This window comes from Scardinius erythrophthalmus, assembly GCF_964197995.2.
Source record: "Scardinius erythrophthalmus genome assembly, chromosome: 21".
Lineage (NCBI taxonomy): Eukaryota > Metazoa > Chordata > Actinopteri > Cypriniformes > Leuciscidae > Scardinius > Scardinius erythrophthalmus.
Window position 1 is genome coordinate 16,003,709 of NC_138241.1, and position 69,471 is coordinate 16,073,179.

Sequence of the window (69,471 nt, forward strand, 5' to 3'; positions counted from 1 at the left end):
TCAACATGAAATGGTATTCACAACTCACTTCACTTCTATACTGTGATATATTTCCAAATAAAATGGATGTTCAAAGTTTAAAGTATAATCTCTTTCTTTCTATATAATAAGTATGGGGCTACACAGAAAATAGATAGGCAGCTGCATACCACACTTCATCATGCCCGTTTCATAGCACTTGCGGAGTCGACAGGCCTGGCAGCTCTTGCGTCGGCTCTTGTCAATGGTGCACTGGTTGGTGGCTGGACAAATATAGTCATTGTGTCCTGAAGAATATTGGGAGAAAAAACAAAACGTGATAATCAAGCTCACATTCTTGTGGGGGAAGCTAGACTACAAATCCCCAGTGGACACCTTGGATTCAGCTTTTTAATGTCATCTATAGTGTAAGATAATATCACAAATTATATTTTAGCATGATTCATTTAATATCTTTTTTTTTTTTTTTAGTTAAAGCAAACAAAACAGAATGTGTAATTTATGAATGCTCAATGTCAGTACCAAGTAACATTGGAAATTGACTGATATAAGATATTTATAAATAATTGTAAAAATATATATATTTTATACAAGCATATAAACTTAATTCTTCATATATAAATATACCGTTGCCATTATCTAACGGTCATGAAAAGTTCATCTTTAAAAGCACTAATAATTGAACAAGGTTAAATGTAATCTTCAAAAATTCATTTATTTTTTCTTATTTTCTTGTTTGTAAAATATAAATTACACAAATATTCCTCTCTGAACTATTTTTTTTTTTAATGAAGTAATCCTTGGAGATATTAGTAGGAACATCAAAAATCATTCCAGGCAAAAAAAATATTCCCTGTTCAATGTAATCCATGATAAGAGAGTGCTTGTCCTTTAAAAAAAAAAAAAAAAAATTATTTATATTTATATATATTTATATATATATAAAATTTTACAGGGTGGGCCATTTATATGGATACACCGTAATAACATGGGAATGGTTGGTGATATTAAAGTCCTGTTTGTGGCACATTAGTATATGTGAGGGGGCAAACTCCTCAAGATGGGTGGTGACCATGACATATACTAATGTGCCACAAACAGGACTTTAATATCACCAACCATTCACATGTTATTACGGTGTATCCATATAAATGGCCCACCCTGTATATCAGTCTGAGTAACCAAAAAAAAATTTACTAGCTAATGGCGATTCTATTGCCAAGGTGTGTGTAGAGGGTTGCATACATGCATATAAACACACATAGGCTACATACATATAATAATTTTTCTACTTTTTCACAGTTATAAACTAAGTGTACCAAAAAAGAGAGTGTGGTTTTGACTGAGATTCATTATTCTCATGTTTTTTACATATCTGGCCTTTTGAGTAGCGTCTATTGGTTGAAAGGTCATAACAAACTTGTTTTAAGTCCTTATGGAAGAACACAGTGAACTGACCCTGACATATCCGGAGAAATCTGTGTACAGAACAAGTACAGTATTTGAGGATTCGTGGAGGGAAAAAAAACTCAAAAAGGAAGAAACTTTCCATTTATTTCCATGGAATTTCAGAAACCCAAACTTCTGAAGAGCATGTATTTGTTACGTTAAATGGTTTGACCATGAGTATTACCTTGAATGCTCCGTTTGAAGAAAGCCTTGCACCCCTCACATGACCAGACACCATAGTGATACCCAGAGGCGTAGTCATGACACACCGCACAAAAGTGCATGTCTCCTTTACCCACAATGCCTGGAGAAGGATTCAAGCCATCAGCACCTTCCACTTGCTGCCCTAACAGCTTTGCATGAGTAAGGACAGAACTATAAAAGATGAAGGTACAGATAAAGTAAAAGAGGAGAAGAAAACATTTTTACATTTCTTAAAAAAAATGTGATTGGTGCATGCCCTGTGTAAACCACATCAGCATGATGCTGGGGTGTTCTGGGTGGTTGTAAGTGTGTTGCTATGTGATTGTTATGACATTTCTATGCAGATAATCTGCTCTAGTTGCTTGATATAGTATTATAGTACTATACATACACTGCCGTTCAAAAGTTTGGGATAAACTTGTACACAACTGAACATACTGTACATCACTAGACAGGTAATGAACATAATCTAGCTAACATTTATAATTACTTACAGCATTACTCTGCTGCTGTTCATAAATACAAATAGTGATCACCAGAAATAGAATCAGTGTCTGGATGTGTAGTGAGCCAGTGTCCTTACTAGTGCCCAAATGCATGTACACCCTTATTGATTCACTGTTTGAGACGCACCCTTTGTTTCCATGGTTTTCCATTGATTGTTTGAGTAGTTGCACCTGATGTTCATTTCATTGATTAGTTCCCTAGTGAAAAATGTATATACAAAAATGTATTTGAAATACATCTATTTTATGCTAAGTATACTACAAATACAATAAATTTACAAGTATTTTAAGTTTGTGTTTAATAAAATAATTTCTGCATTTAGATCCTGCAATCACACACTGACAATTTAATATTATAGCCTATTTATCTCGCTAAACAAACTATAGACTATTGCAAGGTGAATTTTATTATTTGCGTTTAAAATAATTTCTTCCCTGCTGTCGGTGATCCTGTCAGAACAGACCTGCTGTGTGACCACATCCTGGGTCTTGACCCAGCAGCCGAGAACCACTGATCTACGGGCCTTTTTACCCGTTTTATTGTCTGCTCAACAAGCTGCATGATTTAAAATACTGTTGCAAGCACCTCTAATAAAGTGCATGAAAAATAAAACATTTTTTTTGGTCACAGGGCTGTTGTGTTTCTATGGCAACTGAGCTAGCCCTTTGACAGCTGCCACCTGGGGATGAAAGGAATATATCTGCTATTAGTGGCTAGTTTAACACATTCTCACCTGTTCTGGTTAAGCGTGTGCGTCTTGGCGTCTTCCCAGGCAGTGTGTGAGAATGTTTCGCTGTAGGCCAGTGGAGGTGGGCAGTGCAGAGACAGCGCAGTGTGTGTGGTGTGGGAAGGCCAGAAGATTGTGGGACTGAGCGGGACCAGGCTTTCGGGCACAGGGGGATGAGGGTACCCTAGCACTGCGGAGGACACCGGGCTGTAGAGTGTTAAAGCTCCATGGTTGAACTCTCCCCCGTGCGGTGGTGAATAATCCTGACAGGCTTCCAGATACGGAGATGGAATGCAGATGGTCTGGTTGTCCATGCCGAGTGGGGAAGTGTACAGACGGGGTAAGAGGTTAGGAGAGTCCCCTCGATCGGCCAGGGCAGGGGAGACTGACGCAGGGACTGGACCAGGGGAGGAGCTCATTCTGGAGAACTCAAGCGAGGTCCTGGCTTGACAGACTACTGCATCGCAGGCCCAACTGTGTCAGAGGAAGCTCTTGCTGAAGGACGAAAATAGAAATCAGATCCTGATATCAGAGTAACACCGTAAACCCCCTCCTGCATGTTAAACATACACTACAGTTCAAAAGTAAAGGGTGCGTAATAGTATTTTTAAAATAAATTGTCAAGGTTTCCTCAAAAACATTCAGGTACAACCGTTTTCAACTGTGATAATAATAAGTGTTACTTGAGCAGCAACTCAGCATATTATAATGATTTCTGAAGGATCATGTGACACGGAAGACTGGAGTAATGATGCTGAAAAAATTCAGCTTTGCCATCAGAGGAATAAATTAGATTTTTAAAATATATTAAAATAAAAAAGTAATTTTAAATTTTAATAATATTTCACAATATTACTGTCACGCCCCTGGGCTGATCTGTCCGTTCTTCCCGGTCTCTGTTGTGGTTTTGTGTTTGTTTGGAGCATGTGGGTCTGTTTTGACAGTTCACCATGTGCTTCTCTGTCATTTGCTGTGTCTCTCCCCGCCCCCTTGTTATCCCATTCATTACCTCGTTATTGTTTCACTCCCCTCACCTGATCATGTATCAATTAATTCCTTCTGTCTCCTATTTAGTCCCCTTGTGTGTGTTGTCTTGTGCCAGATCGTTGTTTGAGCTATGTGTGATTATTGCTCCAGTTGCCTTGTCTAGTGTTCCTCTGTGTCGTGTTGGACCTTTTGCTAGCCTTTTGTTTCATTTTTTATTTTTATTTTTTCTCTACCTCCTCCTGACCTTCCCAGGAGGTTCAGCTGCATTCAGACCTGGCCTTGCTCTCAGTCTCTGCTTGTGGATCGTCTCTTTCACTGCCCTCCTTCACATACTACCTGAGAGTCGCCATTCTCCTGCCGCTTCAGACCGTCGCTGCGCTACACCGCCTGGTTCTGGTTCTTCAGACGTTATGTCGATCTACTGAGGACGCTACCCTGGGACTCCCTCTAAATTTGTTAAGCCTATATTGAGCTCCTGTCAGGGTCATTCACAGACATTTGTGTTTCACTTTTTGAAGAAGAATAAACCTTTTGTTGCCTGCAGTTTGAGTCTGTGTCCTAACCTAACAATTACAGTTTACAGACTTTCAAAAACACTAAAATATATATCTTACCAACCCCAAACTTTTGAACAGCAGTGTACATGTTGCACAAGCCTTTAATGTGTCCTATAAGTGTGAAATAGGTGTTGCCTGAATTTTCTTTAATGGTCTCTAAACCTGTTTGTGATTTTCAGGTTTTTTCCAGACACAAAACTTGGCAGGCTACTGTCTACATAAAGACAACACAGCATGCTCAAAAAGACATACTGTACCAATGATTGCTAGTAGGCCTGTTTTTTCCTAGTTATATTAGCAGATGCACCTCCTTTTACTACTTTTCTCTGGAAAAGTGACTGGAAAAATAGAAAAACGTCACAGAAAAACGATGCATATTTAATATAGTTATTTCTAAATCTGTCTAATGCACATGATGTAAAGTGAGACGGGTGCTGTGGAGGGAGGTAAATAGCCGCTGTGGCGGGTTACACTGCTCTCTTCTAGAGGACTCATCACACCAAAACAGACAGGATAACTGCTTTTGACGGAATTGGTAATGATTTTTTTCTCTTTTTTTTTGCAGATGACATCTTGAAAGGTGCCACTCCCGGAAATGAGCTGATGGATAATTTCCTTGTGATGGAGGCTCTAATATTCTACTGATAACTGAGGAGTTTGTCACTTTCATATGTCTATAAATTTAAGAAGAGTCTGCACCTTTAAGAAGAGTCTATAACTTGAAGAGGGCCAGTTAATGGAGGGTACAGTAGAGGCACATCAAGTCAGGCACTGGTTTTAATTCAAAATCAAAAGTTTACGTAAGAGACGCAGAGTAAGTAAGTAAGTAAAATTGAAACTTTTCACAGATAAAAGTGCTTCACAAGAGTGCTTGAAGAGCAGAGTCTTCAATTGCTTTTTAAAAGAATCAACAGAGTTCGCACAACGCAAAAAGAGAGGCAAAGCATTCCACAGCCTAGGAGCCACTGCCTGGAATGATTGGTCCCCTCTAGTTTTAAAATGAGTGCGGGGAACCACTAATAGCCTCTGATCTAATGACCTGAGACTCCGGGTGGGAGTATGAAGCTGTATCAAGTCAGTGATGTAGGTAGGAACTTGACCTGGAGACTTCTTACTCAAACAGGTAAAAAGACTGTTGCAGTAATCTAAACGAGAGGAAATGAACGCATGAATGATCATCTCCAACTCACCTTTAGTCAAAAATGATCTTAATTTGGAAATATTCCTCAGTTGAAAGAAACAGTTTCTAACAAATTGTTTAGAGTGGAGCTCCAAGGACATAGCTGAATCAAACAACACCTAAGCTCCTGAGGCTCGGTTGGACAGACAAGCCTAAGTTACCAATATGCTGTATTATCTTTGGGATTTTACTTTCAGGGGCGATAATTAGTGTTTCTGTTTTGGCAGAGGGGAAAGATCCTTTAAACAGTTTGTCACAAAGGTCCAGAGTCCACAATGCTTTATGTAACACTGTAACCAAAGATGAACAAATAGACTATGATAATTCTCAAGAGATCCAGAATAAACAGAGTGTGAGTGAGTGTGTGTGGTGCGTGCGTGCGTGTGAGAGAGAGAGGAGAGAAAACGTGACCACAGTTCAGGATCAAGTCAGCATATCAAATTAATAAAATAAAGTGCACAAACATTACATCAGTATTCAAAAATATACGTTTTTATATTTGTCAAGTCGTGTCTGAACCGAGGTTTGATTTTTAAATTAGAAAAATATGCAAAAGTGACAAAAAAAAAGTGAAAATAGCCCTAGTGAAAGAATAGCATACTTAAGCACAATTTATTCATATGTACTTTAGTATAACTAAATGTTTTGTGGCACACTATAAATTGGTATACTTAAAGTCTGTTAAATTGGAACAACTAATATTGTTCTAAATGCATTTTAATTTTAGCCCAAAAGCAGTGCTGAAGTTCAACTAAAGTTGCATTAAATATACTTGTTTGTGCTAAAGTGGAACTATTCCAAGTATACTTAAATACAAGAGTAGATATTTAAAGTGTAGGCTACTTAAGTTTTGAAATACAGACTTCACTCAGCATAAACTTTAAATGCATTTTGGTAACATTACAATTGCAATTCAATTACAGTGTTGAACATACATTAATATTATACTGATAGCAAACTCAGGTCATACTTAATGATTTAAAAGCACATTGCAATGGCATTCCAAGTAAACTTGGAGTGTGCTAATGCCATCATTATTGTGTGCTTCAAATACAATAAAGTAATATTTATAAATAATAGCACAATTTAAGAATTTACCTTTAACTGACATTTTACAGACACCCCAGTATACCAGTAACCAGAGGTGGGTAGTAACGAAGTACATTTACTTCGTTACATTTACTTGAGTACTTTTTTAGAAAAATTGTACTTTTAAGAGTAGATTTGAATGTGGGTACTTATTACTTTTACTCGAGTACATTTCTAATGAAAAAACTGTACTTTTACTTCGTTACATTGGGTGACATTCCTCTCGTTACTTTATTTTAATGCAATATGTGTTGTTAAATGCGTAGTTTATTCCAAGCGCGCTGTATCTTTTTTCTGGACTTGAGCGATGCTCAATTCACAAATGAATGACTCTTTTGAGTCGATTCTGTTCAAAGACTTCATCAAACAAGTTGGCAGATCTGTCTAAATCGGTTCGCGAATCAGTTTGAATGATCTGTTCAGTTCCTGCACGCACTGAATCATCTGAAGCCCTTTCAATTCACACTCGACTCGGAGTCGTAACAGGAAGATTTAAGCACATCAAAAGCGTTAGATGAAGTGGCAGTGGACCTACAGTAGCTACTAGCTACAGTCAAGTGAGGGCAAATCTTCAAATGCATCAACTTTTTGCCAGCGATAAAGATCTTTATTAGTTGAACATCTTCGTAAGCTGTCTGTGAATGAATGATTCCACAGGACGATATATTCGATTTCATTTCACTCAGGTAATACATTTTAAAACCAAACAGATCACTACGCCACGATACTAGAAAGTATGACATTACCCGTTTTTTGGACATATAAATTAATTTACATTAAATAAAGCTACCATTGTTAATGAACACCCGCCATCCCGCGGTAGTTTGTGTGTATTGTTGCGCAGTGGCGTGCGAACTCGACTTGAAAACGAATGCCTTTGCCTGCCGTTGACAGTTAACCAGTTTAAACATGCTTGCAGAAATATACATTTGATTATATTTTTGGAGAACAGTCAGAAGAAGAACCGTCGATGTACTTTTTTTTTTTTTGTGTGTGTGCAGCTGTTCAGTAGCAGTCATGAGCGCGAGCACATGTGAAGAGTTTTTAACTCTTCTCTGTAAATACCTTTGAATGCAACACTGCAGATTCATTTTATTTCGAAATTTTCTAATAATCCAAATGTAGTTGTATAAGTTAATATTATACAAACCAGAGGACAGGCAATGATTTTCGAGCTATACAGATGGCAGAAATAATGCTTATGTCTCTCTTCTGTTTTTGTTGCAAAGATAGCTGATAATAATAGTCATTTAAATAAACAAAATCTAAATATATAATTTCATATATAGCCTACGACTTCAGAGGCAAAAGCCTATAAGTACCATCTGAAATTTTCTTCTAAAAGAGCATTTTTATCAAGCTTGTATGTTTATGTTCACACTTAAATGGCAATGAAAAGTAGCCTACACTGTTAGAAAAATCTGTAGAAATTACAGTATTACTGGCAGCTACTTGCCAGTAACTTACTGTAGATTTAAATTGATGTTATTTACTGGCAATAATTTGTTCAAAATTAAATGAACATTAAACATTAACAAGTCTTTATCTTTATCTTTATCTCCTAAAATAACATCCTCATGCAAAGCATTCTGGGAACCAAAATCTGAAGGAAAAAAACTGAAAAAGGTTGATGAAGATTTCTGGTTCCCAGAATGCTTTGCATTAGATTGTTATTTTATAATTTTATTCTTTAAAGACAAAGACTTGTTAATGTATAATGTTCATTTAACTTTGAACAAACTGTTGCCAGTAAATAACATAAATTTAAATCTACAGTAAGTTACTGGCAAACAGCTGCAAAATTACAGCAAATTTTTTACAGTGTACCTATTAATTGTCATTAAAGTGAAATTACTAACCTTAAATATACGAGCTTGATACAAATGATTGTTTTAGAAGAAAATTTCAGATGGCACTCAGAGGCTTTTGCATCATGAAGTCTTCATATATGTATATTGTTTTGGTTGTTGTTGTTGTTGTGTTTCCTTGCCTTCCTACTATGTAAAGCGACCTTGGGTTTGAGAAAGGCGCTATATAAAATAAACTTATTATATATATATATATATATATATATATATATATATATATATATATATATATATATATATATATAGAGGCCTATATGATCCGAAGTAACTAGTTACTCACTACTTGAGTAGTTTTTTCATTGGATACTTTTTTACTCTTACTCAAGTAACTATTAAGATTATTACTTTTACTTTTACTTTGAGTAAATATTTCTATAAGTACTTGTACTTTTACTTGAGTACAGTTTTTGGGTACTCTACCCACCTCTGCCAGTAACTCACTTATCCGGAGAACATCAGAGACAATGGGAACACATAAGTACATTGAATGTAGGAAACACTACAGACTGGGATCGAACCTGGATAGCTGCCACACGAGCGCCGCCGCGCAGATATTCACCATGCTAAACTGGGGTTACTTTCTATAACTGTTACCAGTACTGTTACCAGTTACTATAAGCAAACCGATTTTTCTATCAATGAAAGCACAGATTATATGAATTTAAAGACTGCGAATCGCAGAGAAAAGTCTCAATATAGGCGCAGTAAGCGGTGCATGAAAATAAACGAGAAATGGTCTGGAGAACATGAAAGTGTGTTAAACTTGAAGCTGTTGAGGAAATAAAGCCAGCAGACATAACATTAAATATCATCTGTAGAATGTTTTGCTTCCCTTTTACCTGACATGATCTGTCAATAACACTGGCTGGAGAAAGCAATTGCATTAACCAGCATAACATTAGTTTTATTCTTGTGCATGCACTAAAACAGACAGTTCCGTTCGTTGGTGGAAGAATGTGAACATGCAGAACTGCTTGTGTTTCAGTCCGTGCGGATGGAATAAAACTATCCGTAACATTTTTCTGCTGCTTCAACTCTCACTGTACTGCATAACTGGCGGTTTGACGGTCTCGCATTATGCTGCGGATTTAAATGTGACACATGAATTGAAATTATTTTAATTCATTTTACGTTGTTCCGTCTTAAAGGGGCAGCAGGTTTTAATATATAAGAGTTCAGATGCAAAAGCCTCTAAGTGCCATCTGAAATTTTCTTCTAGAATGATCATTTTTATCAAGCTTGTATATTTAAGTTCAGTAATTCCAAATGGCAATGAAAATTACCTAATAATTGTAATTTAAGTGAAATTACTGAACTTAAATATACGAGCTTGATAAAAACTATCATTCATTCTAGAGGAAAATGATATATATCTATATTAAATATAGATAATATAGATATAGATAGATATATAGGTCTAATAAACCTGCTGCTGTGTTTAATGTTAATCAAACAAAGGACAAGAAATTACTCACTGCTCTTGACTAAATAGGCTACCTTTTGTAACTTAAACAAAAACATCCATCTATATTTAATCTATGCAGCAATTAATATGCAGTGTTTTTTCACATTTGATTACTTTATTCAAATTTCTATACTGTACATCTACCCGAAAAACTCTAAAAACACTGTTTATTTTATTTGTACTTATTTTATTACTGACTGCTTACTTGTCTTTAATAATGTTTTAAATTCACATTAATTGGGCTGGTACTTTTTGTTGTTTTAAAATTGGAATAAAGAATAGATATTTCACTGGTGTCTAAACATTTGAACCACTGGCCCAATACACAGCACTGGAGCAGCTCTAAACATGTGTTGTGCTATTAAATGAAAGATAAAATATGATAGAGAAATAGAATGAACAGTGAAAGTAACATGCATCATACAATGCATTTTAGCAGTATTAATTAAGCATGAAAATAACTGAAGGAACTACATATTCGATGATGAACAAATTAAACCAATATAATTTATGTTCTTTTGGTTTCTCTACCAATACATTTAAAAATTACAAATGCAGTGAAAACACAGGTATTGGCGAGTACCAAAAATGCAAGTATCGGTATCGTACTCGTTCTGGAAAAAGTGGTATCGGTGCATCCCTAGTATTTGTTCATTATAGGTGCATTTTGGTGTATTAGGAATACACTAAAGTAATAAAACTTTCTTTCACCATTTAAAACTGACCCAGGGCTTGACATTAACTTTTTGAGGCACTTGTCCTTCGGACAAGTAAATTTATGTTTTACTTGTCCATGCACAAAAGTCACTTGTCCGGGTAAAGATTTATAATTTTATCATTTTTTTTTGTGTGTGTGTGTTTTGCTAATGCAGAATTCCAACAAACCATTGAAAGCATCCAAACACTATCAATATTAATAAAATTCAGTTGAAACAGTATAAAGGAACGTGTCCCAAGAACAGAGTTCCCCTTCAACAAGAAATAAGGATCTCCAGACTCCAGATTCCATAATACAAAGTAATACTTTGCACGCTGGTGTGCAGTGTATCACCAGAGGAAGTGGTGACTCTTGTAGGTATCCTCAGAATTTGCAAGCTAACTAGACAAGCTAGCTAGACTTAAAGTATACTATATATCTAAAATAATTTTGTAGACATAGAGATGCACCGATTACAATTTTCTAGGCCGATTCCGGTTTTTCATTGAGTTTGACCTGCCAATTCCGATTTTTTTTTTCTAACCACTTTACAGCACACACAAATATTTATTTTTGATCTTATCTTTAACCCTTTCACCTGTAAGTTTAAAATATTCTAACTGACACCCCACCCCCCACCCCCAGAGTGAGTTTTTTCAAGGCGAACGTTCCCTTTAATGTTTCCATGGCGACGCGTCACGCGATACACCGCAGCCACTTACTGTATGACAGATGTGTCGCTTTTATTTCGCTTTTCCTTTTTTATTCAAAATATTAACAAACTTGCTTACCATGTCATCAATCATCCTATCTTATATTCCGATTCTCAAATACGTGTAAGTGAGTGTGTTTGGTCGTTTAAAAACTTTAAATAATCTTGATCTATAACATGAGATGGGCGCCGCAATGTTGTCCTGTCAGTCGGATTTACAGCACGTGAATTCATCAGTTTCTCCCGAAATAAATGCAAGAACGTGGCCGGTGAACTGAGAAGAATAGAGTAAACTTTATAGTTACTTCCACTATGTTTGTCTGATATGAATAACACATGTCGGCAAATTATATTTGAATAGATTGTTATTGCTGCTTCCACAGACATCAGTGTGTATTTTACAAACTCCAAATGTATTGTTTCACTCGTGCTTATGTGTATTTAAATATCTGAAACCTAAAATAAACATTATGAGGTTGAAAACACTGCTTAGTTGTGATATATGACAGCGCTGAACGCGTCCTACTCTGGCTCAGCGCCAGCCAACATGCGAAAGCACAGTTTGAATCTGGCAGTGATGCGACGTCTCAAAACGCTAAAATTAAATCTGTAAAATTATAGACGTAATGAGTGGCACATAACGTGAAGTAACATGGCATTTTATTTTGTTTGAAATTTAACTTGTCCAGTGGGACAACAAATTTTCTCTTCCACTTGTCCTAAAAAAAAATCCACTTGTCCCGGACAAGCGGACAAGCCTTAATGTCGAGCCCTGTGACCATATGTTGTTTTCTTTATTTGTCATAATTACATAGGCTAATACATATATTTACTTGTGTAACTACTTTCTATATGTATGTAAAGCTGCTTTGGAACCATGGAAAATTGTGAAGTGCTATAGAAATATATTTGCAAAGGTAAAGGTCATAATTATAAAACTTAGTTGTTCATTATGATTTTTTTTTTTTTTTTTTTTTTTTGCAACAATTCCTGTTAATTTTTATCCATGCCATTTTTATACTCAACAGGTAGAATACAATTCATTGTATTGTACATTTAATCATAACAGGTCAACAGAGGATTCAACAAAAATAGTACAAAAGTAGTACTTAAATATTTAACAAATTAAATTGTTTTATTTGCAAATTGCAAAAGTTGTGTTTTGAAATTCTGCCCTTACAGCACCTGTTAGCAGAAACAAGCTAGATGCTTCAGTACATAACTCACATTTTCTTTAGTTTGCACAAAAAGAAAGTCTGATCTAAAAAAAAAATTACATAGCATCATCTAAAACATTATTTCATCATTCTCAGGTTGAAATGCATGGTGAGTTGTGTCTTTAGATGCAATGAGTTTAGACGCTAAAAGTTTTCTTCTGACAAATGTGGCCAATAGTGTGCACTCTTGTGAGTTCAGTTGTTTAGCAAAAGTACAGCAAAACAGATTGTTGGTGAGTGTGATGGCATTGGCTTTATGGCGTGTTCGAAACATACATCAAGCATAGCGGTCTGACGTGTCAACTTCTGGTTCAATCACTGGTAGGACGTTGGGGCCAATGGGGGGTCAAGGTTTAGCTTCGGCAGTTATGGTGCTTTGCTTTCAAGTCATGTCAGAAAGAACGCATTTACGAGTCAACTTAAAATGCACATAAACATCAGCACAACTCATAATTAAGAGCGAGTTAAGAGCGTGATGGTGATCAAATATGTCAAAGGCAATGGATGCAGAGTGTGCCCTATAGTGAAAAAAAAAACCTATGCCAAAATGTATTTAAAATAGGCCAACACATTTATTTCATACTAACTAAACTATACTACAAACCCATTGATATATTTACTGACATATTACTTGAGACTTACTGATATAAATTTTATAATTAAACTTTATTTGGAGTTCTTCTTTATTGCACAATGCATATTTCTTAACATTAGGCCCAAAATGTGTTTAATATCACTATTAGTAAGGATAGTATGATCACTGTATAATTTAAATGCAATATGTGTAAAGTGTACTACCTAAAGTATAGTAGTTTCACTTTAGCACAATCAAATATACTTAAAGGGTAACTAAACCCCTGGTCAGAGCCTGACTCCACCCACTGGCAATATTTGAAAAATGCTAGAAAAGTGGGCAGACCCCAGCGGAGATAGAGGGGACGAACCGAGGGCGGGGCTGCTGTCAAGACTCTAAAATGGAGTGTGACTCACACAGGGTCGCAAGACAACGTAAAGTACATGCATCTGATGAGTTTTATCGAGTTGATGTCAATAAGCATCTGTAGGCATATTCATATTTTGCCACTATGTGAAAAAATCCAGCAAAATGCGCCGGCGCGTTGTCGACCCTGAGGATTAACTTTAGCCTAACCATAAATTGTGATTAAAATATATATGATCACTCACATCAAGACTCCACTGCCTTGGTGGAGTCGATGCAGGAGGAGCAGCGTTTGGCACTGCGTCGCTTTTCAGCGCGAGCTGTGTGGAGAAGTAGCCTGGTAATACCAAACTCTGCTATTTCGCTTTGCTTCGTAGACAAAGTCTGGCATGGCATAATTGAAAAGCGTTTTCTTTCTTGCGGGGGGGCGCTTGTCTGAAGTTTAAAATCATTGGTTACCCGTAAGCCAATCACATAACGTTTGGTTATGGTGTGCGTTATGCGCATGCTCAGCCGCATCTAACTTCCACTGTAAACACATGTATGATGCGAAAACAAAACTATCGAGCGAAATACCGGAGTGGACATGGCTGTGAACGACTTTTGCAGATTATGTGAAGTAAATCTACGCATCCACGGTACAATCAGCGTCTACGTCACGGCTCTCAGCCCGCCCTCTGTTCGTTGATTGGCCGGCTGTTTTCAGGCCGGAGGAAAACGGAAAGCTATTACGCTGTCTCAGACTGAGTACAGAAGCGAAATGAAATTGAGCGGAAGTACAAAGTCTGACGTAGTCAGGCTAGTGGAGAAGCCCATTTCCACCTCTATTGCGTTGGAGAAGTAGCCCAGAAATCTAGACGCACCCTAGCGGCAGCAAAATTTATTTTGCTTCCAGGGTAGTCTAGCAAATCTCCGTTGACTTTCGAGCTGGAAAAAACAAACTCTGGTCAGGCCAATCACATCGTGTATAGAGTCGGTGGGCGGGCTTAACAACGACGACAGAGTTGTGACGGTTCTGTGTGAATTCCCTGCTACTTGAAAACAAAGAACGGCTGATGAACGGCAAAGAAATTTCGAATCGGCTTTGGTCGCGGCTCTGGAGGACTTGGAGTTAAGCTTTTCTTTGAGAAAAGAACAAAGAACGGCACTTAAGTCATTCTTAAAAAAAGGAAGATGTGTTCGTAGTTTTGCCGGCCAGATATGGCAAAAGTTGAATCGATCAACTAAATCGTTAACTCCGCTGTTGGGAAAACGCTCTGGTAGGTTGAAGCGCTGTCCTATTGCGTGCCGAGGGAATTTGAAAGACCACCGTTTATCCCGCCCCTCGGATTGAGCCGTGTCTATGGTGAGTTGCCAGACCTAACATCTTGATGTAGGTCTGGCTTGCCAGGCTTTTGGAGAAGCAATCCCATGTAAAATGCAGGTTGCACACTTGAGCTCTAGGCGGGAACTCACGGACTTCCAGGCCAAGTGCATGCAACCACTGGCGCCTAATTTCCAAGTCTGCTGGAAAGCTATGCAGTCCAGCAGTGCTGTTGCAACCAGCAACACTACACCTACGTACCCTCCTGACCACTGTACTAAATACAGATAAATCTACACTAGCTCGTACCAAGGGCGTGGTTGAGCTCGTACCAAGGGCGTGGTGAGCTGCAACCTGCTTACATCACGTAGTACCGTAAACATCCAATAGGAAAATTCAACTGCAGTAGCCACCGTTCAACCTGAAGAGGGCAGCATTCAGACGTTTTTACACCATAACGCTACCCGTGTAAACGTACCCTCACCGATTTGTGTTCCACACCTGCTCACCATTTTATTGATTACTCCCTGTGTATTTAATTCTTTAATTGTAGAATTAAAACACTTTATACCCAAATGTCAAAAAAGTTACTCGAATCAATGAACAGCACTAATAAAGCCCCATTCTTACAGATCATTAACTAAAAAAAGTTGGTTTAGGGTTTAGTTACCCTTTAAGTATATCTGTAGTTGGACCTCAGCATTATTTCCGGATAACTAAAGTGCATTGAATACAAAATTCCAATTAAGCAGACTTGAAGTATACCAAAAGCACAATTGCAGGGTATTTAAATATGTTAATGTATTTGTAGTATACTTTACTTAGCATGAAATAAATATATTTAAAATACATTTTAGTATATTTATTTTTTCACTACGGAAGGCCGAGTATGGTAACCCATACTTGGAATTTGTCCACTGCATTTAACCCATTCAACTTAATACACACACATTGGCCCTCATTTATCAATCTTGCGTAGAAATGGGCGTATATATTGGCGTAAGATTATGCTTACACTCTTCTCATCGCCTGATTTATGAAGCTGTGCGTACCTTTGAAATTCTGGTGTACGCAATACCTGCCCTTGATAAATGCCGCGGCTGAAATCGATCGTCATTAGAATAACACGCCCCTAAATATTCAAGTCTCCGCTTCCCCCACGCAGTCCGCGGAGACTCGCGCTGCGGGGCCAGGCGAAAGTATAAACAAGGCTTGAAACGTCAGGTAAAGCGCACAGGCTCGCAACTTAAGGAATACATATGTCTACAATTCAAATGCTTTGGTAAATTCACACAAATTAAACATTGAAGTCCATGTTGCACAAAAATAAACACTGAAGTTTATAATTACTATGTTGTTGTTTTTTTACAGTGGGTCATAATATATTATATCTTTTAGTTTGCCAGTGCGTTTTGTGGTGTTAGGAATTGTTTTTCTGCGCATTCCCGCACTCAAAACGTGCGTACACCACCTCCTGAGCTGGCGTAGGATTTGAGCGTGCCGTACGCCAACGTCCATATTGATAAATCTCAAAGTCACCGTGGTTTTGGGTGTACGCCAGGTGTACGCTGGAAATTTGGTGTAAGCACTTTTGATAAATGAGGGCCATTATGAGTAGTGAGTACTGAACACACGCACGCACGCACGCGTACGTGAAAAAATATCAGAAAAAAATCTGGCAAAACAACATCATACACTGCTTATAAAGACAGCATAGGAGAAAAGCTGGCAAAAAATACAGATAACCAAGTTAAAAAGCAGTAAATTGCAGACGTTGAAAGAACACACAAAGCCATTCCCTCTCAAGCACACACAAAGAGATCCACCCAAAACCTCCCGGTAGTGAAAATTAAACCTACCCTACTCAAAAAAAAAAAAAAAAAACCTTGAACTGAATTAAAGAGAGCCATGTGTTCACATGTTTCTGTATATAAATGTGTCTCTATGTCAGATCAGATTCGCTATACGCTCTTGAAATGCACACAGTGCTTCACTCGCAGCTATTTAACAAGATGTTTTTAAACCATTTATTTTATTAGGATTATGTATAATATATTTTGTTATATTTCATTTAAAAACATGTAAGTCAAAAAACTTATACTAAAAAAACTAATCAAAGACAGCAAGAAGAAAGAGAAAGTACGAGAGAGAAGAAAATGGCCAGTTACTGCACTGCTTTTGTGGGGAAAATGAATATAAATATAAACTGTTTATAGCTGAAAGCATAAAAATACATTTTCTATTTCTTTTATACATAAGTATTTCAGAAACGAATGCTCAAGGGTTCAATATGCGTAGAACTTTCTGAATGATAGGTGCTCCAATTCTGCGGAAATCTGGGGACATTTTTCTGAATGCAGAAGCTTATTTATCATAAAATGCCTGAAATTCTTTATAGAGAATCATTACACAGATAATTTTGAGTACACTAATATTTCCCATACTTTTCCAGCAGGTGAATTCACTCAAAAATGGTTCATTTAGTTCAGAGATTTATGGGGACAGAGACTGAAGTGAAATATAAGACAAATTTAATTTAAATGTGTTTAAATGGTAAATAAAATCTCAATGAAACTGCATAAATGAGTAAAAACAATCTACAAACAAACACTCAAAACATCAAACTTTCCTTTAATACGCCGAGTTCCCTGTTCTCTAGGCTAAAGGGCATCTGCGGGTTTTAGGTCAGAGATCTGGCTTGCTGCCTCAGTAAACAGAAAGAGTAAAGGTGAGACGCTGATGTGCAAACGCTTTTACTGAGACAACATTGTGTTCTGTCAGAGAGAAAAACACATCCATAAAGAATATACCCAGAAACCTTACGATTGTTTGATTAATGGAAAGTTCAAAAGATCAGCATTTATTTGAAATAGAAATCTTTTGAAACAGTCTTTACTGTAACTTTTGATCATTTCAATGCTAAATAAAAGTATTATTTTTTCAAAATGTACTGACAGCAAGCTTTTGATCAGTAGTCTGTATAATATTTTAACCTGTTAACTAGGGATGCACCGATTGGGAAATTCTGGGCCGATACCGATACCGATGTTTAACATAACAACTTGGCCGATGGCCGATGCCGATGCCGATGTTTTTTCTTTTTGTTATTTATTCCTTCTTTTGTGCCACTGAAACATACAAGTCTTTCGGCTCTTGATCACACTATCCTAGAATGAGCACAAATTCAATCAGACCAAGCAATTTATGAAACAAAAAAAACCTTTAATGTCACTTTCTGGTTGACAGTTATAACCTTATTTATAAGTTCTTTTTCAGTTGTTATGAGGAGCAATATGAGAGAGAAATTTGGTAATCATTGTCTGACCCAACAAAAAAAACATTATAATATTCATTTTATTTTTCGTGTTCGCATTTATGAGGGAAAAAACACGGGTGAATGTTCATATTAAATTTTAAACGCGCACGCGCTCTTCTGCGAGAGAGAGAGAGAGCCCCGACCGCGCGCGCGCTCTCACTCACTATTCAGAGCGGTCAAGCTTCCCCGTACTTTTTGACAAGCGTCCTTGACAGGGAGGCCAGAGCTTCTTTGCAGCTCAAGTCGGCGGCGGTGTGTACAGTTAACGCTCTATCTGTTGACGGCGCTGAGGGAAAAGCTCCCGCCACTGGAAGAAGCGGTCGCCGCCCATTTGTGTCCTCCTGCGCACCCATCAAAGCCGTGCAGAACGTCTTCAGCACTCGCGGATCGTGCATACTCCGCCGCTTCTTCTGCTACACACCATGGTCGTTCTTTTCTCGAGAAAAGGAGTTTTCTCATAGAAAAATAAATAAATAAATGCGTCATTGTACCCAGCACTTCTGAAAATGCACTTCCGAATGCGTCTCTGTCCCCAGCATATCAAACCAAACTGACGCCCATGTGACATCGGCGAATGTCATTTTTATTTCCCGATGGCCGATGGCAGTTAACGAGGCAAATATCGGCCGTTACCGATGTTCAGCCGATGCATCGGTGCATCCCTACTGTTAACTGTCACCCCCCTTTTTTTGAGTAGACATGAAAATGCACATTTCGAACTTAAATGGTTGTAATTAAAGAATGCTTTGGAGTATAGACATACAATTGGTCTTGTTTTAAAGAAGACATTTGGCAGATTTTTGTAGAAGTGAAATAAATTAAGAAAGTTAAACATAAAAAAAGTTATAGAAGTTTGAGTTTATGGAAATGTAAAATGTAAAAAATTTAATTATTCATATTTTATATAAAATATATATTTTTAAAACCTGGGTGACTCTAAAACTGCAAAAAATCAAAGTCAAAAATCTGAACAAGTTGTGTTTCAAAATTTAGGTTGATATCTCAAAAAATGAGCTTTCAGTAAGATTTTGTTTGGGCGCAGTACCAAACATTTTCACTAGGTGACAACTAGACTCCATTACTGCCCATATAAGGACGCCTCCATTTCCATATGTGGTTTGAGTGATCATCTGAACCATTATTTCCACAATTTTCATACAATTTATGAAGTAGACATTCTATTCAGAAGTAATATGGGAAGTTTGGCAGATTTTGATATGAATTCAACCTCTAAGAATCACATAAAAATGTTCATTGCTATTTCAAAATAAAGGTCTGAACACGCCTTAGGAATATGAAAATAGTCTTGTTGCAAATTGATAAATTACGGCTCCTCTGTAATTTATTTTGAAAATCAGTCACCAAATATGAAAACTAGAGATTGTAAGCTTTCAAATGATATATAGTTTGTCAAGATTAGTTTAGGTTTAGTATAGGATATTACTGTTTTAAATATGTAATGAATTTGGGCCCACCGGTGGGCCCGTGACACTTAACAGGTTAAAGCATTCTTCATCTTTTTTAATAACGCACAGCAGACAGGAAGGGATAGAGCGAGATGGGGGAGTGTGAGAATGCAAAACACAGGCTTGCCACACTTTCTGACCATGAATTTCAATGACTATTCCAGATGTAAAAACTGGATGAGAATTACACACAAACAAAAAAATATATATATCTAAATTTACAAGGGAATTCACTCGCAAAGAACAAATTTAGATGAAACAGCAGAGTTTATAAATTATTTAGACATTATATTCACTGCAGAAATGTCCATTATTGTCCTATTGGTTTTGTGACTGTTATTGATTTCTAGAATGTTTCCTGGCACTATTTTAAAACTCTCCGATATTTTCAGGCTTTTTATGAAAATGGGAACCCTAGAACAGAACTTAATTTTTCTGCTTAATTTTGGTCGTTCATTTACACAACAACGTCGAATCGGGGGCCTGAAAATGCAATCTTTTGAAAACGTGTTTCAGAGTGCACGTTTTTGAAAAAGATACCGTTATTGTCTCTGTGGAAACCACAAAAAATGCAAATTTGTGAAAAAAATTGTGATCGCCAACTACTGGCCTGGCAGCCTTATAGTGTTTTTAGTCATATCCGTGGATCCGTGTGAACAGGGGATCGTTTTGACAACGTTGAGGTCTGTACGCGAAAAACGCTACCCGTGTAAACGTACCCTCACCGATTTGTGTTCCACACCTGCTCACCGTTTTATTGATTACTCCCTGTGTATTTAAGCCATGAGCGTTCCTTAGTTACTTGTCAGTATTAATTGTACGTTAGTTGTTTGATATACTCTCACTCTTCGTGGTAATTATTCATTCATTCAGTCAGTCATTCATTCTTTGTCCTGCTTCTTCCTTGGAAATGCACACAGCAGCCTGTAACAACCAAACACTAGTTCACTTTAATTCACCCTCGTAATAATTGTACTTTTTTTTTTTAAGTATGGTCACATATTTCAGTTGGGAGCTGGTGAAACTTTAGCACTTTCCTACTGCCATTCTGGTAAAGCTCTTGGCTGAAGTCCAGACACACATACCACTGAACAAAAGGCCAAGGACAGGACGAAGAAACCCCTACACATAACACACAGAGTCCCTGGGTGAACTTTTCTCCATCCTAATAAGGTCCTCCTGCCAACTTGAGATTTCTTTGAACGTACAGAATAATTAAGTTTCCATTCATTTCACATTGGGCACATCCAGGCCCACATCACCCCAGTAACTGAGACTTTCGTCTACACTTAGCGAACCTACACACAAATAATTATGCACATAAACACCTGGGTTTGTGTACACATGCACATTCTTCACGCTTGAAACCCCTCCAATCGCTGACACCATTCATGTTCTCCTAATTGAGACTCGTTTCTTGCAAATAATGAGGAGAGAGAGAGAGTTACAGAGCATGATTTCTGACGTTGCTAATCAGACAGACCGATTTAATCCTCCTATCACTTGTTACACAAGCCAGCAAACCTGTCAACAGAGCAGTCCACATATGTTTTTGTTTTGACCACAGCTAAAACCTATTGCTGCTAACCCAAAAACCAGAAATATCTCAAAATGCTACACAGCCATTACACATTAGGCAGTTCCTTTCATAAAGACAGTATTAAGAGATTTTACAAGAATTATGAGTAAATATAGTGAATGGTTTACTCTTGCATAGGTTGTCTATAATAGTCTAGTGTGGCAATACAATGAAAATGTATTTAAAAGGAGTGCAGTCTGTAGCCATCATTTTGAATGATATAAGATCATTATGTCCAGTGTGAGTCCTCGTCCATTGCTCAAGAGGACAAGGACCTCTGTCTAAACTGATAATAAGCGTTTCTTCTCCTCCCTCACGGAGTGTCTCCCTTCAACAAAACACACCGAAAATCCATTCCTGTCCTTTTGTAAAGGTTGTGGGTTTAAGACATGAACTGATCCCTTGAGATAATGTGTCCTAGCAATTTACAGTATATGTTCTAGCTATATTTTGCTTTGGATTTAGACTCAGACAGACACTGACATTTGTGGATTATATGAATTATATGCAGTTTAGCATGTTGGACAAGAGAATGAAAAAGGATAAAATACAGGTGGTCCACACTGTAAAAAATGTTTTGTCGGTTACAAATGTACTTCATGTGGTATGCTCTAAATGAGCTGGCTTATTCAAGATAAAGTGGCCAAACATTAAAACTCAAGTTTCATAGTTCACATAAACAACTGTGGCAACTTGTATGAGTTCACAGCATACAAACCCTCACTCACACAACAATACTTCTGAAATATGATGTACTTAAACTGAATGTTGAGTTTTAGTTAATGTATCCGCAGAACAGATATTGTGAAAGATTTGCCCTTGGCCTCTGATATACAAAACTCAAAACATGAATAAAAAACAACAACAGATGGTCATTAACACCATATTAAAAAAAAATATTTAAAATGCTCTCTTGCTGTTACTGTAATGTGATTGGTAAATTACACCGCTCAGATGGTGGTCTGTTATTCTGATGTCTTATTCACTGAAAAACCTCATTTTATAATTTCCTTCTGTCACTGAACCATCACTTCAACCGTTTTCAACCTCTCCTCCAAAACCCCTCATTTCTCTTATCACTAATGTTATTTTAATCTTATCATGATCAACATTGAGTAATAGACTGTGTTTGTGCAGAGGCAAAAAACCCTATCTGCAAAAAGTCTAGACCATGTCAGGCACATCATAATCACCTGTACGGCCAAATCAGTTAAACAACAGTTACAGCAATGATTTTAGTATTGTTATGTTACTGTAAAGGTTATAACAAAAATTCTCATGATTTATCACAACTTTTTTCTTTTATCAAATCAACTTAGATAATATGGTTCAGAAAACATAATATTTTGAGTTTTTGTTGATTAAACTAATGTCCTTCCTTGTATTACCTAAATTTTTTTTTATTTCAATGAGCTAAAAGATTAAGGCAACCAGATAACTTACTTTTTTTTAAAGTTAAACTAATAATATGTTTGATCACTGACCCACAGAGTTTTTTTAATTAAAATTATGGACAAAAATAGCATAATTTAATCAGAACTAATTTCATTATTGCCATTTTCCATTATTTTTATATGTATTCTAGCACTCGTGGCTTTTTTTTTTTTTTTTTTTTGGGGTCAGACAAGTTTACACTGAAGAACATTGGGTGGTCACCTAAACATCAAATCATGAAACTACATACTCATACTCACAAACACTGTTTTTCTTTCTTTCTTTCTTTCTAGTGAGCAGCCTATCGAAGCAAATTCTTAGGTCATCATATAGGCGCATTCGTTCAAAGTAATTACAATGGGTTAGGGTTGTTTACAATGGGTTAGTTTCCGACAGTTACTATAATTCCTGTCACTTGCAGAATAATAATACTTCATAGCCTGCATGAATACTGGGTGTAAAACTGGACGTAAAACAGAGTAAAAATCTTTTAGAATCTCTTCATTTTGTTCAGTTTGTTTGACAGTGAGGAGACAGTGGAAACTAGCACAAGTTAGCACATTTTAATGCCGGACACTATGGTTACCCTGTTAGTGCGTTAGTACGAAGCGGCACTTACCGACAGCAGCGAGCAGGCAGACAGCAGGTGATGTGAGCTGGAGGGCAGATCTGTTTGATCAGCCGTGTACCGGATCGATCTGATTTACTGCGCGCACAAGGAGAAAGAGCAGCACTGAAGTAAGCGACAGACGCAAGAGAGGGACATGCGAACACCTGGTAGTAAGTGTCCTAATGGCGCACTTTGACTGGTTGTACTTTGGCAGAATTCTGCCTTTGGATATAACAAATTAGAAAAGCGCGTCACCGCCAGCCGCGCCTTCCTGGAGCCGCCCCCAGGTTTACTACTCGAGGCAGAGAAGTTATGACAAACAACAGGACTAAAGGAAATTACCGTAGCAGCTACCATACCATACCTCCACAATTTTACCATATTCATGGTCAAAGTTCACGGTAATCAATTAATTTGACAATAAAACTCTGGTAACTTATTAGCTGGTGTGCGAAATATTTAACATCTTTCAGGGATGATAACTTTAAATTATAGCCAAACACAATTTGTTAGCAGGTTTTCAACGTTACTAAGTTACGTCGTCTCGCTCCACAACAAAATTTTTTTTGGCGCCCAAACCCTTACCAAAAAGCCATTTGGCCTATTCAAGTGTGATATTAGTATAACGTTTGCCCACTTATTTTAAACTAAAAAATATCTTTCAGTCAGCCGCGGCTCGTCTGTATGGACAAACTATTCATCCAAACATAGACCTCTATACACTAAACTAATAATAAATTGAAAATGTGCATTCTGCAACAAATATTTTTCAGATTTTCTAAACCATTTTAAGTCGTAAAGTGATTAAAATTTGGTAACGTTAGGCATGTATTGGCCCTGTCCACACGAACACGGTATTTTCAGAGAATGTATTTTAAAAACCGCAGCTTTTTCTATTCGCTTTGGCCTTTTGTCCACACGCAAACGCAGTTTCTGGTCACTGAAACCGAACTTTTTTGAAAACTCCTGCCAGGGTGAAGATTTTTAGAAACTCCGGTAGCAGTGCTGTTGTGTACGTAGTCGTAGACGGTGAAACCGGAGATTTGGGCTTGTGATGTCGGAACCGGTAATAACCGTTTTTCTAGTCTTCTGATTGGCCAATATGGCTTAACGGATAGAGTTATATCGTCGCCTGTTGGTTTGGAATGCTCTTGACAGCGCTTAATTTTTTGTTTTTTATGTGGACGCAAAACAATTTTTTTTTTTTTTTTTTTTTAGGAGGAGGAGGAGGAAAGGAGGGAGGAAAAACTCAGTTTATAAAAATACCCATGTACTTGTGGACTAGGCCTAAGCGGGGCAGCCTGACTCTGAGCCCTCCCTAGCTCAACAGCGCCCCACAAATCTCCAACGTAAATCTGTGGTGAAAAATTGAACTGCAGGATGCTCTCATAGAGAGCCATTGGGGCAGATTTCAGACTTGCCCCACTTATTTTCTCGTGACCAATAAAACCACAAACCAGTGTAAACCACGCTCCAGAACAAGATGCTAAAGTGGTAGTCTACTCAGTTAAATGACGACCAGCTCTTCCTCTCTGGAGCTCCAATGGGATGATGGAGGGATAGAGTTGTAGTTAGGGTTAGGGTTTGGTTGGATATTCTAGCTCCACCCATTAGGCCCAAATTACATTCGCTCCTCCTCGCTGGAGCTCTAGCGAGGAGAAGCTACACGTAAGCTCCACCCATTTGCTCTGCAGTGAGCAGCTATGTGTCTGCATCAGGTCGGTAACTATTTGGCATGTCGGTTATCATAAACTAGAGCTAAGGCCCAGAATCTGCCCTACCTAAATTTACAGCCAGGAGCTGCAACGGTTTTTATGTACTTCTCAGACTTTATGTATACTTCTCAGAAGTATAGACCTACTTAAATTATACTTAAGTATACTTGACTTAGTTGTAATATAGGCTAGAAAGAAAAGTCTAGCCTATTTGGCCTACTTGTACACAGTCTTTTGATTGAGATGTATTTAGTCGGCACTGATCAGGGAGTCGGCCATTTTACGGGCTGTCTCAATCGCAAAATACTTCCAAGGAACTGAAACGTGCGCTCCCTAAAAAGTCCCAAAATGCACCGTGAAAACCAGATGACCAATGTGTCCAATGAAAGAAGTGATGGTCTTATGACATCAACATGGTGGCCTCCATGAGTCCATTTTTGACAAGCTTTTATTAGGTTACTAATATAATAAATAAAAAAATTCAACTATAACTATCCGTTATAAAGGGAAAAATGACTGAGTGCACCTTTAAGATCAATCTGAGAAAATAGCACATAGACTTTCAGAGTAGCTCCATATTTTTCTCTTGACAGGATTAGGCTGTGTGAAATAGAAGATCAGTTTGATTAACAGACTGTTGTTTAATAACATTAATTTACCTTTTATCCTAAATAGAGAAATCTCTCACTTTCTTTCTCTCCGCCTCACCACATTGGCTCTTAAATAATTACTCTCATTGGTTTTTATATAAAGTATTGGATGTTCAAAAACTGAATGTTTCTCAAAAGGGATGTGAAATCATCTGCAAATCTTTGTATTTCTTCTTTATGCAATAGGCTGGTCGTCTTCACAGGCATAGCGAAATAAAAGCTGGAACTGGAAACGAATTAAAGAACCGCGTGTTCCTTTTCAAGACCTCTCCACGCTCTTTCATTTGCTGAGGAACTGAGTGGGGGGAGAGAGAGAGCAAGCGAGAGAATTAGGGGCCAGCGAGTTGAATTTTTCGTTCCGTCATATGCTGCTTATACCGCTTCTCGCAGGCAAGGTTTAATTTTGCAGAATGCCATTCGTAATTATTTCTGAATTACAGTTATTTCTCCAACTGGTTTCTGTACGGCAGCATTAATGGCAAATGCCAGGTGGAGTGGGGCAGAGCTGGGTTTTAGGAGACTCCATTATCTCTTGTAATAGACAGCCAGTTGAGAAATGAGCTGGCATTCACTTTCCAAAATGGACTTATTGGTTGGCTCAGTTAATGGCTTATGTGAGATTTTACAATAGATAACTGGGTCTCCTAATATTACATCCCAGCTCTTCACTTAAAACCAGTTCGGCTGTGGTCTTAAAGTTGTAAGAGAGGAGGAGTACATAGGAGAAAAGGGAATGGAAAAAAAGATGATAAAAGAGTTTCAGACTTTGACAAACGACTACCAGCTACTCTTCCTCAGTGCTGACTGGGAGCCGTCAAACTTGGTCCCATGTTCTAATGGAGTTTTTACGATGCCCTGTTGCCTAATTATGCACAAGCTAAGCGTTTTCCTACGAAGGTTTTGCCAAAGTCATTTGATCAGATTATTTTCAGGCTCAGATTTATGTGAATTTACGCACAAGTAGAAAAGCTTATTTAGAATCAGATTCTTGTTTCTCAGACGAGTAACAGAAGGAGCTGTTAGATTATCTCAGATCAGACTTTCCAGGACAGTAATTTTTAATGAAACCTATTAGTCATTTTCAGTTCAAAGACTGGAATCCTCTAAAATCAACTTAAAAAATAGTTGTTTTAAGGTTCCAGTGTCCGTGAACTGGCTTGTTATAGACCTTCTCCTGTCAGAATAATAGACTGCACTCAAGAACCTTGTGTCTCTAAAAAAAAAAAAAAAAAGCACATGCATTCTATTTTAGAATAAAGCAGCCAAGCACAAGCATAGACCATAGACAAGCTAATATTAGTAGAATTATCTCAATTTCAAATTTAAATCAGAGTACAACAAAAGTTAGTGCTCAAAGAAGTGATGTATATTTGAGACTATTTTGAGATGGGCAGGATCTATGAAATATGATAAAAAAAAGGTTGTGTACCTTTCGAAGTTACAATCTGAATGCGAAAAAAGACCATCTTCATCTCCCTTTGAAGACGTTTATGGTTGCAACTGAGGGCCTAAAACGTACTTTTTGCCACACCTGCCAAAATGTACCAGACACAAATATTTTTTACAGGCCTTAAAACTGTTTTTGCAAAAACAGGCAGTTAGGTAACAAAATTTTAGATACCAGTGAAAAATTCACAATTCTCTATTCCAATTTCAGTACCACAGTTAAAACTACTAGCCTATACACATTATTAAATAAAACATTATTAAAGACAAGTAACGGTAGTTTTCAGGTAGAGACACTGACTAAAGTAATGAAATATAAAATAACATTGGATATTCACTGTATAAATAAAAACATAGATTGACCCTTATTAAAGTGAGAACAGTAAAGTAACCCTCAAGAGCAGTGAATGATTTTTTTTCTTAGTCATTTGTTGTTTGATTAAAATAAAAAAAACAGACAGCAGCAGAAATATTAAGCTGCTGTCACTTTAAGACTAATGCATGGATCCAATACACTGATACTGGTGGTACACATCTTCTCTACTGTTTAAGTTTACTTACTAATTTTTCCCTTTTTTTGTGAATTTGTCCGCTTAAGCGCAATAACACACGAAAGAGACCTCAATTCAGATTTGGCGCGCTGTCTGAGACTGGCTGCTTCGGATGTGTGCGGACACAAAACTTTCCACACATCGCGCGAGTAATGAATTGAGTTCCCTTTTGCGTCTTCTTGCGCTTGAATACTTAAATTGCCAAGGCTTAAACTCTTGTGATGATGCAGCACTAGCCCGTCAACTGTCCTGAGCTTCGTCGTTCACATTTGTTTACGTTCAAAAAAATGCGATTGACACCGTTTCATATACCAATGCAGATTTTTACTCTCATTTGACACTGGCGAGTGTTATTTGCAAGTCATTTAAAGGATATACCGGACTGATGAAACCTGCAATGATTAGCCTACAATTAAAGCATGAATTTGATGTAAACAATAGATCTACATAATATTCACATATGCTGTTCATACTTACAGCATGAAATAATATTTAAACCTATAACATTTTTATCTCACAATTCTGACTTTTTTTCTCTCAATTGCAGGTTTATATCTCCTGATTCTGACTTTATAACTCACAACTGCGAGTCAAAATTCTGAGGAAAAAAGTCAGAATTGTTGGATATTAACTCCTAATTCTGAGATGAAAAACATTCATAAAACAAGTTTATATCTCGCATTTTTCTTCTCAGAATCTTGAGCTCTATACTCAGATTTGCGTGAAAAAAAAAGTCAGAATTGTAAGATATATACTCGAAATTCTTTTATTCCGTGGCTTCCATAAACAGCTACTGCAGAACTCCAAGTGGTGCTCACTACAGAGCCAAATGATGTTCAGCTCCCCCTCACTGGATGTAACAGGTGGAGCTTGTCCTAATCCAGCTCCACCTCTGTGGACCAAATGGGTGGAGCTTGACCTAATTAGGTTTAGGGCTATGGGTACAGTTAATAGGTGTGTTCGACATCGGCTGCTGCTGGATGTAACCGATGTAAGCTGAAAACGGAGACTTGAAGTCAAGACACTTTCTGATTCCCGTAGTGACGCTTGCGCTGTGTTTGCATACTTTACCACAGCTGAAGTGAAATAAATGTAATATTTGTCAAATACAGTGTCTGTACAATAATTCAACATAAGCCATATACTATCAATGAAGTGGGGTGTACATTATTTTAGCAGTTTTATTTTGATAAACATGACACAATAACATCACGACTACATGAAAAGAGCTTTTGCTATTATAAAAAACATGTTAGCACATTTGTGAAGTCCTCCGGCTGCTCTCGAATCGCTCTCACGGTACTTTGATGGCAAATGTCACAGTCACGTTGCATCGGCGCTGTCTCAAGTCAGACAAAATTTCTAACTGGCATGCATTGCTTCATGTCAGCCCCCAATCAGTCTGCGCAGAGCTGTATGAAGTCGAACAAGCCTATTGTGTGGCTGAACCTTCAAGCTCAAACCATTATGTCTAGAGAGGGGGAGCTGGACGTCAAGTTCCGCCTCTCCAGTAGGCTCCGCCCACAACACACATCATCACTGTTTAAAGCAATAGGGGGTCCAACTCAGTACCTTATAAAGTGTCCACCTCATTACAAAGTGTAACTGAACAGTCATTCACCCAAATGGTCTATGTGTTACTTGTTGATTCTTTGTAAAATGTACTAACAATTTCAGAGTAAAAATTGTTTCTAGACCAATTGTCGGTTGGATCACATCACAGAGGAACAGAGAGAGCAAGTGACTTTGTACCCTGTTAAGTTGGTATCACCAAGCATCCGCTGAATTACTGGACACAAGTTTTTTCAACCTAGTTTTGCAAACTTATCCAGTCAACTGACTGCACTCTGCAATGCAGTGTAATTTGTTTGGTTATAATAGGAGCAATCTTGTTTTGAGTTGTTGATCCCACACCGCCTGGCTTTTGAAGTGTTTTATAGTTCAAAGTCCTTAAAGTCACCAAATAGACTTTTTTTTTTTATGGAAAAAAATATCATGACCTGACATTGCAGCAATTACCAAATGACAACAATTCAATGATCAAATCCATTTCCTTGGCAAAATCAATTCCCGTCCTATATTTTGTTTTATTTAAAAAGCTGTTTCACATAGATATGCGTCACAAGAAAAGATTATCACAACTTCAGTTTCACGCCATCTTTAAAGTTGTTATTTAACGGAAGTAGTGACATCTTTTCCTCCATAATTTGACGCACATCTGAGTGGATTTAAATTTTAAAAAAGTAGGACGGGACTTGTTCAGTCTATTGGTTGTTGATTGGATAGAGACAGATCTAAATGCAAATTTTGCAGTGATTGTATGAAAGGGGCGGAGTTTAAGCAGACTTAATGATTGGAGAAGTCTGGCATTCGTCACCAGAGAGAAGTCTTCACCAGAAGATGTTTTTTAATTAAAAATTACAAGGTCAAAAACATAAAAAAAAAAAATCAACATTGAAAAAGAAAAATTACATTTAGAAAATCTATAGGGTTTCATCATTTTCATTATGACTTTAAGGGGTATTTTTTTTTTCATTTCCAGAACCAAATTTTGGATGGTTAAAACATGTGGAACTGATCTTGATGATGGAATATGGGTTTTGGGTGAAGTTTATAAGTGAAAAAAGTGACAAAGTCATTCATAGTCAGAAAGGTGGTAGAGGAGACAGATGAATGTTCTTCTGTCTGATCTTGTCTTGGTCGTAAGTGACCTTGGCTGCAGAAACAGAGGAGAAAGAAGCAAAGAGAGATTGATACATTTACCTTAAACCAAGTACATATACTGAAAACAAGGACGATTTTTTCCATTAGCCCTCTGTTAGTATAAGGTGACTGCTGCCATGGCAACATGCAGCTATAGTTTCCCAAACCTGGGCTGTTGAGGTCATGTGACTGATAGAGTTAGAGCCAGGTTGCAAGATAGTGTTTGTGAAAACAGCAATAAAAAGATGATGGAGTGAATCTAATGCAAAATAAAGTACATAAAAGTATAGCTATTAGGTATTAGCTATCATTAACTACAAACAATACTTTTACAGTATATATTAATCTACATTATACTATAACAATATAATTAGGAATAAACAAATAGTATTTATACACACACCGGCCACTTTATTAGGTACACCTGTTCAACTGCTCGTTAATGCAAATATCTAATCAGTCAATCACATGGCAGCACTCAATGCATTTAAGCATGTAGAAAAGGTCGAGATGATCTGCTTAAGTTCAAACTAAGCATCAGAATGAGGAAGAAAGATGATTTAAAGGGGTCATAGACTGGATTATTTTAATATTTTATAATGTTTCCTGGGGTGCCATTATAATGTTAGTATGATTTTAACATAAAAAATTGCCATAATTTATAAATAAAAGGCATTTTTCCAAGCCTGATTTTAGCCTCTGATTTGAACGCTCTGTTTTAAAGGGCGTGTCTGCTGTGAGACTTCAGTGTAAACACCCACTGCTGTGATTGGCTGACATGTTTGCATATGAAATAGCTAGTATCACACGTGGAACTCTCTCTAAAACTTTTACTACGTTTTTATAACAGCTATCGAGATTAAGGAATCGTGAAAAGTATTGATCATAATGATCTATTCCCATCACATGAAAGGTTGCAGTGATGAGCATTGAACAGATGACAGTCAGTCAGTCAGTTGATCCTGTATGAAATTACACCTCTGGCTTTCACCAAATAACAACGCAAACACCATGTAAATACAGTAAAAGCTTTGTTGTACTTTACATTGTAACAGCGTCATGATTTTTCAACGAGTTTTGGCAAGTGTCCAGATAAACTCGCGCTGTTTGATTGACAGCTGGGCAATTGGAAAGGGAGCGTCTTTGATCGCTTTCTTTATATAATGTAATAATCCACAGTGAAATACACAGAATACAAACAAATAATGCACTGCTGAGACATTAACAGTGTTTGGGGGAAAACCCCACTATCCTAGCATTAGGATCGTTTGGAAGTTAATGGTATTGATCTTGTATCGATCTTTTCTCATTCTCGTGTCACTCACTGTTCACGAACGCTCCAGTGGGCAGGGCCAAAGCTTAAGTGTGACGTCACACGTCTCCACTTTCTAGATCCTGTCTTTGCTGGCCTTGGTTTCAATTAAAGCAGTTTTTGGAATAACAAGAAAGTTCTGAGTTTTTAAACTTACAGGGTATTTTTATAGTATAACAAACTCTTAACTGTCAAAGGATCAAGGAACATTTGAATTCTCATTCTATGACCCCTTTAAGTGACTTTGAACATGGCATGGTGGTTTGTGCCGGACGGGCTGTTCTGAGTATTTCATAACCTGTTTATCTACTGGGATTTTCACGCACAACCATCTCTATAGGGTTTACAGAGAATGGTCCGAAAAAGAGCAGATATCCAGTGGGTGCCAGTTCTGTGCACGAAAATGTTTTGTTGATCCCAGAGGTTAGAGGAGAAGGGCAAGACTGGTTCGAGCTGATAGAAAGGCAACGGTAACCTGACCAAAAAAATTCAACCTACAATGGTAGACTGGCATACTATTACTATTGCTCATACTTAGAGTTATGGGTTTGTTCAAATCCCTAACCCTAAGTATTAAAATCTGGCATCCTGTTTGTGCAAGTCACATGAATAACACCTTAAATCAGGGGTGCCCAGTCCTGTTCCTGGAGATCTGCCAGCCTGCAGTTTAGATCTAACCCTGATTCAACACACCTGTCTGTAATTAAGTGGTCCAGAACAGAGGTCTTCAACCCTGCTCCAGGAGACCCAGGGCAAAATCCAAACAGAAGTGAGCATCCCTCCTCCCTTCAAAGGGTAGAGCTCTTGAAGTTGGGACTTTGGCGTGAGCAGGGCACTTGTGTGCCATTATGTAGCCGTTTGAAACGCACTTAGCGGCGAAGGGAGCAATGAAAGAAAACGTAATTTCATGATTATTTCCACCTGGGATGTTCCCATGACAACGCAGAACGGTGTCCATCAACTGAATAGCTGTTATTACGACGTTTTTATTATTGCTGTTACCATAGCTGTTGTAAACAAATATACATTTTTAGAATATGCGTTATATATCTGTGTGTGAGTGTGTTTCTCCACTCTAAAACTTTAAAACTTGCTGTCTCATCTTTGGACCCTGCATTACACTTAACACACTTCTTATGAAACTTATCTCAACATAACATTACAAAAAATATGTGAAATATATCACAAAGAACTTGAGTGCCTTTGTGCTGGACTTGCCAAGGGTTTCTAAGGCCAGATGTTGTGGAAATTGAAATCTGGGACAAAACCATAAATTTTCTTGAGCTTTGGAGAGAAAAAAGGCGTTCAACACTGAAACTTCATCTCAAAGCCTTTTTTTCTGGTCTAAGACCCAATGTATTCAGAAATTCAGTTAATTGCGCACAAGGTCACTCCTTTACAGTTTAATTGTTTTAGATAGGCCTACTTTGAAAGAAACGCACTCACACAAACACACTTTTGTCTTTTGATAAGACTTTTGTCTCACCATATATAAAAGCATTTGTTTTAGTTCATTATTATAATGGCTGGAAACTTCACTACATGCAAAACTGAACAAAAACGTCCATAGAATTATTCAAAATTTCTTTTTAACTAAAAGCCATCCTCGGTTAAAGGGTTAGTTCACCCAAAAATGAAAATTCTGTCAGTAATTACTCACCCTCATGTTGTTCCAACCCCGTAAGACCTTCGTTCATCTTCGGAACATAAATTAAGATATTTTTGATGAAATCTGAGCCTTGTCTCACTCCTCCATCGGCTGCTTCGTGGCCCAAACTTGCTGGCCCAGAAAAGTTATTAAAGAGATCGTTAATATAGTCCAAGTGACTCCAGTGGCTCAATCTTAAGTATATCAAGCAACGAGAATACTTTTTGTGCGCAAAAACAAACAAAAATAACGACTTTATTCCACTATTAATTTCCTTCTCTCTGGACCTCTAGTTGGTTCGCGTAGTCTTTTTGCGCAGCGCGTCTGTGTTACACGTCACCACGTAGGCCGACGCTGGTCATGTGTGTGATGCGTGATGACGTATAACACAGACGCGCAGCGCAAAAACACTACGAGGCCCAGAGAGAAGGAAATGAATAGTGGAATAAAGTCGTTATTTTTGTTTGTTTTTGCGCACTTAAAGTATTCTCGTCCCTTGATATACTTAAGATTGAGCCACTGTAGTCACTTGGACTATATTAACGATCTCTTTAATAACTTTTCTGGGCCAGCAAGTTTGGGCCACCTAGCAGCCGATGGAGGAGTGAGACAAGGCTCAGATTTCATCAAAAATATCTTAATTTGTGTTCCGAAGATGAACGAAAGTCTTACGGGGTTGGAACAACATGAGGGTGAGTAACTTAACTACTGACAGAATTTTCATTTTTGGGTGAACTATCCCTTTAAACTCTGTGTGTGTGTGTGTGTGTGTGTGTGTGTGTGTGTGTGTGTGTGTGTGTGTGTGTGTGTGTGTGTGTGTTAATCCTCTTGTATTTTAGTCCAGTAAATATTCTGTGAGACTAGCTGATCTTCAAAAAAAAAAAACTGTTTACCCGGTCAGAACAGAACACCACCGCCACCTGCTGGACCATTAATGCACTGCTAAACCACCTACGTGAACGAGCACTGAACATCACGACTGAGTTTTTCCTCAAAATTCGATGGCAGCAACTACTTAAACGGGAAGCCACAGATTCACAGAAAATAAAGAAAAAAAACATGCGCAGATAAAGCACACACGCTGTGCCCTTTGTTGATCAAATATAAGTCTCATATTTTGACACTGCAAAAATATTGAATATTATAATTTCCATGGCAAAGGAAATAAAATTCTTTGGAAACTTTAAATGAACTTTGGAAAAGGTGACAAACTTTCGGTTTCAATAACTCAATACTTGAAACAAATGAGAAAATATGAGAGTGAAATATTTGTTAAATGAGATTATTTCATGTTCATACTTAATTACATGCTTTGTTATTATTCAGATTTAATAAGGCATAAGAAAATAGACTATAAGCCCCATAATCTCCAAAAATAAGGAATTCATTATCTTAAATCTATTTACAATCGCAAAATAAACAGAGGATATTAAAATGCTAGACTTTTCATCTTTTTTTCTTTTTCTTTTTTCATCTACATTTCACCTTTTTCGTTTAAAGTGACAAGCGAACCAACTACCAGGTTCTAAACCACAGTTTGGGGTTAAAATGGTTTTATATATTTTTTTTATATATATTATTATTCAGCAAGAACATGAATTCTTTAAAAGATACAGTAAAGACATGTAGGCTTTAATGTTACAAATTATTTATAGGGGAGACCGGGGACAGTTGCAACACTGAGACTATTTGGACTAGACCAACCAAATTTGTATATATTAAACTTGCATCTGTCTGCTAATTACCCATACCATTTAAAGATGATTACATATGACATATCATTCACAGTATTTATTTGAATGGAAAAAGCCAGATGTAACTGACCCCAAACCATGGGACAGTTGCAACACAACCAGAAACGGTTGCAACATGTTAAAAATACTTTAAAATTAGCTAATTAACTTTTTTTCTCAATGAGCATAGAATTCTGAAAATATTAAATGTTTTAGGCCTATTATAGTATTATTTATTTATACAATAATATTATTGTAGCCTATTATTTATTTATTTAGTCATATTAATCAAATAACCATTATTGAGTTTTGTTTGTTTATGTGTAGAGCATAGGCCTATATAGATTCAGTGTGCAGTGCAGGTGTTACAGATGCTATTCAATCTCTCCATATTTCAGGGTCAGTGCCCAACCCCATCATCCATGACAGAACATCATTTGCCTGCTAGACACACATGCTAATCATGTCACTTAGAAGTCAACAACAAAAAAAATTATAATTTAAATTAAATTCATATAAAATGTCAGGACAGTATGACAAAAATACATCTCATAAAAAAAAAATTACTTTCATACCTCCAAAAAAAGTTTTGTTCAATAAATGCAGCAGGAGATGTTCAATATGTCTACTGTCTCTAACTGTGCATCCCCAGAGGGGGTCAGCCCTATGTTCCCACGGCCCTATGTTCCCACATTTCTAAAAAAAAAAAAATTTTACGATTTGTCTAAACCCCAGTTACGGGTAGGTTTAGGGGTGGGGTCAGGGGTAGGCCATTTGTGGGAACATTGTCTAAACCCCAGTTAGGGGTAGGCCATTTGTGGGAACATAGGGCTGTGGGAACACAGACATGCTCCCGTGCAGTGTCATTACTCTAGCATGTTTCTGATTGAAGGAATAAGACTTGTTGCAACTGTCCCCGGTCTCCCCTAGGCCTATTTCAAATTAAAGCTGTTCTTTCTATCCATCAAAAAGCTGTCACCAAAAATATTAAGCAGCACAACTGTTGACAATGGTGCTCAAGAAGCATTCCTTCTTACTATATAGATTAGAATGACAATTCAGCTTTGTAAAAATTAAATTTTAAAATATATTACAAAGGACAACAGTTATTTAAATTGTAACAGGTCTAATATTTCGACATATTACTGTTTTTAATTAAATAAATACAGTCAAGATGAGCATAAGAGACTTTTTCAAAAACTAATAAATATAAAAATATTTATATAAAAAATATAGCTGCGAGCAGCGATGAAGGGCCAAAGCCGGCAGCACCGCCACCCCGGTGCCTTTAAGCCTATCCAACGCCAAAGATAGGCTCATATTCTGCCATTACTAGGCTATCATTAAAAACAAGGAAATTCTGACACAACTAGTTAGTCCTAAAGGGAAATACAACACAAAAGAAATAATTTAGATTTTGATATTTTACTAAAAAAAACAAATTTGATAAATTAATCAATTGTTTATTTCACACTAACAATTTCTTTTGAATGAAGAAACGTCAAGCACAAATGTCAGTTACTTTATGATGCATGTCGCTGTGTGACACGTAAAAGGAATTTAAGAATTAGATTCCATATTATACATATTATATTTAGTATATTCTTATTTTCTAATAAGAAAGATTTTTGCAATCTGGCATCCTTAACTTGTGAGAAATATACTGTTTCTCTGCCTCCTTTCCAAGGTCTGAATTCCTGAAATCTGCCAAGTGTTTTGTTTCTCCAAAACAGAGGGGCCTTGATGAGCCATTTCACAACCTTGGCAGAGCGAAGGCTTGTGGCGTTTTCTTTTTCTCTATCATAGTTTACACCCAGAGAGATATGATGGCTCCAAAGAGACATCACAGATCTGAGGGGCATGACCTGGACATCATGAGAGCCACTGCAGTTGGAGAGACAACATAAAATGTAATTAATTATCTCATAATGAAAATGATCTGTCCCTTCTTTATGATGCATGTCGTGATGCGTGGATGTTTTACACCAGAAACAAACACTGATGTACTATTTTATTTAATACTGTGAAGCTGCTTTGATACAATCTGTATTGTGAAAAGCGCTATATAAATAAAGTTGACTTGACTTGACTTGACTTCTTCTGATTTTGAGGTGAAATGTGACCTGAACATCCCAAAATCTTGTTCTTTTTTTTTTTTTTTCTCGAACAAAAACAAATTAATTATGCAAACTAATAATTGGTAATTGCAAGAACTGTTTATCAGGGTAATTAAAGAGGATTATGGGAAACTTGAAACTATTGTGTCAGATGTATAGACCTTCATCAGACAAGGAACGAATCATGAGATGTTATGGAGCACTTATAAAGTACATTTCATCAAAATGCTGCACAAAAAAACAGGACACAAATACAGGACCGATTTAATTACAAATGAAGGTACCTTTTATTGCAAACATTTGAGGACTTTGGCACCTGCAAGGCACAGAATACACTTTCATGAGAGAACAGAGTCGAATGGGTCTGCAAAGGAACTGGGGAAAACAATTTCATTTTCACATAGGAAATTCCTTTCACAGAAAGGACAAAGTCTAGCTGCAAACATAAAGGGTAAACAATACATGGAGTCCATGTGTGATCGGCTGTTATCTGCAAGCAGAACCGATGCAAGTGTTCAGTCACCATGAAATCCAACAGCAACCAAAATGATTAGACAGTTTGGCCATTTCAGATTCACTGCTGCTTTTCAAAGGGGAAGGAGAGATGAATGTGAAGACGGGTCAGGGCATCTATATGTACTGTACTAGTGTTCAGCAGAACGCACTAAGTCATGACACCAAGACCCATGTGCACATGAGCTTTTAAGTGCTGTTCATTCAAAGCCTTTCAAACCACCCATGCAATGAGGAGCATTTAACTAGAATTGGGTTTCCATGTCTAACTGCACTGATCTATGCAAATTCTTCATGTTTAGTGTGTACCTCCCCTACTGTTCACACACACTCTCTTTCTTGTTTAGATGGAAGAATTGCACATTGCAACCTTTACATAAAGTTTCTAATACTGTCTCCCGTTAACAGCTTAATACTGACAGGCAACACACCATTAAAACACACACACACACACACACACACACACACACAGCAGTCATTCTTTATAAAACTATATAATAAAGACAAACTTCCAGTTAGACAAATAAACAGTCAACAGACAGATAAAGAAAATGGGAACCTCTAAAGAAAGGTCTATGGAAGACTTGACCCGATCAGCATCAGTATCAGCTGTGTGCAAACGTCTCTAAATCAAGAGCCGCGGCGGCTTGAAATCCCATCAGTCATTTATCCTGCGGGGCGGCACACCCCGGCATAGGGCCCTCTGATTATGATGCTCACATGATTCGGTGGCCACAATCCCAAAAAGTTCATTAGGTTTAGTGTTATTCTGGGTGACAAGGCTGGGGCGTTTCCTTAGAGATGAGGGTGGAAGTAAACAGGAGTGCAGAAACTTTAGTTTTATGTTCTGAGAACCTGCATAGTGAATTCAAGGCACTGAGGGTTTATTTAGGGCAGCAAACGCATACACACATAAACATGGATACTTTGGTAAGGCAGCTTTTTCTAGATTTTAGTGTTTTGGCATTAGGATGGTGCAGATTCTCTTGCTCGTTTTGGATACACACGCGCACACACATACTAAATGACCTTAAATGGATAGTTCACCCAAAAATGAAAAAAATCTGTCATCGTTTACTCACCATAATGTCGTTCCAAACCTGTATAATTTTTTTCTTATGTGGAACACAAAAGAATCATTTAGCAGATTGTTTATGCTGCTCTTTTCCATACAATGAAATTAAATGGTAGATAGGGATGTCAAACTCCTAAAAATACAACCATAAATCCATAAAAGCTATCGTATGACTACAGGGTAAAAACCATATTGAATATAACAGGACAGTTCACCTATAAAAAAAACAGTTCACCCTCAAGTCATTCCAAATGTTCCAAATGAAGAATGTTTTCTTCAGAATATCTTCTTTTGTGTTCCACAGAAGAAAGAAAACTATATAGGTTTGGAATGACATAAGGGTGAGTAAATGATGACATAACTATAATTTTTGGATGGACTATACATTTAACACAGATGAAAACGAGGCTGTAAAAGATTGCGCTGTCCTAGAGCACACCTAGCTCAAACTCAGAACTTTCAAAATTGTTTTACGGACTTATACTGTAGTGTTTTGAATGGTGTAAAACAAGAGTACAATCCATTTTATCTTTTACAGCCTAGTTTTCATTTCTTTCAAAAAAGGTCTAAAGCACACAAGACTACTTTTATGATGCTTTTGCATTCTTTTTCATCGTAACATCATGGAAAAATGCAACCAACAGGATCATCTGAATTTCTCCTTTAGTGTTCCACAGAGGAAAGAATGTCAGGTTTGTATCGAAGTGAGAGTAAGTAACTAATCACATAATTTATGTTTTTCCGTTTACTATCCCTTCAATAATAACATCCTGTAATTCGTAATTTGTTCTGGGGCTCTTTTTCAATGCTCTCTGCGTTACACCACGAACTCTGGTTCTGCTTCAGTGGTCATGTGGTCTGTGGTCAGATCTTCTCTGTCCAGATCCAGAGAGAAATACTTGCTGGTTCTCTTGATGGGAAACGTGTGCTGGTTATTCCGGATCCCGGCGCACTGATCCGCAAGTCCCTGGTACCCACAGCCGGCCGGGTCCCCGAGGTCTGGCTCGCAGCCGAACGTATAGCTATGTGCGGTGTCCTGGCAAAGCTCCGCCCACTCCTGACAGTTCCTCTGGAACAGACGAACGTCGTCAAGTGATTGGCTGTGGCGGTCTGTGGAGCTCTGGCCCTTCCTGCCCATCGCCGTCTAATAAAACAAAGACAACAAAACCAACGTCAGCACTTAGGAAACCAACAAGCCGCATTAAAACACAGAAATCACCGACTACACTAACTCTCAACTAACCCTAAAATCTCAGAGAGCGGTTAGCTGTACACTCACATGAATTCACAGATGAGAAACGACAATGCTGTTGGGTGTAGGGTAAGGCTGCCCTAAACAAATACTGTTAAGAGGAAGTGGGGTTACCAGCACTGTTAAAAGAGATTACAGAATTACTCAACAGAAGAATGATACAGCTCAAAATGCAGAGTTGACGTCCTCGGTTTAACTTCAGCGGTTGAGAACTTGAGACAGTGTCGTTCAACAGCTGTTTTGCATTGAGTGTTTGTGTGTGTATAGTTGCACCTGAGGAAGACACTCGATGCTCTGGCCTCTCATTCTCACTATGGTCTCTGATGAGCTGGATGTGGAAGAACCGACTTCCTTCACCACTAACCCTGAAAAGCACAAACATACAACATACACATACATCATTAACGTAATTCAATCAATAATCATTTGAAGGTTACTGTACTAGTCAGACTAGGGTGCACAGTACCAAAATTAGTAGTTGATAAAAACACTACTGCCTTCAAGCCTTTCTCAATTAAGTAAACACTGCTTGAATTTGGATTCTCACACTTTTTGAACAGTGATTTCCTTAGCACTGTAAAAATTGCCATGGCTTTGGGGAATTTATCAATGTCCAAAGACTTTTCCAGGTCTGGAAATCATCATTTAAAAGTGTCCTACATACCGCCATGACCTTCATTCACCCTTGGAAGTTCCAGGACAGCAAGAATTTGACTGACAAACTGACTTGGCACTGAAAGGTCACAGATTGACTCAATCTAAAGCTAATGCCTCCAGAGATGACACAGCTTGTATTTATACACCTGTCAGCAACAGGTGTGGTCGTTAAACCTGAACCCACTAATTAAAAGAGGTGTTCTGTATTCTATTCTTGGCACTGTGGGTAAATCTCACAAAAACACATACTTTTTTTTAAAACACATTATTCTGCATTGTGATCATTTGCATCATGGTGTGTGTTTGTGCGTATATATAGGGTACAACAGGGCTAAAGGCACTGTGGGGGAAAGGCGCCTTTGATTTTATTTTCCTCTAAACCACTAGATGGCACACAAACATACCGAAACATCTGCTTTTCAAGATGCATGTGAAAATTTGTCTGATCTTTGACGCGATCGCAGGCAGCAGCTTTGCAAAGTTGATTCAGTGCTAATTTGATCTAATATTTGATGTTTTTAAAATGTTGTAGATTTAAGTAGCAAACGAGAATCAATAAAATTAATATTTTGAGACAAAGGTCGACTTAATGGTATTCAGTTTTGTTCAAGGTAAATAAACAATAACGGAAGAATATGTAAAAGTATGGTATTTGGGGTAAAAAGCGCATCTGCTGTCAGGGCGAAAGGCACAGTAATTACCATGATAATAAATATCTAGCTGACTTTTCCATTTGTTGACATGGCATGGTTAGATTCAGATGGTAAATATCATAAATATCATAAATATTCATAATGAAACAACCATATTTAAAAAAAATATGATATTAATAATATCATATGATAAAATATAATTTATTGTTTACTACTGTGAATCTATTAAATTAAATAATAATAAATAATTAAATAATAATTAAATTAAGTGCTTTCAGAATCTTTACTTTTTTAAATAATTCAGTTTCTGTATTTTTTAAATATATTGTTATATTAATATTTTAATGACAGTATATTTACTGAACAAAAAAAGCATTTTTTTTATTTATCAAAAAAAACAGAAGACTGGTGTAACTTGGCTAAAGTGATTGTTTGAACATTTTTAAAACATATTTTAGCTAAAGTATTTGTATAAATACCGTGTGCCTTTTGCCACGTGTTGAGTAAAAAGCCCACCTTGCCACCTCAAATATTTATACGTTTTTTAAACAAAATGAACCACTTTAATGATTTATTTTCACACAAAATCTATTCCTCCATCAATTTTCAATACAAACATTTTTTCTGCATTTATACACTTTGGAAATGTTTTTTTTCTTAAGGTGTGCCTTTAGCCCCGTTGTACCCTATATATGTATATATACATACACACACACACACAGTAGTCAACATTTGAAGTGGATCAAAACCTTTCATCAAAGTTAAACATGAATTTTGAACAATACACGTTCTTGTCTTAGGACAACTTTTTTGGTCCACTTCAAATGTTGACTACTAATATATATTATATATATATATATATATATATATATATATATATATATATACTGTATATATATCAATAATATATGATCAAATCAGCATATATATATATATATATGCTGATTTGATAATGAGAAGGAATGTTTCTTGAGCACCAGTGTTAAACAGTTGAGCTGCCTAATATGTTTGTGGATAATTCTTTTTATTAATAGAAAGTTCAAAAGAACAGCATTTATTTAAAACAATAGTTTTGTAACAATGTCAGATTCTTAACCGTCACTTTTTCAAGTTAATGCATCAAGCCTAAACTATTAACATAACATAACCTGTATGCATACCGGAGCATCCGTTGTTCTGTGCTGACAGCATGTCCTCTGTAATGTGGATACATAGTTCCTGGCTGAGTTCTAAATCATGAAGATCTTCACAAGTTTTTGGATCATCAACCAGCATCTCAATCTCTTAAGAAAAACACAAACAAAGATTTGATCAATGCAGCCATTTAATCACACAGCATTTATAATTGATACTGTTATTACTAATGTAATGAGTCTTTGAGTTGCCATTTAACTGTCTCCTACCGTCTTCATCCAGGCAGTGCTCCTTGCTGCTGCTCTCGATGCCAGACGTGTGTGTGCTGGCATGACTGGTGTTGGAAGACGAGTGTGCTCTCAGTGGTCGGTGGGGTGTGTTTGTAGGGGTTCGGAAACTGTCGGTGTCGACGCCGGATGTGCGGGAGCTGCCATGACTTGTGGTGGAGTGTCGTGAGAAGGGATTGGGTCGTGACGTGCTGCCAGCACTGCTGCCGCTGGCACGTGAACGCTGCTCCAAATGATCCATGTCCGCCTCCAGAGCATCACTGATATACGACTCCCTGTACTGCTTCTTTTCTGAGAACACAGTTCAATAATGTCAACCATATACTCCAGGTCCTTTGCAAAACAAAATAATAATCGTTTCATGACAAAAAAAATTCATGCTGCTGAGAATGACTTTGTTGATATTCATTATCTTGTGTCACGTATGTAAAGTCAGTGTTATTTAATTTGATCAATATTTTGAATTAGCATTTATTGTTATATTATTGGTTTTCATGATCATTTTACTTTCATTTTTAGCTATTTCGTTAAGTGCTTCATTTTTATTTTTTTATATATTTTATTTCAGTTTTAGCTTTCAAATTGTATTTATTTCCAGTTAATAATTCTTCAACTTAAGCTTATTTCAGTTTATTGCAAATGCAACATTTCTAATTTACGTTTACTTTAAGATTTTCAACTAGATAAATTATGTTTTATTTTATATGTACAGTATATGACAATAACTTTCATGTACATACAGTATATAACGACAGATTTCATGTACATTTCAATTATTAACTTAGGAAACGTTCCTTTTACCGTATTGTGCATATTTGTAAGATACCTTCATTTTCCTCAAGTCGCCGAACTTGTTTCAGCACAGGCTGTAGGTTCATATACAATCTGTGGCTGTTGCTGAGCAGCTGCAGGAGGTGTCGTGAACGCAGAGGACAGCCTGTGTAGTAGATGAGCTTCCTGGCTGAAGGCAAACCATCGGGAAGAATCTCAAACCTCTTCCCCTGTGGAAAGGAAACGGGTCAAAGGTTGATTCATCTGAAATGTAAACAGTGACCCTAATAGCACAGAATTATACACTTGACATTTAAATCATACTAATAAAGTACTGTAATACTGACCACAAACACCAGTTTTCCCACATTGGTCCAGGGAAAATCATATAAGAGTTGCCTGACAGTTCCCACATTCTTAAAAAAATCAAATTGAACCATCACAACATAGAAATGCACAATATATATATTCGAAAAGAGTCGTATTTTTTGCAAGTTTGCTGTACAATCTCACTCAGTAAGTGTTCAAACAGCATACCTGGAAAATCTGAATCCCACGTAAGGTCAGTCCCAGAGATAAAGAGGCCTCTAACTCTTTCTTATCCTGACAGAAAGAACATTTTTCATTATGTTCAAAATCACACTGCATGTGCACTTACACAAACTGTCAATAGTTCTTCCCTGACCTTGTAAAGGCGGTAATAATGAACAGTCACGTCGTCCAAGAGCGCTGCTTCCTTTATGTACTTCAGCTGGGCCTCTGATGCTGTAAGGGCAAACTGTTCTTTGTGCATGTTTGGAATATGACGGAGAATATAGTCACATCCTCTCTTAGAAATTACCTAGAAAAGAGAAAACCGAAATAATAATAAAGCACATCTTTTGACTGATAAATTTACTGGTACGTGACTTCCGGTGTGGTTGATAACTGCATTTAGATTTTTAAAAATAATTGTATAGAGATTGCACTCACTTAAACATTTAATACAGTAGAATATTTTTGATCTGATCAAAATAATAATAAAAAAGTATATTAACTAAATAATTTCTATTAGTTTTCCATGACTTTATAAGATTTTAATTTCCATAATATTAAAATACAATCATTTAAAAAATAGTTACTTGCCAGTGGTTCAGTAACTTTGTTAGGAACACAACAAAATTAAACATATATATATATATATATGTGTGTGTCATGAGTGTCACTGAGTGATTGGCATGGTAATGGGTATGACAATGATGATAAGTTTGGTCTTGGCGGAACAGATCTGCTACGCTGCTGCTGTTTTTGCTGCTGCAGGGCAAGTACGGGACTTGCTACTGCCAATACATACACGACACACTGCTGTGAGCAAGACAAGCTGGGAAAAATGGGTTTCTGAAAGCGCGTTGCATTGCTTAATGCAAACAAGTATTTGAAGGTTGAGCACGCAGGCTCATGGGCTACTGATACAGCAAGAAACAATCAGCTATGCCCTATAGATAATGATGTGATTACGAGCAGGTTGAGTTAAATGACCTATTAGCCTTGGCCATCTAGAGTTTCATGACAGAACTTTGCATTCATATATACAGTGTATATATTGTGATATATTATTACAATTTAAAATAGTTGGTTTTCAATTTATTATACTTTAAATTATGATTTATTTCTGTGATGCAAAGCTGAATTTTCAGGATCATTATTCCAGTCTATCACATGATCCTTTATATGATGATTCATTATCAAAGTTGGAAACAGTTCTGCTGCTTAATATTTTTCATAACCTGTGATACTTTTTTTATGATACTTTGATGAATAAAAAGTAAAAAAAAAAAAAAAAAAAAAAGCAGCAAATGTTTTAAAAATAGAAATCTTTTGTAACAACAATATACACTACTAGTCAGTAATTTTTTATCTTTCTTTTTTTGAAATAAATCAATACTTTTATTCAGCAAGGATGTGTTAAATTGATAAAAAGTGATAGTAAAAAGAATAAAACTAGAGGTATTTCGCATTTCATGGAAAGAGAGCTCAATTACTTACAGAGAGGCTTTAAAAGCTGCTAGATCTGCTTATTTTTCAACCCTATTAGAAGAAAATAAACATAATCCTAGGTATTTATTTGAAACGGTGGCTAAACTAACGAAAAATAAAGCTTCAAGCACCGAAGTTTCCAAGCAACACAGCAGTAATGACTTTATGAACTTCTTCACTTATAAGATTGATAATATCAGGGACAAAATTATAACTATGCAACCGTCTACTACAGTATCGCATCAGGCAGTGCATTGTAGTCTCCCTGAGGAAAAATTTGATTCATTCGTTGCTATAGGAGAGGAAGAATTTACTAAACTCATTAAATCATCTAAATCTACAACATGTATGTTAGACCCTATACCGACTAAGCTACTGAAAGAAATACTTCCAGAGGTCATAGATCCTCTTCTTAATATCATTAATTCGTCTTTGTCTCTAGGATATGTACCAAAAACCTTTAAGCTGGCTTTGATTAAACCGCTTGTTAAAAAAACGCAACTTGATCCTTCAGAATTAGTCAATTACAGGCCGATCTCGAATCTACCTTTTCTGTCAAAGATATTAGAAAAGGCAGTATCTTCACAACTGTGTTCCTTTCTTGAAAGAAATGATATCTGCGAGGATTTCCAGTCCGGATTTAGACCGTACCATAGTACCGAAACAGCTCTCGTTAGAGTCACAAATGATTTGCTCTTATCATCCGATCGTGGTTGTATCTCTCTATTAGTGTTACTCGATCTTAGCGCTGCATTTGACACCATCGACCACAACGTTCTTTTAAATAGATTAGAACATTATGTTGGCATTACAGGAATTGCACTAGCATGGTTTAAATCATACTTATCTGACCGTTATCAGTTTGTAGCAGTAAATGATGAGATGTCTCATCGATCACAGGTTAAGTATGGCGTACCACAAGGCTCAGTATTAGGACCGCTGCTGTTCACTCTGTACATGCTACCATTAGGAGATATCATTAGGAAACATGGAATTAGCTTTCACTGTTATGCTGACGATACTCAGCTCTATATTTCTTCAAAACCTAACGAAACTTATCAATTCACAAAATTAACGGAATGCATAGCGGATATAAAAAATTGGATGACTTGTAATTTCCTACTTCTAAATTCTGAAAAAACAGAGTTTCTAATTATTGGACAAAAAACTTCCTCACGTAATAATCTAGAATACTGTCTAACACTTGATGGCTGCTCTGTTAAGTCTTCGTCGTCGGTTAGGAACCTGGGTGTGCTCTTTGATACCAATCTTTCATTTGAAAGTCACGTGTCTAGTATCTGTAAAACTGCATTTTTCCATCTTAAAAATATATCTAAATTACGTCATATGCTCTCATTGACAAATGCGGAACAATTAGTTCATGCGTTCATGACCTCAAGGCTAGATTATTGTAATGCTCTACTGGGTGGTTGCCCTGCACGCTTAATAAACAAACTACAGCTGGTCCAAAACGCAGCAGCTCGAGTTCTTACCAGAACCAGGAAGTATGACCATATTAGCCCAGTTCTGTCAAAACTGCACTGGCTCCCTATTAAACATCGCATAAATTTTAAAATATTGCTGATTACTTACAAAGCACTGAATGGTTTAGCTCCGCAGTACTTGAGCGAGCTCTTAACGCATTATAGTCCGTCACGTCTATTACGATCTCAAAATCCCACTATCCCACTACCACTCTACAGATAAGGCGTTGTCGGGAAAATTCGTCTTGCGGTCCTACCCCAAAGCAACAAATAAAATAAAATTCCTTATCAAAATTTATAAGGAAAGACAAGTATTTTGTTTAGGCTTGGCTTGTAGGGAATTCCAAACCTGCGTATATTCTAACGCACATAACTATAGAACCCATTCTAAATGCGCATGTGACTGCCATCAGCGTTTCTCGCAGGTTCGCGTTTAGAGTCTGTGTAGAGAGAATGGTGTCGTCTTAGCGGCCCCTAGTTTAATGACAAGTGATCGTTGCGACGGAACCAAATCAATTAAAACTAAGTTTGGATGGAAATAACTTAACTCTGCTGTAAAGCCGAAACAATCTCTGTTACCTTAAATTATACGCTTATCTCTGTAAAGCTGCTTTGAGACAATCTACATTGTTAAAAGCGCTATATAAATGAAGATGACTTGACTTGACTTGACTTGTAAAGAAGATTTATATTATTAGAAAATATTTTTTTATTTTGAATAAATGCAGTTCTTTTTAACCTTTTATTCATCAAATATATTAGGCAGCAGAACTGTTTCCAACACTCATAATAAATCAGAATATTAGAATGATTTCTAAAGGATCATGTGATAGACTGGATGTCACATGTGACACTGAAGACTGGAGTAATAATGCTGAAAATTCAGCTTTGCATCACAGAAATAAATGATAATTTTCTGTATTTTTGATCAAATAAATGCAGGCTTCAAAAACATTAAAAATAGTAATGTTTCCAAATTTTTGGCCTGTACTGTATATTTCAAATTTGTATTTCAGGGGCAAGAAAATACACTTCCAATCTTACAGTAGCCTATATTTAGGCTAAATGCAAATGTAGATGGAATAGCCTACTAGAGATCAAAACGATCAAAAAAGATTTATAATTTAATAATGTTAAAAAAATATTATATATTGTGTATATATATATTTGGATTTATACAAATATACCGCAGATTTAGTCCTAGTTGTCAGCCTTGGCTACAGTGATGTCCCTGAACACAAGAATCCTCAGCCCAGTGCTGTCAGCAGTCTCTGTAATCTGCCAGTTCTACAGCACAGTCTATCTCTGACTGCACCATCCTGCAGTGAAGAGCGCATCACACCATGTGTGTCCAAATGATAGCACAGCTCAGCAAGCCTGAAGCTAATGCACCCAAGATTCTCTCTAAAAGCTTTCAACTATTTTTAACATCCATCCCCTACATGCACTGATAAATAAAATGTTTTTTTTTTTTTCTACAAAAAGCTCTATTCAATGTTGCTGAAATATTTAGGGACAACACAGTGCAGCCCATAAACCACACACAGAGGGCGGTCGGAGCGAACACACGTTTAACAAGCTTGATCAGCATAATGGTTCATCAGGAAGTAGTTTAATGGGGTGCTGTGCAGACTTACCCAGGAGGGGAAATAAGCTTCCGGCTGAAAATAGGCACCAAAGTGTTTGTTCCGTTTGAAGTTTCCCAGGTCAGCCTGCAGCGCAAATGCAGCCAGAAGGAAATAAGCCTCTTCTCTCTGGATGCACTGAGACTGCAGTACCTGCTTCCGCAACTGCCAATAGTAATAATACCGTGCCATGCGATCGCTAAAACAGATAGACACATATAGAACATATTCAGTCATTTTTCTATAGACATTTTGAATGTTTAAAAGTTGAAAAGTTTGGGGCCAGTACAATTTATGCTTTTGAAAGAAGTCTCTTATGCTCACCAAGGCTGCATTTAATTTGATCAAAAATACAGTAAAAACAGTAATATTGTGAAGCATTATTACAACAAAATAATTGTTTTCAATTATAATATATTAAAAAATATAGGGCATTTATTACTGTGATGGTAAAGCTGAATTTTCAGCATCATTATTCGAGTCTTCAGAGTCACATGATCCTTCAGAAATCATTCTAATATGCTGATTAGGTGCTTAAGAAACATTTCTTATTATTATCAATGTTGTAATCTTTTTTGTGGAAACCTTAATACTTTTTCCCAGAATTCTTTGATGAATAGAAAGTTTAAAAGAATAAATCTGAAATAGAATTTTTGTAACAATGTATTTGCTGTCACTTTTGATCAACGCAATGTATGCTTGCTGAATAAGAGTACAAAAAGAATCTTACTGACCCCAAACATTTGAACGGTAGTGTAGATGTGTAGATGTCTCACCTGATAAGTCTTCCATTTTCAACATAATACTGTGCTCTGAAGTGAACGATCATTGGAGGTCCAAACTGGTCAATTCCCTGCAGTTGGTAAGAATTATGTCAAAGCGTGCAACAACAACAAAAATTTCCCCCAAGAAAATCAAACTCTGCTTGCATGATACCTTGCTGGCTTCCCGTTTCCACTCTTTTGGACAATATTTTGACAGTTTCTGTCCCAGTTCCATATATATGTGTTCATTATCTAGGAGAGAAAGCACACTTAAAATACACAGAAACGCACATGCATTTAGGTCTTTAATGTTTGTGTATATATGTAATGGATAATGTGGGAAAATTACAAACAGCATCCAGTAATTAATTACAGCAAAATAAACCTTGACAGGGTGATCAAGACCCCAATGCAAAGCAAAAAAATGCAATAATAAAATTGCCAGACCATATATTATCCCAAAAATGTAATAATTAAAGGAATACATGGAGAAAAAAACATTATTATTTGAGTTGAAATTATTTTATGAAGAGAATAAAGGCACAACACAGAGTGATACAACAGACCTGAAACCCCAAGGATGGCAATATCAGAACTCTTTGACCTTGTGGGGACATTTTTTGGTTCCCATGAGGAAAACAGCTTATAAATCATAAGTGTGTATGTGTGTGTGTAGTTGTGTGTATCTTACTCTGAATAACACTGAGGCCAAACAGATGACAGTCCTTCAATCTCAGCAGATCACACACCTGCACCAACAACTCCTGACACACAGTCTTAACCTGAGAGAGAAGAACAGAGATGGTATGAGAGATCACCTGTATTACAGAGAAAGGAAGGATATAGTGTGTTTTTCAGTGGCGGAACAGGTTTAACTTTTCAATGGAATTTTGTTTATATTATTTTGATGTCTGTTATAGTACTCAAAAAAGCAAAAATAGAGTATTTTTACAATATTTAATAGTGATCAGGAAAAGCTCAGGATGCTCCCTGCGGGATGCAACATCGGAGCGGGACCCTAAATGACATGTTTAGAGCATGTTGTCTATCAAAAACAATCTTTGCATATGATTCAAATAGATAAAGATAAGTGCAATTGCCACATTTTTTATGAAATCATGGGAGAAGCTGTGCTTTCCGTTCAATCGCCACTGGTGTGTGTGTCATTGAGTGCATGGAGTTGTACTTACACTGACTATTACGTTGAGCGTTTCATCATTCGGGAGGAACACACACACACACCGGCGGTCCTGCATCATCTTGTTATTGTGGAAAGTCAGTTTGTTCATCTTTAAGAGGCTGCAGCCTGTAGATTCGTGCCCCTCACTGGAGCTCCACCCCTGAGCACCTCCCAGTCACAATGGGTTTAGATAATTTAGACACACACACACACACAAAAAAAAAAACATGCACGCGATCCTGCGACCAGAGAACTTAAACCTCACAACTGTTTCAAACCAACAGTTTCTCCTGCATCAACAGTCACACCACACAAACACACAGCAGATCCACCGTCAGACTCTGAAAAAGACAGAAAGACAAAAATAAATGATTTTAACAGGCGTACAACTAGAAACATCATGCATACTGGCAGGCAGCTCTCCAAATATTTCACTGAAACATTACACAGCTATAATTTACTGGATCTTGAAGGGAACACATAAGACGAGATAAATCTCTTTTTATTCACAAAACAGAAAACAAGGAAAGCTGTTTTTGATAGTGATGGACAGTTGTGTGTACATTCCACACGACAAAGCTCACATTCTGTACTCTGCATTTATATCTGGGTAGAAAATATGGCGCACTACAAATTTGTCACTTCTTTCTGTCATTTTATTGCTCATTTTGAGCATTACAGCATCTTTTGTCAAGTACAATGTACTGTCAGCTGGTCATAAAGCTTATATAAACATTAAAGTTACTGTCCACGATAACTGTACATCACCCCTCTTATTACATGGCTGCTTATCAAATAAACGCACAGACATGTAATGTTGATAAGTGTTGAAATCATTTCATTTTCTCTTTTTGTAGATTAAACAGTCCATAACAATATTAAAAACATTCTGCATAACAACATGGCAAACGATATTCAGTATTATTGATCTGACTGCACTGACACTATTTGACAAGAACTGAAATGAACTGAATGATGGCATCAATGTTTTCTGCAGAGCTGCTTTAAAGCAGAATTGAACTCATTTAATAATTGATGATCTTTACAATGGAACTGAAAAAACACTGAATTGACTTCAGCTGAACAATGACACTTTTTTTCTTTTTAGAGCTGCATTACAGCCGAATTGAACTATGTTTGCATTATTGAATTATTTGTCTGCTGATCACAGTAAAAGCTTCTTTGAAACAATCTGTATCGTATGAGGCGCTATAAAATAAAGGTAACTTGACAAACACAAATACAATATTAATTTAGCCTAAACATTATGTTATTAATCTTCAGGCCAAGCTACTTTTTTCTACAGACTAGTTTCTACAGACTAGTTTTCCGTTTTAAGTTCTTACCTGATGTCACAAACTTTAACTCATGTTAGGGTTCAACAACTCTCTCAGTGATTTAGATATTTTGGGACATAACATCTGCCTACACAGACATGAAACACTAAAAGACTGTCATCTCACTATCTCTGTCTCCATCAGTATACGAGCACATCTCAAATTACTACAAATAGGCCATATCAAATTTAAAGGAATATTACATGTTATTTTCAAACATATTTCCTTAGTGTATATAAACTAACATTTGCAGAAATATACTTACTATGATCAAGTTGACATATGTTTAAATGTAAGCTTAACATATCAAGAATGGATTGCCTTAAACCTCACTCTATCTATAAAATAGGCCAAAAAAATAAAAATCAACTAAATGGAAGTCAGTTTAGTCCTGGTTTTAGTTTTACAGCAGAATAAATTAACCTCATTACTTCAAACGTGGATTTAAATTATTTTCTTTGCTGCCATATTGCTCCACTACTTAATATTAAAATATTCTTTGTAGTTTGTGGAGCTGCATACACTATACGACATTTTCTCAGCTCTCTTGGCTGGACTTTATTAAAGCTCTTTCTTTTGTAATAATAAAAGAAAAAATGTAAGTATATTTTGAAAAAATCAGGCAAAATGCAAAATGGAGTAGCGAGAAGACTTTGCATGAGAGAGAGACAGAGAGAAAAGGAAAATGTGCAGCAGTCAGGAGAATTCCACCCAACATCTGCTTCTCATTCCAACAATAGAGGCCTTTGATTCTCTCTCTCTCACACACACACACACACACTCTCTCTGCTGCACTTACTTCAGATGTGCAATGTTCATATGCATACATCAGATGACAATGACGTGGATTTTGGCTTTTCATATTATGGTTAGGAGTTCATAAGGGATCGACTTTAACAGGTTTCTAGAAACATTGCATGCACTAAAAGTTGAAGCCAAGCTGGCAAATGGCTCAATAACGGCCATAACATCATATAATATATGACGTGACTCATCAAAGTTACATTTTGAGGCCATTTTAATCTGGCATTGCTAAGTAGGATGAAAACAGAATGGAAGAGAGGATTGCATGATTCCACAATTTGTCAGGATGTGTGACGTTATGCGTGACGTTATGTGCGCCATTTCTTCGCTGAAAGGAAGGAGAAACTTCCTGGATTGTTTGAGACAAATAAAACCCACATAAGTATAAAGGTTCCCGTCACAGACTGTTATAATTTGCTACAGTATTAAGGTCTATGTTACGCCTGTCATCCCTGTCATCCCGCTGTAAAAGCTCGTTTTGCCTCAAGGGATCAAATCTTACCTTATCTTAAAAGACGACTGCTGAAGTGCTGGGGTTTAGCTTTTACAAGCAGTCTTACATCATCCACTGCGCCTTTACCTCTTGGAAAGGAAACATTTAGAACCAATGCAGACAGAAAGCCCTTCTAGCAAAGTGGAGGAAAATTTACTAAGAAAGATCTAGCAAAAAACAAAGCAACTAAGCAAGCATGGTAGAATGAGTGGTAAGGAAATGCCACCGATAGGTGGAATCCGCATGTCCGGACCTGCTCAGACACTGTTGGTCCACAGTTATTTAGTGTGATTCTAATCCCAGACACATTCCCCTTTTCACATGCACTGAACTGTTTCTTCATGCCACAGTAGAAGACACAACCAGAGGAGTAGTTAGTCTAACATCATCTGAATCTGTACACCTGTTCTTAAATTCACTGTAGAAAAATCATTGAGGAAAGCAGATTTGTTCTACTTAAACATAACACAAAAGACACGGAAAGCCTTTGGCATTAATCCACAATAATAAAGGATACAAAAAAGAATCTGGAGTCAGTCTATTAAACAGGTGTGAACAGTCCAACTTGTGGTCATTTGATACACTTATGTTTTCTGCCAACTATGATACAGCTGAACTGTTATTACTTATAGGGTGAATTCAGGTTGATACATTGGGACACTTTTTGCCATTGGGAATAGTAGTAATGTTTTAAATATGTAATGTTTTGCAATAATCCAGCTGTAATCCTCTTCCAAACTAAATTTAGGGCAAATAAAATAAAAGTAAAATGGACTAGATATAGAAAAAAATATTTTTTGAATTGTACTGTGCTTTGTAACTAGGCCTAACTATACAAAGATTTTACGAATGTCTTTTAATAACATAACCACCAGTACACTGTAAAAAAAAATGAATCATGAGTCTTGTAATTTTCATTAAAAAATGAAGGTGATAATTAAAAAATATTGTGTATATTTTATTAAGAAAATTGTGGTTCAGTGTTTTATTGAAAATATTGAGAACATTTCACTAATAAAAACAAGAGATACATTTTCCTAATTGTTTTAAGGAAACATACACAGTTTTGAGGCTTGAACTGATAAAATCAAGGAAAAAAGGATATTTATTTTAAGAGAATTACCTCAATTATGCAGTTGTATTTAGACACCATTGTTAGTTCCCAGCATGCTTTGCACATGGCTGGAAATGGAGAGTAAATATTGAGTATATTGTTTTTGAGTAAAGGGAAACATCTGTTAATGTTTAATGTTCAGTTATGTTTGACATTTGAAATAGTTTCTATTATGTTAAAGTTATGTTACAATTGTGCAGAAGAGTAGGGGTTATGGTTAGGTTTGAATAACTGCATGTATTAATACTCTGAGTCTGAATCATGATGCTTTGTTCATTGAGCAATAACTCTAATGATGATAATAATGCTAATGATACTGCAGTAACAAGTTTGTTGCTGTGCTAGCAGCAGTCTTTTAATATAACTCAAAGTCAAATATAAACAGGCCATCTCCGTTCACTTTTTTTAAGTAAACAGCAGTAAAAAAATGTACATTGTAGTAAAACGTAACCATAAGATCTTTGTCTAGATCAACTGTGGATTGAGTAAACGCTTAGATGACTTTCAATATGACCTAATTTCAGGTTAAACCATTTTAAACCACACCTGTCAGAATAATTACTGAAAATTGTGTGTGTGTGTGTGTGTGTGTGTGTGTGTGTGTGTGTGTGTGTGTGTGTGTGTGTGTGTGTGTGTGTGTGTGTGTGTGTGTGTGTGTGTGTGTGTGTGTATGTGTGTGTTTTTGAGCATTAAGATGCTTTTTTAATTAAAACTTTAAAAGACTAAATAAAAGACATATAGTCCCCATAAACATCTCAATCTATGTCATGTATTGTACACTACCTTTGTTTTTGTTTTTAAAGAAATGAATACTACTTTTATTTCAGCAAGGATGTATTAAATTGATCAAAAGTGACTGTAAAGACAATCAATCATAATGTTACAAAATGTTTCTATTTTAAATAAATGTTGTTGTTTTGAACACTCTATTCATCAAATAATCCTGACAAGATCTATCTCGGTTTAACTGTTTTCAACGTTAATGATAATGTTTTCTGAGCACCAAATCAGCATATTAGAATGATTTCTGAAGGATCTTGTGAAACTCACTGGAGAATGGGTGCTAAAAATTCATCTTTGCCATCTCAAAAACAAATTACCTTTTAAAAGATTTAGAATATTATATACAAAAGCTTTATGGTTTCAGGTTGTTTTTAAGCCATCCACACACTGCAGTGCTGTGTGATAAAGTGATTCTAAGTTTATGGATCATCAGATTACTTTGACTTAAAAACATCTTTAAAAGCTAAAAAGTTAATGATGTATTAAACACAACAGCTGCGGGCTGAATCTGGATATTAGGGACCAAAACAGTACCTTTAAGCAAGACACTGAACCTAAAGTATTGTATCATTTTTTTATACAGCCTCTTTCTTCACTGTTATTACGTATAACCATTTTTCAACAGATACAAATTCTATTCAAGTTCATTAATAATATTAAACGAGTCTTTACACAGAGACTAATGTCTTACAGTATACCTCCATACATTCAAATAGAGCTTTTAGACAACATACTCTGACACAAGGATGATGTTAACACAGCTGTTGGAGAGGCAAGCCAACACAAAGAACTACATACACACCACATTAAAAGGACTAGGATGCTGCACATGCAATAACAACAAACCTACAAACAATAGCAGTGTCAGCTTAACCCATCCAAGCGAGCCGGGAAACTAATCCATCTTAACCACTCCTACACTGCAACTGAGACAGCCAATCAAAGCGCATGCTTTCTTTAAAATGTTAGAAAAAACAAAAAGAAAAAAAAACATGTCAGGTCAGGTGGGAGATACAGTTTCTTCAATCACACAGCATGTTCATGAAGAGTGTGATCATGAAGTCATGCTCACGTAGGTGTATACGGAAGATCAATCTTGACAACCTTTTTTAGAAAAAAAATATATATAAAGAACTATAGACAATTAAGGGGGACAAGTCCCAGCACCAATAATTAGAAATGCCCAAATTGTTCACAGAAGACGAGTGCGATTTCCAACACGACGTTTTATGGTCTATGATCTCCCAGCGCTGTTTCAGCTGTGTGCTCCTATGGCTTATGGTAAATTAAGAGCTGTCAATCTGAGCTCCTGCTGGGGCCGGCTGCATAAACTGCTTAGACTAGTCTTAAAAGTAAGTCATCTAATTTATTTTCTTCAAGACTGGTGCTTACTTTTTAAAGTCAGTTACATAAAAAGGTAGACTGGTCTCATTTGAATCAGAAAAGTAAGACTGGTTACCTCTTGACTAATTTCTAGCGGTCAAATTAGTTCTTAACATAGTGGCTAAGTTTATGCAACTGGCCCCAGTGTCTGATTGGTCTTTACTCTCTACACATCGTCCCTCACTATACACACCCATAAGTTTCCATTGGTTGAACTTTCAAATGGCGATGGAAAACACTGCGTCACGATCCCGGAAGTCCTATAGCTTAAGCCAAGCAGCATGTCATGTCACTCCAATGTCTTATGTTGTGTTTGGTCTCATTTGAGACCAGCTGCTCTAAATAAAGATGTGTAATCTACTATGTTTCGAAGCTACAAACCAAAATGTGCCACAAACACATTACACGTGTGGTGGCAGCGCTTTTTTTTTATTCAAATACTTAGGCTACTTGGTATAGTTTGGTCTCTGACTGAAACAAATATGCTTATTGTATTCTGCTAGTTGAGACCTTTTCAACAATTTATGACCAAATCTATCTGTTATGTATGATTTACAGATCACATTTTCAGGTAAAGCAGTTATTTTTTTCACGCTATGAAAATAAAGCACTTCTAATATATCTGCAAATTGTTAAGTGATGGTCATATTCCCTATATTCACTGTAAAGCCAAGTTTCTAAGCTTTAAAATTACACTTAAATTAAGCTTTAAAATTATAACTATTTTGTGTTGGTTAAGGAAGTGGTTGTTGGGTAAAGATAACTTGTTTATACTGATATTTCAGTGTTTCAGTTTACTGTATATTTATTTCGTTCGTTTATCATTTATATTCACGTCCTACTTTTGGAAAATATTTTCATTAAATTATGTTTTTAATGTGGTTCATTATATTATAGGTTATTTGTGTACGTTCTGATCTCAGAAAAGTTAGTGCAATGTTTGCCGGTGTCACTGCTTTATGCACACACTGGAGCGCTTAATTTATATTTTAAATACTCATTATTATGGTTTAGTATTTCTCCCCCGACTAATCAACTAATGGCTTAAATGAACGACTAACAGTCGACTAGGAAAATCTTTAGATTGAGCAAGCCCTATCATTTACATGATTCATGTAATTCATAGCTGAATGTGACAAGACAAAGAACGTTTTGCGTTTTCAACACAGACATAAAAGTAAGAGTAAATGCGTGCATATTTTAAAATAAAACATTATCTGCAAATAGTTTAAATTGATTACTTCATAATTAGACCTAGAACTTAATTTACCGTTCTTATTTCTTTTTCTCTATTCCCGTAAATCCCTTTTAATCCTTTAATTATTTAATTCCATTAAATGAAAAGACCAATTATTTTGTTGATATCTTCTCTTCTATTTAGACGTATCTGAGTGAAACGGCTTCTCAAACAAGAAACAAATGTAGGGCCAGACTTGATTTTGTCCATTGGGAACTAACTAGATTGTTGGGTCAGATTGCTATTGCTGCGACATCATGTGATTGACAGGTTGTCCCGCCCTCGTGCCATTAAACACCTCATCAGAGAAGAGATGAGATGCCACTGCAAGAGGAGGGGCAGTTATTTTGTTCAATTATGATTTGTAAGATTTGTTAATTATCATTTAAAATAAATATTCCGTTAAAAAATTTGAATTGTCCATTTTGACTTCATGGTGACCAAGTATTTTTAGAGACATTTCCAAGTCAATGTAATCAGATTTGAATGCCATTTTCTCCAGAATCGCGTAATCACACAGCGGTTTGCACACAACAGACAAGTTACGCCAGAGAAGGCACAGGAATCTTTACTCTCTGGGGAGAATTCTTTTTTTGAACATCTATTCTAGCTGCCTTCTGGCAAATACGACGAACACACCCACAAACACACGCACAAATGAAGGGCAGCTCAGCAAAGAAAACATCCTGAGGTTAAAAAAAAGGAAAGGAAAGGAAAAGAAACAAAGGAGAGCAGAAAATACTTCCTGTCACCAAACCACCACAAACAAACACACAAGGCAAATTTAACATTATGCCCGGCAAAACTAGACCTCATTATTCTTCAGGGCACGGCATGAGAACACACACAGGATGTGACTAGAGACAGACTCAGACAAACCCGCATCTAACTAAACACACTGACGAATCTTAAATGACGAAGTTGATTTGACACGTTTGGCTGGCAGGATGGAATCCCACTCTGGGTAAAATCACAAACAATTTGAGATTCATATGACAAAGTGATCATAACTTGAGTGAATTATGAGTGATCACTGAATACTTAAACCGTTTCAGTCCGGAGATTAAAGAAGCAACACTAAACTATAGGCTAAGTCAAATATACAATTGATCAATATACAATTTAATCTCTCAATGAGTTATTGTCAAGGGGCCAATGGAAACGATCCCCCTGGTGGTAAACGGAATGATTGCCGTTTCAGAGGCCTACAGTTCAACCTTACAAACCTATCAATGTGTAAAGCGCATTAAAGATTTTCAGTGCTTATAGAAAATCACTGTAACACAAGAGAGGATAAACGTGAGACCCTTAAATCCCGGTCGGTGTAGAGTTGCACTGGGCTAATATTAAACCCGCCCTGACCGCAAAGAGGAAATTGTGAACATTCCTGAATACAGAAGAGACGAGGAGAGAGAGGGAAAATAAGAATTAACTTTTCCGATTCATGTCTTATTGTGATGCATTTAACCTTGCATGTTCTGTTGAGACTGAGATCACTTCCTGATTGTTCGGGGTCCCCATGTTGTACATGTAAAATTATGACAATCAGCCTAAGTGATTGCTACCCCAGCATAGTAATAACCCTTCTATTCATTTTGGGGTCAATTTTAACACACTGTTGAAAAATACAATAAATAATAAAATATATCAAAAATTACATTTTTTTTTTTACCTCTTTCAATGTACACCAATCACAAAAATAAATTCTTCATATTTAATATGTGAAATCTTTGAAATCCCAAACTTACATAACATGTTTAAGACATTTTCTGAAACATTAAATGTTATGGCAAAATTCAATATCAATAGCCAATATTTTAATATTAAGAATATTTCTGAGAAATAAAACATTTAGCCTATCTGGGTCTCAGATCCCATACGGAAGTAAGCATGCCAGTGATGCTCCAAAATGCAGTCTAGGTGGACAACACATCAGGTTTTGAGACACAGCCAATGGTTCTTATTACAGCAGACCTTAACTTGGCCAAACTCCACATTACCGCGTTGGTCTGACTGGGTGCTATAAACCAACCCAAGTACCAACACATTACTCCAAAAATAGCCAGTGGTCAGTGGATGCCATTTTATACTGATTTGAGCTTTAAAAAGCCCTTACAAAAATTAACATGGTAACGTTAATCATAGTTTGCCTCAAAATACAACAAGCAATATCAACTAACGTTACCATTGAGAAACAATGCTTTTAGAATCGTGTCACTTTGCTGTGAAATATCTCTGAAAGCGGTGGCTAATGCCAAGTTACCACAGTTTTACTACAGTAACATGAACTGTAGTAGCTGGCTTCTTGGTGTAAACTATGGTTCGTTCGTTACCATGGTAAATTTACAAAGAGGAGTGCAAACACACTGCTGTGTTTTGGTCAAGCTCCATCGAATCTAGTGTGTGCGCGCACGCGCGTGCGTGTGTGTGTGTGCGTGATTTTGCGGACCAGCGCTGCCACGTAGAATAAGTTATTTGGGAAATGCAAGGAGACTAAACCCTCTGTACATCCTGACCGCCATAAAGATTAAATAATAAAGTTAAAAAAATCAAAACTCACCTTTTTTGGTGGCATTAGTTCTGCGTATTCCCAAAGTATTCCCAAACACACCTTCTTCCATGTAACTCTTGCTTTGATTCCTCTACAGCGCGCGCCAGTCTAGCACATAATCCCGAGCTGCGAACTCAACCCCATCGGGCTCCCCAACACTCACAAATCACTATACATGTGGAGGGAATTTCCCAACCGTGTGTAGGAGGGGTGACAAACACAAAAGGAATCGGCCGGAAACGCGTCTGTTACACGGTGTCTCTTTCCCTCAATTTTTAAAAGCAACGCAGCGGTTGTGAAATCTTTGTGCGATCGAGGTGTTTACATTTAACCGAGCGTGTGCGAAAGACCACCCCTCTGCAGCTGACGTTGGTAGCGTCCACGGCTGCTCAACATACCTTTCCCTCAGCCTGCAGGAGAACCGACGAATCCTGATACTGAAGCGAGGGCTTACATTATGAATATTAATGAGGTCCTGTAGACGTTGCTTAGTAACCCTCCCGGAGCGTCCAGTAACGTATTCAAGTTAATATTAATGAACCAAGCCTTCTCCATGAAAGGATTTGTGTTGTGCAGCCAATCACGTAGGCGTATTAGGCAAACGTCACGTTACGGGATTAATATTCATGAACTAAATCTTCACTGTAGTAGAATGGGTTCATTCGACGTGTGATGAGAAGATGGCCAGTGGCATATAAAACTGTCTTAAGAACTAGTTTGACCAACTAGCAGTTAGTTGGTTGTAATCAGTCTAACTTTTGGATATCCAATTAGACTAATATACTTTTTATATAACTGACTTAAACAGTTATGAACAGTCTTAAAGGTATAATTCACCCCAAATGAAAATGGTGTCATTTCCTCACCCTCAAGTTGTTCCCAACCTGTAAAAGTTTATTTCTTTTGTTGAACACGAAAGAAGATAATATTTTAAAGAATGTTGGTGACCAGACAGTTGACGGTAGCCATTGACTTCCATAGTATTTTTCCCCTATAATATTTTTTAACATAACATTCTTTAAAATACCTGAGGGTGAGAGTGGATTGGAATAACCGTGCAGAGTTGCCAAATCATTTACATAAGATAGATCACTTGAAAATACTGTATGGAAAATTAGGAAAGACATTTTTTTTCCCCAACTTTGTCATCGCTTGATGTGTTGTTGTTTTTATCATTAAAATGTCTAAAACTTATGCCATTGAATAAATATGCCACTGAATTTTGTCAATGTTTAGTTTAGGAAGATTAGGGTGGTGAATTGTGTTTGGGCATTAGGGTTAGGGTTTACTCCTTAAGTTAAGGGTCTCACTCTTAAGTTTTCGGGTTGGGATTGCAGAGTTTATTGTTTACACCAGAGTTAATACACCTTTGCTAAGTGAGAAGGGGTGAAGGGGAAACTAAAGGGGAGAACAAATGGAGACTGTTTCAGGTCATGACCCTGTGTGAGATTCTCAAGAGTGTGAGAACACACAAACTCACCGCTGGTGTGTGTGTTTATTGGCTATGTGAATGTTAGGACCCAAACATGTTGTTATGAGATTCCTCATGATGAGTCCTTGATGTTAACCATCACACAGTGCACTGCACTCAGGCACTTAAAAAACAATAACGGCATCAGAGGAGAACGAGAAGAGCCGAATGACTGCGCATTCAGACATATCTAATATAAGCATAATGAAAATGCTAAAACTTCATCTAAAATGAAAAAGAAAACTGAAAATATAAAATGAAGGTAATTTAATATTATTAATGACAACTATAATAAAAATGTCATTTAAGAGACATTATACAAGATGTAATGTGTTTGAAAATAAAAATATAGTATTAACTCATCAGTATAAGTCATTAGAGAAATCGCTCCCTGCACCTTTAAAAGCAGAAATGTGCTACTCATGCTTTTGCTAAAGAGTTTATATTATTTTTTCTGTGCAGATGTGTGTGTTAGCTGTGTTTTAAATTTGTCTAAAATATATTTTTATTGATGTGCACACAGTTTTGGGTGGGTGCATGTCTGGTTCTGAGTTACAGATATAATTCCTGTGGTTTTTCTCAACATAAACATTCATTTTCTAGTATCCTGCACATATACAATAGTTACCAGGTTAGCTGCCTTTACAAGTTCAATACAGGAGTTTAAAATTAGATATAACTTTGCACAGAGGTTAAAGGGGGGGTACAATGGTGTTTCATGTATTCAGAGTTGTTTACAGTGTTAAAGAGATGGATTCTCATGCTAAACATGGGCAAAGTTTAAAAAATATATTTTGGACGAATAACGGAGAATTTCTGTGCCGAAAATCTTACTTCCGGGTTGGTACAAGTTTCGGCTGTTTTTTTTCGATCGTGGATCTAATGACGTAGATGAGAGTGGAACTCCTTATATGAGCATTTCTCCCGGAAAAGCGCGCCCGCGCACACGTCGACCAGAGGAGAGCGAGACCGCGCACATCAACGCGCTTCAACAGGAAATCATCGGCAGCGCTGCATAGGATTTGTTCAAGAATGTCTCCAAAAAAGTGTGTATTTGGATGTGAGGGAAAGCTTACCGTGTTCAGCTTTCCAAAGAACCCAGTGTTACAGGAACAGTGGGTGCAGTTTGTTTTTCCGGGGCAGCAACGGAGTGTAGGAAGTGCGTAGGTTATGCGTTCTGGTCATTTCAGTGACGAATGTTTTATTAACAAGGCCCAGGTCGACGCTGGATTTGCAAATCGTTTGCTATTAAAACGTGGAGCGGTCCCAGCGATAAAAGACCCCATTCATGTAAGTACAATTGGATCAGATTTCTGTATTTTGCTGGAAATCAAGCACTACCGCTTGACTCTATAGCTCCGCCTCCAGGACCTCGGCTTTTTCCGGAGAGAATCGGAAAGCTGTATTTTTCTTTAATAAATATAATAAAACTAAACACTTTTTGGAGATATTAAAGATGCACTACTACTCTATAGGTACTCAAGATTAACATGAGATTAGGTGAAACTGTGCATGTTATGTACCCTTTAATAATTGTTTTTATCAATCTCATGTAAACATGTGAAAACTTAATCAGAATACTTTAACTGCTATAAAGCTTTGCTCCATTGACCTACATTGTAAGTGGATTGCTGCAAACATGATTTTTGATTGTTTAAACAGAGGCATATTAATCAAAATTATTTGTCTTTAACTTGCATAACTCAAAATATCCTTAGCATGTTATTTTTGCATAGTAATTTGAAAGGGAACGTGAGGCAGCTACTGTCCATCATCACTTTCATAAACCAGATTGATCATGTTCTGATGTTAAAGGGATAGTTCACTTTGAAATTAAATTTTGGTATGTTTTAGCTTACCTCAAGGGCATCCAAGATGTAGGTGTCTTTTTTTTCCGCAGTAGTTTCAATTTTGATATTTTTAGGTCAAACCGTTCTTCTCTGTCAGTCATATAATGCAGGTCTATGGTCACTATCTGAAAGAGCATGCACAGAAAAGTCCAAATTAAACAGTTCCCCATCGTAAGTACACATTGATGGCCTAAGACACGAAACGAGCGGTTTGTGTGAGAAAACGAACAGTATTTATATCGTTTTTACCTCTTATAACACAGCCATGTCCAAGTGATCTGAGGGCGCAGGCGCTTCCTGCTGTGTGACGTGTACGCAGACTGGTGCATAGATATATACACTAGATGTTGCATTAAAGACATTCGTTCCAATGAACTGCCGTAGCCAAGGCGACATCTAGTGTATATATCTAAGCACCAGTCTGCGCACACGTCACACACCAGGATGCGCGCGCACCCTCAGATCACTTGGACGTGGCTGTGTATAAGAGCTAAAAACGATATAAATACTGTTCGTTTTCTCACACAAACCGCTCGTTTCGTGTCTTAGGCCATCAATGTGTACTTACGATGGGGAATTGTTTAATTTGGACGATGGGGAATTGTTTAATTTGGACTTCTCTGTGCATGCTCTTTGAGACAGTGACCATAGACCTGCATGATATGACTGTCAGACAAGAAGGGTTTGACCTAAAAATATCAAAATTGAAACTACTGCGGAAAATAAAGACACCTACATCTTGGATGCCCTTGTGGTAAGCTAAAACATACCAAAATTTAATTTCAAAGTGAACTATCCCTTTAAAAAGATCTTGTGTCATGGTTTTTGAATTATAACTTATAAAGAGTTTGGCCTAGGAAACACTTTTTTTTTTATCGGGTATTTTTAGTGGGGGTTTTGTAGTTTATGTTGCAGGAGGAAATAGAGAAGATTTAAGTAAATATTTGGTCCTGTTTGGGTTTCTGTGCGCAGTCCAGAGTCCAGAGACATTACAGTTTCACTGAAGACGAAACATACTGTAGTTACACATGAAGGCCAAAGACCTGCAACAGCATGTGCTTAGTTTTGGTCATGTGGTCTACAGCTTTTTATCAATTAACATATTCACACTAACAATCTAAATGGATTTGCCTCCAGTTTAAAATGGTTTGCGTGTGGAGTGTCATTATTATCAATGTACATCTAAATGTTCCCTGTATAATTTCCACTATACCTCTGTCTCTGCAGGTATAAAGCTTGTTTCGTAATTTCTTCTCTGTAATATCCTAAATCCTTTAAGTCGCTGTTGTTGGTAAAGATCAAGCAGATCAGCTTTTTTGTAATACGCAAAACAGCTTTTTTATGCTGCCCCTAACCTGCTTAAAGACGCCTAGTGACTGTCTGAGTAAGATTAAATACTGCGTGTATGTGTGACCTGAATTCCTGTGTGTTTGTTTCATCCCTGATGAACCGGATAAAAACAGGTATCTTTAAGGAGATCAACTCATATATGTGCCTGTGTGTGGACACAAATGACTGAAAAATAAACTTTATTTACTTACAAACTAATAAGGAATATAAAGGCATATATCGATAACAATGACTAAAGATTTCATCAGCAAGCATGCAATGTAATGAGTGAACCCAAATGTCAGACTTGGGTACAGATATATCAACAATGATAATAAAAAAAACAATTGTCAGCAATGGTAATAATAACTAGGTTTTTACATTTTCTCAATACAATTATAGCCTATTACCTGTGCAAACACTGAGTAAGAGTGTTGTGGGTGATTGGTTGACCCAAGTATGAATAATGATGATGTTATTTTATTATAATAGCTCCTATTTTAGCTCTAGCATAAAAAACAAAACTGCATGATCTGTTCTACAGGACACCATCTTTATTTACACTGCTTACAGAGATAATCATCTGATAGATTTTAACTGGAAAAGCCTCTAGGCCTACCAGCAGCTGAGAAATTGAGTGATCTTACCCAATAAATAAATAAAAGCGTATGAAATTCTGACTTAAGTTGAACATACTTCATCATACGAGACGCAAAAGACCACAGAGTTAAAAGAGAGTCATGAAACTGGGATGAAGAAGGTGCCTTACAAAACCAGAACACGTTTTTGCAATATTTTCAATACATTTTAGCAGACAAAAAACTCCAGACAACATGAGCTGTGGAAAATTTTAAGTAATCTAGGAGCTTTATACAGCTTTTTACAGCGGATGCCATTGAAAACACGGTGAGTCTGTCCCTCACTGCCTCGCTTTCAGACCTGTTATGGTGCTACCCATAAGCTCTATTGTAGACCAGGGGTTCTCAACTCTTGCCCTCAAGGTCCACTTTCCTGCAGAGTTTTGCTCCAACCCTATCAAACACACCAGACCAAGCTAAATTAAGGTCAACCTTTGATCAAGGTTGGAGCTAAATTCTGCAGGAAAGAGAACCTCGAGGGCCCCTGGCCTGCCCTACTCCACCTTCATTTTCAACGCACAATCAGGACTTTGGCACAATTAAGCTATAATTGTGGATGTTCAAAACTTACGATTTTTCAGGCCATAGGTAATAACTAGAGGAATAACAGTGCAATTAACGGTAAATCCACTAAAAACCACATTTTTATTACGATAATAAATTAAAACTAGAATGTACATTTCATTAAGAAAATGTGAGTGGTGCTTGCAGTGGCAAAATTCAGCACGGTTGCTAGGGTTTTTTCTAGTGGGTTGCTAAGGAGTTCTGGTTGGTTGCTAGGGTATTCTGGGTGGTTGCTAAGGTATTCTGGATGGTTTCTAGGCAGTTGCTAAGGTATTCTGGGTGGTTGCTAGGGTGTTCTGGGTGGTTGCTAGGCAGTTGCTAAGGTGTTCTGGGTGGTTGCTAGGGTATTTTGGGTGGTTGCTAGGGCGTTTCTTGGTCGGTGCTAGGGTGTTCAGAGCAGTTGCTAAGGTATTTTTGGTGGTTGCTATGGTGTTACTAGGTGGTTGGTAGTTGTCACAGATGATTACTATGGAGTTTTTATCGAGTTCTTAAAATCTTTAGTAACGAGTGCCTTAAGTACGGCTGGCCAAATCACAGCCGTGCTGATATACAGCGATATCACACGGCTACGAGTGTGATATTGCTCATTTAACATTTAGTTAGTCGTTTTGGGTGGTTGCTAGGGTGCTGTAACTGGTTGCTAGGGTGTGGTTATGAAGATTTTAGGCCATTACTTATTGGCTGCTTGATAATATGAATCATCTGAGCGAGAGGGAGAGATGCACGCTTGTCAGGCACTTTGGTGTCTGTGTGTGTGGACAGCACCACTAATAATACAAAAACACATACCAATTTGCAACATCAAGCAGCATAATGCGCTGTTAAAAATGGCCGCACCCGCTCTTAAAGTTACAATGAAACAGAAGTAGTGACAGATCTACTGTGATGTAGCCCTACATCTGAGTGAAACCGAATAAAAACGAAAGAATGTAGGGTGGGTAGTTGCTTGGTTCTACACATCGGTTGTTGATTGGATGTTGAGATGTGGCTGTGGCACTCAAAAATGAACGCAAGCTTACAGGGACAGAATAGACCTTGTTCAGAGCAGCGCTATGACAGGTGTGAAAGCGAGGCTGTGAGGGATAGGCTTACCGTGTTTTCCATGGCATCCCCTGTAAAAAGCTCTATAAAGCTCTAGTAAAATTGCAACAGCAGAAATAGTGTAGGCCTATGAGTAAGGCGCGTGGCAGAAAGTTTTGACACAGATTGACAAGAGTTCGAATCCGCTTTTTGCCGAACTCGCTCTACTCCCTTTTCCAATTACATATAAGATCGGAAAGGCATTTATCTTACATAAAAAATAAGAAAATATTCAAAAAATGGAAATAAAGTGTCTAACATGTGTTTAATAATAAAGTGTTTAGGGTTACGGCTAGGTGTATGGGAGGGCTTTATTGTCCCAAAGGTGGCATGATCATCCATTTAATAATTTGAATAAATATAATCATTTACACTGTATTATTGCATACCGTTTAATTTGCAACAACACTGAGGTGCAAATAGTATCTGCCACTATTTAAGAATATTTAACTACTATTTACACTTATTGCAAAGAAATAAAAAATACTGCTATTTTTACATTGTGTAGAATCTATCGCTATTTGTACTTAGTGTAAATAGCGTATGGGATGACACCGCATACTGATACACACTGGTGCTGCTCTCTCCCCCAGTGGTCCCATTCTCAGGAAGAACAGTGAAACCTCAGAGGAGAACAGCATTGTTTTCTCTCAAACAATCAAGACTTTTAGAGCCTACAACAGTTTACTCATTCACAAACAGCCTCAGTGCAGAACACTTCTCATGTTTAGTGTTGGTCAGTGCTTGACCTTCCAGTATCCCAGCAGCCCTACAGCAATGTGAAGGCAAAGTCATGTCCTTAGCGCCACCGTGACACAGATGATTTGACAAAACAAGACCAGGACAACAAGACACCAGATGGGGTAAAAAATCAGGCCTAGATAGGAAACTCTAAGGAAACCACTTCCTTTTCCAGTATTTCCTCCCTTTCTGTGCTTAAATGCCGTAAGATTAAATCTAACACTTAACAATAAGTTTCCATTTGTAGTTCACTACATAAGACACATTAGAAAAACTGTTATATTAATCTTTGTTTACGTTGATTTCAACATTTACTAATACATTATTATCTGTTGTTAGCTAGCATGAACTAACAATTAACAATTGTATTTTTATTAACAAAGATTAATAAATATTGTAACCGATGCATTGCTCATTAATATTAGTTAACTAATAGGACTTTATTGTTAAGTGTTAACATTAAATTAAACCCGCTTCAGTGCAAATACTAAAAATCATCTGGCCAGACAGATTAATTAACAGATTAATAATCTATTCAGTCAGAATAATCTATTTTAAAAACACCATAACACCACTTTTAATGCCTCTGAGCTCAGACTGTGCTGTATCCGGGCAGAGCAAAAAGATAAATACATCCAGATGTTCTTGCCGTTTGTAACTGGAGACCACTGGACCTAAACAGATCATTCAGACCCAAAACACACAGGGCCAAAACTCAAACTTTAACCTTCACAGCTTTATATTTGCAGGATGCATTTGCTTCAGTTTCTTTTTTAGCATATGTACGGCATTGCATGCATCTTTAAAAAAATTCCATCACAGGCTCATTGGAAAAACAGGACATAAAGAGCTCAAAGTCTTATAGAAAAAGCTAAAATTGCATGGTTGCTTCAGCAAATGCATTTTTATGTCACGTTTACTTTTGTTAACACTATCCAGTGTTTAGTATGGAAACCAAAGAACAAAACATTTTAAAAGGTAATTACGACTTTTTATCTCATCTCATATAAACTCCCAGTTAGGCTATGTGTAATAAAGTGGGAATTGTGAGAAATAAAGTCAGAACTGCGAGATATAAAATCGCAATTGCCAGTTATAAAGTCCAATTCTGAGGAAAAAAAAATATACTTTTTTTTTCTCAGACTTGCGAGTTTATGTCTTGCAATTCTGACTTTATAACAAGCAATTGTGACACAAGTTCAAGTTCATAAAACGCAATTCTTTAACTGGCAGTTGTGACAGAAACAAGCTATTTTCAAACGCGATAGAGCTTTAGTGCCACTCACCAGACATATCAGTTGAGAACTGCCGCGATACGTACAACAACCAACGAAATAAAACGTTGCTAGATTCACGTTCATCTGTTATAAGTGCAGTGCAGGGTTGAATATTCCCGCAACAAAACATGCAAAAGTATTTCATGCATTACAAAATATCTTTGTTTGTTTAGTGTGTGTGTGTGTGTGTGTGTGTCAGTGTGTGTGTAATCATATGTTCCTTAGCAGCGCATAGGCAACAATGCCG

General features: G+C 37.0%; 2 protein-coding genes and 1 long non-coding RNA gene across 8 annotated transcripts in view; 1 reads left to right on the forward strand and 2 right to left on the reverse strand.

Annotated features, from left to right (window-relative positions):
- esr2b (estrogen receptor 2b) overlaps positions 1 to 23,643 on the reverse strand; it is a 61,785-nt gene extending 38,142 nt beyond the window's left edge. For 3 of the 4 annotated variants that reach the window (XM_081350608.1, XM_081350611.1, XM_081350610.1), the window contains exons 1-4: positions 23,296 to 23,551; positions 2,873 to 3,361; positions 1,613 to 1,803; positions 150 to 266 (exon numbers count right to left, since the gene is read on the reverse strand). In XM_081350608.1, coding sequence (XP_081206734.1) covers positions 150 to 266; positions 1,613 to 1,803; positions 2,873 to 3,285 — 721 coding nt within the window. In that variant the 5' untranslated portion in view covers positions 3,286 to 3,361; positions 23,296 to 23,551. Of the gene's footprint in view, positions 1 to 149; positions 267 to 1,612; positions 1,804 to 2,872; positions 3,362 to 23,295 lie in introns of all 4 variants that reach the window. The other variant, XM_081350609.1, reaches the window with a different exon arrangement.
- On the forward strand, positions 3,284 to 4,396 carry LOC308681582. The gene is made up of 2 exons (XR_014029041.1): positions 3,284 to 3,399; positions 4,106 to 4,396. It is a non-coding gene; the product is annotated as an uncharacterized lncRNA (long non-coding RNA).
- A 13,776-nt stretch (positions 23,644 to 37,419) lies between the features above and the next one.
- Positions 37,420 to 60,638, reverse strand: frmd6 (FERM domain containing 6). 3 transcript variants are annotated; one of them, XR_014029093.1, is made up of 15 exons: positions 60,284 to 60,638; positions 50,583 to 50,913; positions 50,084 to 50,174; positions 49,565 to 49,644; positions 49,405 to 49,481; positions 48,641 to 48,827; positions 44,189 to 44,344; positions 44,041 to 44,106; positions 43,851 to 43,919; positions 43,559 to 43,733; positions 42,715 to 43,023; positions 42,472 to 42,594; positions 40,275 to 40,366; positions 40,029 to 40,120; positions 37,428 to 39,893 (listed from the first exon to the last, which is right to left on the reverse strand). XR_014029093.1 is itself a non-coding variant. In XM_081351378.1 (15 exons), exons 2-15 carry the CDS (start codon positions 50,679 to 50,681, stop codon positions 39,838 to 39,840), a joined length of 1,644 nt encoding a protein of 547 aa, XP_081207504.1. In that variant the 5' UTR covers positions 50,682 to 50,913; positions 60,284 to 60,584; the 3' UTR covers positions 37,428 to 39,837. The 3 variants fall into 3 exon arrangements, 2 of the variants coding, with proteins under 2 accessions (XP_081207503.1, XP_081207504.1); XM_081351378.1 differs by having other exon boundaries at positions 40,029 to 40,092; positions 60,284 to 60,584; XM_081351377.1 differs by lacking the exon at positions 40,029 to 40,120 and having other exon boundaries at positions 37,420 to 39,893; positions 60,284 to 60,584.
- Positions 60,639 to 69,471: the final 8,833 nt, after the last annotated feature.

What these genes read in the sequence shown, in the direction of transcription:
- frmd6 (XM_081351377.1), bottom strand. Translation starts at nt 50,681, where the DNA reads ATGAACAAACTGACTTTCCACAATAACAAGATGATGCAGGACCGCCGG. An exon ending in GTGGGATTCAGATTTTCCAG is followed by an intron (nt 43,920 to 44,040) that starts GTATGCTGTTTG and finishes GATTTTTTTAAG; the next exon opens with AATGTGGGAACTGTCAGGCA. An exon ending in GCGACTTGAGGAAAATGAAG is followed by an intron (nt 43,024 to 43,558) that starts GTATCTTACAAA and finishes CTGTGTTCTCAG; the next exon opens with AAAAGAAGCAGTACAGGGAG.